Here is a 72,089-nt window from a genome sequence, read left to right as displayed (position 1 = left end):
TCTTATATGTAGATTAGATAGCTTCACTGTTGACATTTCTATTCTCATAAGGGCATAAAATGTACTCTCTGACAGGCTCCTATTGAGTTTTTTCTTTTTATTTTTATCTTGGATATACTGTGATTTAAATTTTCATGGTAAACATTATTCAGAAAGTATATTCTTTATAACATTTTAATAGAAAACCATATTCAAGAGACTGAAAGACAAAGGGCAAAGAACAACAGTTCTATTAAAAACAAAAACAAAAACAAAGTATCTGTGATAGAATATTGAATTTCAGGAGATCAGACCAAACTATTTTTCTTCAAATTTGAAGTTAAGATCCTCTCTATTTTTCTTTTTTTCCTATTCACCATACAAGAAAAAAATACATTCTAGCAGCCCATAATTCATTTTAGTGTAAGAAATTTCTTGGGAATAATATTCTAGAAATGGCTTTAGTATGGCAATTCTAGAATGCTATAATAACAGAGTCATTTCAAATAACTTTTCAAAATAAAACCTTTTCACTTGGAAAGATAGCTGTGCTTTAATCAAATTCACATAATAAAGGAAAAATAAAAGCCAATGTGATTTCTATAAGAGTATATGACTGTGTAAGTTTTGATATAAACTAATGACATTAAATCAGGCTATAAATTCAAACAAAATACCTGAAAAGTCAAAATATACAGAAGCAGCAGCTATCAATAAAAAGAAAAAGATCAGAATAAATAAGACTTAAAGACAGACATAGTTTAACTCTAAATGCCTACAGGGAAGTTTCTTTTTTAAAAATTAATAGTTTTTTTTTCTTTACTGTAATACCATATAGAGGGGTTACAATTACATAAACAACGTAATGAGTACATTTCTTATCAAGCATTGTTGCCTCGTCCTGTGTGTCCCCTTACCATCCCATCCCATCTACCCCACCACCTCTCGATACCCTGCTCCCCCAACCACCCCAAATCCCCCCCCCCCCCCCGCCATGAAATTGTAAAGTTCGTTTTTCAACACAACGTCTTGTACATCTTATTGTGGCAATGGGTACACTCGTATACCTATTTAAACAACTTGTTTTTTCCCTTCCCCTCTCCAAATTATACCAACATCAAATACAGTAAAAACAGAGGTTATACCAGGGGGGAGGGACATACAAAGCAACAAAAATATCATCTTATAAATATGTTGGAAAAAATCCCAAGAAAGAAACAACATTTAACTTCTTATCTTGGGATTCATTACGCCTAACATAACTTATCTGACCTTTTCTGCTTGTCTCTGACATATACTAGTTATTGCAAATAAGGGAAACCATGGGACCTATGTTTTTTTGGGCCTGGCTTACTTCACTTAATATATTTTTTTTCCAAGTCTTTCCATTTCCTAACAAATGGGGCAATGTCACTCTTTCTGATGGAGGCATAAAATTTCATTGTGTATATATACCACATTTTCTTAATCCATTCATCTACTGAGGGGCATCTGAGTTGGTTCCATATCTTAGCTATGGTAAATAATGCTGCAATAAACATAATTGTGCTGATAGCTTTAGTATGGTCTTGTTTGTGATCATTTGGGTAAATGCCCAAAAGTGGGTTTGCTGGGTCATAGGGAAGCTCTTTCCAAAGCAGTTGAACAAGTTTACCCTCCCAACAACAATGCAATAGGGTTCCCTGCTGTCCGCATCCCCTCTAGCATCTGTTGTTATTAGAGTTTTAGATTATAGCCGTTCTAACTGGAGTGATGTGAAATTTCAATGTTGTTTTGATTTGCATTTCTTTTATGGCTAGGGGGGTTGAGCATTTCTTCATTTGTCTTTTGGCCATCCTCCTTTCCTCTTCAGAGAAGTTTCTCTGTAAGTCTTTTTTTTGGGGGGGGCGGTCTTGGGGCCTGAACTCTGGGCCTGGGTGCTGTCCCTCAGATCTTCAGCTCAAGGCTAGCGTTCTACCACTGAGCCACCTTCCCAGCCTTCTCTGTAAGTCTTTAGCCCACTTATTTATAGGGCAGTTGTTTCTTTGAGGATTTGTTATTGGGGGATTTAATTTTTTGAGTTCCAGGTTTATTTTAGATATGAGAATCTTTTCTATTGTATGGCTAGTGAAGATCTTCTCCCAATCCAAGGGTTTTCTATTGATCTTGTAGCTATGTCATTTGCCAAGCAGAAGCTCTGCAACTACAAGCCATCCCACTTGTCCAACCTTTCTTTGATTTGTTGTGTTTCTGGGTAATTTCGGGGGCTGGGAAAGTGGCTCAGTGGTAGAGCGCTTGTCTTGCATACATGAGGCCCTGGGTTCGATTCCCTAGCACCACATAAGCAAAAAGAAAAAAAGCCAGAAGTGGCACTGTGGCTCAAGTAGTAGATAGAGTTCTAGCTAGCCTTGAGCTGAAGAGCTGAAGGACAGCACCCAGGCCCAGAGTTCAGGCCCCACGACTGGACCCCAGTGCCTTGGCCTATGCCAAGGAAACCTAGGGTTTCTCCTATTCCATCTTGTAATGTTTTCAGGGTGTCTGCTTTGACTCCGAGGTCTTTGATCCATTTGAAGTTGTTTCTAGTGCAGAGTGATGTACAAGAATCTAGCCTTAGTTTTCTACAAGTGATTAAACAATTGTGCCAACACCATTTGCTGGAGAGGCTGTCTTTCTCCCATTCTATTTTTTTAGCTCTTTACTGAGGATTAGGTGGCTAGAGGTCTGTGTGTTCATTTCTGGTTTTCAATTCTATTCCATTGGTCCTGAGGTCTGTTCTTGTACCAGTACCACACTGTTTTGATTACTATGGCTTGTAGTAGAGTTTGAAATTTGGTATTGATATTCCTCTAGCACTGTTCTTTCTGTTAAGGATTGTTTTTACTATTCGAGATTTTTTATTGTTCCATATGAATTTTTGGATTGCCACTTCTATTTCCTTGAAAAATGAGGTTGGAATATTAATAGGTATTGCACTGAATTTGTAGATAGCCTTGGGAAGTATTGCCATTTTCACGATGTTGATCCTTCCAATCCAGGAGCATGGGAGGTTTTTCCCCTTTCTAAATTCTGTTTTGATTTCCTTTTTCAGGTCTTTAAACTTTTTATCATAGAGGTCCTTTACTTCTTTGGTTAATTCCTAGGTATTTTATTTTGGGGGGTTATTATAAATTTCCTGATTTCAGCTGCACTCTTCCCATTGTTGGCATACAGAAAAGCCACAGATTTTTGAGGGTTAATTTTATACCCTGCTACTTTGCCAAAGTTTTGAACCAGCTTGAGTAATTTAGGAGTGGAATCCGTGGGATTCTTTAAATACAAGATCATATCATCTGCAAAGAGGGAGAGTTTTACTTCATCTTTTCATATATTTGTACCCCTTTTATGTTTGCATCTGATCTTGAGGCAATGACCATTAGTTGCTTGTTTCAGAGCAGAGCAACACGTGGTGCTAAACCACCTGGTTGTGTGCCTTTATAAGACCTGCAAATCTTTAGCTTGGGGCCCTCCTCCTAGGCTCCACTGTGTGGAAGTGTAGGACAAGGCCTGAGCTGCAGCCCATTTAAATAAAACAGCTGTAAAGTCTGACTCTCAGTGGTCTTCTTGCAGGGATCCTGCGACCTTGGCATAACATATTAGTGGGGGCTCATGCGGTATACCCCCCAAAGGCCCCCGAGACTCCAAAGGTAAAACAGCACTGTCTTTGTTAATTTGTCTTGTCCTGTCATTTGTCTGTTTTACTTTCATTTTCCCTCCGATTCGTAAAGGGTTGTAGAAGCAGATGCGCTTACACAACAACCCTGGAGGAACTGGGAGACATCCCAGATCCTCTTGTGGGGCGGGGGTAACCCTGCCGTGTGGAGTGGGGAACCCTGCAGTGTGAATTGTGGGGCAAGGGTCAGTTCGGTGTTGGGCCAGAACTGACCAAGAGGGCCTCCTAACCAAGGCCCAACTCGCCCACTGTGGGTCTGCTCCTTCTGCTGTGGGGCGTGGGTGTCCCATTACAGGAGTCAGCAGACCAATTTGGGAGAACTCCACTTCGTAAGCTTTTTTTTCGTAACTGTCAGGCCTGAGTGTATCTTGTTTGTGCTGTTTATTGTTTTTTGGACTGAACAACTGATGGGACTGGAAACCATGGGCAACACTCCATCTAGCCCCCTAGACTTACAAAAAGAAACTGAGAAAGAGGAAAAGAAAAGGTATCCCCCGGTTTTTCAGGGAGATAACTTGGAAGAAGAAATGTTTCCTCACCCATACTCCCCTTCCCAGGTTCCTTTTGCAGAACCTGAGAATAATCAAGAGAAGGAGGGAGCTATAGAACCCTCAGCACCTGCCCTTAAAGTTTCTGAGGGGCCAGTCACTCGATGACGCCGTGGTATAAACCCCCCTTCTAATGCAGCTGTTTTTCCCTTAGGCACATTAGATCCTGTGGATGTGGATGGTCAACAGCAACTCCAATATTGGCCATTTTCTACCAGTGATCTATACAATTGGCGCACCCAAAATGCCCCCTTTTCTGAGAAACCCCAGGATTTAATTCATTTGCTTCAAACTATTCTCTTTACTCATCAGCCCACTTGGGATGATTGCAGTCAGCTTTTATAGGTCCTTTTTACCACATAGGTCCTTTTTACCACCGAAGAGGGAGACTGTGTCCGAGAGGCAGCCCGGAAACATATCCCTGACCCCACAGGAGCGCCCATCACGGATCCTGCCCTGATCGCTGCCTATTTTCCTGAGATCTGACCAACATGGGACTACAATACAGTTGAAGGTAGGGAGTGACTCCTCGTCTACCGCCAGGCTCTGTTGGCAAGTCTCAAGGCAGCGGCTCACCGACCTACTAATATGGCCAAGGTTTATGATGTAAGACAGGGAGGAAGTGAAAGTTCAGCAGCATATCTTGAGCGGCTCATGGAAGCTTTTAGTCAATATACCTTGTATGATCTTGAGACCCAGGAGTCGGCTCAGATGATTATGTTTGCCTATAGAAATCAAGCTGCACCAGACATAAAGTGAAAGTTGCAGGCTCTAGACAAACTTGGTGAAAAGCCTATTAAGGATCTAGTAGCAGCGGCGAAAAAGGTTTACAATAAGAGAGAGACAGAGGAGCAAAGACAGGAAAGGAAGGACAGAGAACATGAAATTGAGCATGAAAAGAGAGACCAGGCCAAGGAAAAGAGGCCAGACTTGTTGGACTCGCCACTATCGCATGCCGAACATACCTGGTTCACAGATGGCAGCAGTTTCATTTGAGATGGAAAAAGGTACACGGGCACAGCAGTCAGTCACCATGGACACTGAGATAGTGTGGGCAGAAGCACTCCCCCAGGGAACATCTGCACAAAGAGCAGAACTAGTGGCACTAACAAAAGCCCTACAAATGGGAAAAGGGAAGAGACTAAACATTTACACGGACAGTCGGTATGCTTTTGCCACCATGCATATCCATGGAGCCATATACCAAGAGAGGGGGCTGCTGACTGCTGAGGTAAAGACTATTAAAAACAAACAAGAAACTTTAAGCCTCATCTGGGCCATATGGGAACCAGCAAATATTACCATTATGCACTGCCCTGGCCATCAAAAGGGAACTGATTCTATAATCAAAGGAAATAACTTGGCCGATCAGGCAGCTAAGGAGGCGGCCCTCCAGCCCAGAGCAGAAGTACTGACTTTAGTAGACCCAGGGCCAAGAGCTTTGCCTCCTGAGCTTCAGTACTCAAAAGAAGACTTGAAGTGGATAAAGAAAATTCCCATGGCCTATAAAACCCTGGACAGAGAAGGAAACAAAGACTGGTGGAAAACTGATGAGGGGAAACTTATCTTGCCACAGAGATTGGGCAAGGGGATTCTTAAGAGAATCCATCGTGTCTCTCACATGGGAACCCGAAGAATGCAGGACTTGCTCCGACACTCAGAAGTAAAAATTAGGCAAGGAAATCAACTCATTGAGGACATTGTTAAAAATTGTAAAGCCTGTCAGCTCACCAATGCCCCCAATCAACCCGTTACAAAAGGAGCTCGCCTCCGTAGAGATAGGCCAGGTGTGTATTGAGAAGTAGACTTCATAGAAATTAAAACTGGAAAATTTGGATATAAATATTTGCTAGTTTTTGTAGACACTTTTTCAGGATGGGTTGAAGCCTACCCAACAAAGCATGAGACCACGAACATCATGGCTAAGAAGATCCTGGAAGAAATCCTACCCACGTATGGCTTCTCATCCACCATCGGGTCGGACAATGGACCGGCCTTCGTCTCAAAAGTAAGTCAGGGAATAGCCACGGCACTGGGGATGGATTGGAAATTGCATTGTGCTTATAGACCCCAGAGTTCAGGGCAGGTAGAAAGAATGAATCGGACTCTAAAAGAGACCTTAACTAAATTGGCCTTGGAGACTGGCGCAGACTGAGTATTGCTCCTTCCTTTTTCCTTGTTTAGAATAAGAAATTCACCCTATCAGCTTGGCTTTACTCCTTTTGAAATAATGTATGGACACCCTCCACCCATTATCCCTAGCCTTCAGATTGAATTGCTTGCCGATTTGGATGATACTGAATTTCTGTGTAAGCTTGACTATTTACAGCTGGTGCATAAGAGTATGTGGTCCCAGCTTAGAGCACTATATTATTCTGTTTCTATTCCTACCCCCTCCCCATTTGTTTAAACCAGGGGACTGGGAGTTTGTTCAAAGGCACAACTTGAGATCTCTGGAACCACGGTGGAAGGGACCTTACATGGTGCTACTGGCTACACCTACTGCCCTTAAGATGGATGGCATTGCTGCTTGGATCCACTGCTCCCACGCCAGACTGGCTGACCCCTTTGCCCTGGATGACCATGGGGAAACATGGGAAGTCTCCAAGCATCCTACCCAACCACTCCACATATGCCTCAAGAAAAGAAAAATGAACTGATTGTTATTGATATTGTTGTTTAATAGTATGGCTAAGGTCAGTGAGGGACTATACCCATTCAAGATCAAGAGCTGTTGGAGTTTAGTTTTGGGCCAGAGCCACAAGATTGTGGCTCAGGACCATAAATCAAGGGCGGGGAATGAAAGGATAGAGTATTTGAGGCAGTGACCATTTGTTGCTTGTTTCAGAGCAGAGCAACACGTGGTGCTAAATCACCTGGTAGTGTGCTTTTATAAGACCTGTAAATCCTTAGCTTGGGACTCTCCTCCTGGGCTGCGCTGTGTCGGAGTGTAGGACGAGGCCTGAGCTGCAGCCCATTTAAATAAAACAGCTGTAGAGTCTGACTCTGTGGGGGTCCTGCGACCTTAGCATAACAGTCTTATTGCTGTAGCTAGGCATTCTATCCCTAAATTGAAGAGAACTGGAGAGAGTGGAAATCCTTGTCTCGTTCCTGAGTTTAGAGGAAATGGCATTAGTTTTTCTCCATTAAGTATAATACTGGCTGTAGATTTGTCATATACATCCTTTATTGTATTGATGAATGTTCCCTGGATTCCTCATTTTTCCAGAGCCTTCATCATAATGGGGTGTTGGATCTTGTCAAATGCTTTTTCTGCATCTATTGAAATAACCATGTAGTTCTTATCCTTGCTCTTGTTGATGTGATGAATTATATTAATTGATTTGTGTATATTGAACCAGATTTGCATCCCTGAAATGAATCCTGTTTGATCGTGGTGTATGATGTTTTGAATGAATTGTTGAAGTCAATTGGCCAAAATTTTGTTGAGAAGTTTTGCATCAATGTTCATCAAAGAAATGGATCTATAGTTCTCTTCCATTGATGAGTCCCTGCTGGTTTTGGGATGAGGGTTATGATGCCTTCATAGAATGAGTTCAGTAGTGAATTTTCTCTTTCAATTTCATTGAAGAGTTGGAGGAGTATTGGTGTGAGCTCTGCTTTGAAGGCCTTGTAGAATTCCACTGTAAATCCATCTGGTCCTGTGCTTTCTTAGATGGGAGGTCTCTTGTTGCTGTTTCTATTTCAATGCTTGATATGAGCCTGTTAAGATGTATTAACTCATCTTGGTTTAGTTTAGGCATGTCAATATTTGCTAGGAAAAAGTACATTTCTGCCAGGTTCTCAAACTTATTAGCATAAAGGTTTGAGAAGTACTCCCACATAATGTTCTGTATCTTGGTTGTTTCTGTGGTGATGTATCCATTCTCATCTCTGTTTATTTGGGTGTGTTCTCTTCTTTTTCTGATAACATTTGCAAATGGTTTGTCAATTTTGTTAATTTTTTCGAAGACCCGACTCTTCATTTAGCTGATTCTTTCTCTTTTTTTTTGGATTCTAATTCGTTTAATTATGGTTTAATTTTAATTATTTCTTTCTGTCTACTTGATTGGGGTTTAGCTTGATGATCTTTTTCAAGGAGGTACAGATATCTCTTTAAATTGTTGGTTTAAGACCTCTCCAATTTGTTGATGTAGGAACTCAGAGCTATAAACTTGCCTCTGAGTACTGCCTTTGCTGTGTCACAGAGGAGCTGGTAATTTGTGTGTTCATTTTTGTTGTATATCATGAACATTTAAATTGCCTTTCTATTCTCTTCCATGACCCACTGGTGATTCAACAGTGTGTTGTTCAGCCTCCATGTGTTACAGGACTTTGTTTGGTGTCTTTTGGTGTTGAGTTCTAATTTTATTCCCTTGTGGTCTGAGAGACTGCAAGGTAGAACTTCAGTGTTTCTGAGTTTTGGACAAGTTTGCTTTGTGACCTAAAATGTGGTCTATTTTGGAAAATGTTACATGTGCTGCTAAGAAAAATGTGTATTCTGTTGCTGCTGGGTGAAATAATTGGTAGATGTCTGTTAAATCTAGTTGATTTATGCAGTTGTTTAGTTCTGCGGTTTCTCTGTTGAGTTTTTGCCGAATTGAACTATCTAGTGGGGAAAATGGTGTGTTAAAATCCCCAACAATTAATGTTTTTGGAGCTATGTGAGATTTGAGGGAAAGTAGTGTTTCTTGGATAACTTTGGGTGCTCCATTGTTTGGCGAATAGATATTTAGAATTGTAATATCCTCCTGAAGGAGAGATCCCTTAATTAGTATGTAGCAACCTTCTTTATCTCTTCTCACCAATTTTAATTTGAAGTCTATTTTATCTGATATTAGGATTACAACTCCCACCTGTTTATGGGGGCAGTTTGCTTGGTAAATTTTCTTCCAGCATTTCACTTTCAAACTATGTTTGTTTTTATGGGCAAGGTGTGAGTCTTTTTTTTTTTTTTAATTTTATTTTATTTGAGAACATACTGTACAGAGGGGTTACTGTACAGAGGGGGTTACAATTACATGGGCAGGATAATGCATACATTTCTTACCAAGCATTGCAGCCTCCTCCTTTGTTTACCCTTCACCTCCCTTCCCAGCCTCCCCCCTCCCCCCCCACCCAACCATACCCCCCCCTCCCCCCCCCCACACAAGGTGTGAGTCTTTAAGGCAGCAGATAGAAACATTTTGCTTTTAATCCAACTAGACAGTCTATGTCGCTTAATTGGAGAGTTAAGTCCGTAAATGTCGATAGTTTGGACTGAGAGGAAGCTTTTATTTAAATCTGGTTTACCCAGAAGTTCTAAACTGAAAGTGTCCTGAACTCTAACTTAAGAACAGACAGCCAATCATGTACGTGTCACTGTAGATGATTGAAGCTGATTTTACTGTCATGGATTTACAGTACTACCCATAATGTCTGTATCTGCTTACCCAGACACTAAAGAAGAGCATAGAGATAGTACTAAAATGCATAAATCACTAACCAACTTATAAAATTACTAACCAATATAAACACTAAATCTTACTTCTTATACTACTTTATTTCTCGTTTTGGGCTCAGGTTTATCTTACACCACTCACTATTCAATATTTTGCCAAATGCATGCATGTTCCTAAAAATTATCCTAATTTGCTTCTTTACATAGCATTGTCATTTTAGAATTAACATTGTATATCTCAAATATCCTAAATTAAAAATGTGAAAAGTATAAATGAAACATAACTTACCATTATTTATAAACTAATGGTTGGTACTTAGACAGTACTTGATGAACTGAATATAGTAAATAGCTATTTAAACATTTACCTTAATAACATTGGCGGGGGGAGGCTGGGAAGGGATGTGAAGGATAAACAAAGGAGGAGGCTACAATGCTTGGTAAGAAATGTACGCATTATCCTGCCCATGTAACTGTAACTCCTCTGTACAGTATGTTCACAAATAAAATTAAATTAAATTAAAAAAAAATAACATTGGCATATTTTGTGATCAGTGTAGGAGAGAATAATAATACAATCACTTGTGAAACAACATCATCAAATAATTCAAGCCATTAAATTCTAACACCCTTAGAAAACATGCCTTATTAAAGTAGATTAATGAGCTACATTTTGTAATGGGCATGGATAGCCCCATTCTACATTTAATTTAAGACATTCAAAAATATTGCAGAGCTGAAGAAAAGACATTAAAAATAAATATATAATTTTCATTAGATTATTATAGTCATCTATCCTACTGAAATGATAATGCAGTATTTTTTTAACCAAAGCATGGTTCCTACTATAATTGAGTGACCATATGAGAGGCAATAAATACCCTTCATGTTTCACATATATTTCCTGTCATCCACTAGGAACATCTTTTTTTAGGTTATTCATATGTTTGCAGCTGAAGTCAGTAAAGTAGTAGTAAGAAAATTATAAAATTGTAAGAAAAGATTAATTTTAACATAATATTGAAAACTATTTCTTGGTTCATTTTAACGTTGTTTTTACATCCCTTCAACTGTCAGTGATACACTGTAACTACTTACAGGTGAAATATGATGAATCTGATTCAAAATTTTCCAGCAACACACACAGACAGACACACAATTTTAAAATGTAGGACAATCTAGACACCACTGGTTCACACCTGAAATCCTAGCTACTCAGGAGGCTGAGATCTGATAATCACTGTTGGAAGACAGCACGGACAAGAAACTTCATAAGACTCTTGTCTCCAATTAACTACTCAAAAAAGCCAGAAGTGGTACTTTGACTCAAGTGATAGAACACTCACCTTGAGCAAAAGAAGCACAGAGACAACACCCAGGCCCAGAGTTCAAGCCCTAGGATGGGAGAAAGGAAGAAAGAAAGAAAGAAAGAAAGAAAGAAAGAAAGAAAGAAAGAAAGAAAGAAAGAAAGAAAGAAAGAAAGAAAGAAAGAAAGAAAGAAAGAAAGAAAGAAAGAAAGAAAGAAAGAAAGAAAGAAAGAAAGAAAGAAAGAAAAGTAGAAGAATGAAAATTGGAAGTGTACATAATTATATAATTTGGATGACAGTTACATAGTCCATTGTGTGTTATTTTTTCTGCTTCTTTGCATAGGCAAAAATCTCTTAGTTCATTTCTGTCAGTGTATCAAAGTGCCACATATTAGGTAATTTATAAAGAACAAAATAATTTATTTTCTCACAGTTCTGAAGACTAGGAAGTCAAAGATCAAGGGACTGGCAAATTCAGTGGCTGGTAATAGCTCAATCTGCTTTTAAGAACATACACCTTGAGGTTTTGCTCTGTAAGCACCAGTGACCTGCCCTTCCCTGCGTGGCTGAGAGTGCTTTGAGAGGCAACTGAGCCTTTTGAAGGCTGGGACCAGGGGTGGGGCACGATGGTCTTGGGGAGTGGAAGCATCCAAAAAGCTAATGCAAGAGTCTGATCAGCACCTGAAAGATATAGCAAAAAATTTTTAAATTACAAGCAGTAGTATTACACTATGTGGCAAAGAAGAGGTGGAAATGGATTGTGGTGTTTGTTGATGATCTGGATCTCTTGGGTCCACTGCCATCTCCCACAACATATGAGCCAGTAGATGACCTACAAAATAATCCTAAATAATTTTCCACTGAGTAATGACCCAAATTCCCAGTGGTGATCTTTTCTGAGTATCAGACCATGACACATCTGATAATATACCTAAAAACAGAAAATTATATCACCAAGTGATATTTTCATAGTACATTAAGTACCTCAACTATTTAGCTCTAGAATAATTCATTTAATTTTTGCTTTGGATAGTTATATTCAGAAACTAATAATATTTTCTAAGGAATAAATGTTTCCTTTTGAGTAAAACAAAAAGTTAAAAAAGGAATACACACATTGCTGCTGTATCCTCAGAGGAGGGAAGGTAGAAGGCCATGAGGAATAAACGCAGTGTAAATTCTATTTTATAGGGCAACAAGTACAACACCTCATGATTATTCCTAAAGGATTTTCCTAACGGATCTACTTTTTAACCCTATAACACTGGTGATTAAGTTTTATCATAATTTTTAGATAGACACATGAATCATAACATTCTGTAATAAAAAAATTACCTCATTATAATTCACCTCATATTTATAGAATTGACTCTTGCCAATGTGGTTGCTTTTTCTTTCTGAATTCAAACACAAAAGAAAATTGACCTATAAAAAATAGTCTACCACAAACACAAAGATGCTGAAAAGTAGTGTAAAATCAGCATTTTTTGTGTGAGAGCTATACTTGAACTGCTATAATTGATGGATTTATGTCTCAAAAGTAGTAATATAATCTAAGTAGCAAGTATTTGTTCCCTGATGTAAGTCAACCAATTATTTATTTGAGAAACACAGCAGTGTGGGAGGGGAGGTGTAAAACACAATAAAAAGTATAAGACATCGTTCCAAACATCAAAATGGTTGCAGAGCAACAAAGATGGAGAACATACCAATTACCAATGAGTTGAAAAATGAACACATAGTCCCAGTAGTAATTATAAAGGAATTTATCAAATCAGGTGTGGAAGTATCCCAGATAAGGGGTTGACAAGATGTGGAGGGAAAGAAAAAAGGATCTAGTTGGAAGGTTACAGGTGGAAGTTCATCTAGGAATAACAGTCCAACAGGTGTTAGGGGTAAGCTGTTGGGGATATGGAATGAGAGGGAGACTTGGAATTTAGAAAGCAAGGCCCTCCCTAGGAAGGGGGTAGGACAGTGGGGTAAGATTAGGAAGGATTGTGGAAAGGGAAAGTCTTCTGTTTTATGTGGTAATGGTCCTGTAGTTTGGGACAGGTAGGTAGGCCACACACACACACCACCTAGATGTGGAAAGGAAAAATCTTGCCTGTATTTTGAATAGCACAGAATAAGTCACTCCTATATCCAAGAGAAATATTAGCTTACCGGCTATGTAGAAACACACCCTGAGCCATTATGATGGTCTTGCTGTTTGTAGGCAGCAGCCCAGGCATTGTCATTCTCTGACAAAGCAGAGAATCTCTGCAGGCTCCACCTGCCTGTTAGGTAGTTTAAGAGGCTGTCGAATAAGGAGAACTTGTGCGGTATTCGGGCAAGGGATATGTTTATTCATCAGACTGGCTGGCCCCAGGCCAAGTTGGCACTCCATGTGGGTAGAAAGGGAAAGCCTAGGCTTGGGCCATACTTTATCTAGGGTAGGGGGTGGGAAGAAGGTGTGGACAGATAAAGGAAGGTGGGACCAGAGTAAAGGAAGGTGGGACCAGGTATAGTGTCTAGGAATTACATATGCTTGGTAATAGTTCAATTTTTGAAATAAAAAGACTGAGGCACAGAGAGATAGTAACTGTGTTATTCGATTCAGTGTCTCTGAGGCCAATGTCTAGATCCAGGAAGTATGTCCTCACTTCTCTGTTATACTGCCCAACAAGAAATAAGCCCTGGTGGGAAGTTTGGAAGGAAGCAATGAAAGAAAGATCATGGTCTTTTCAAAGAATGCTAAATATGTTGGTTCTTGACATCACACTTATTGAACAAACCTCTGATCTTAAAGCTGACTTTTTTCCCATTTTAACTTTAGATGATAGTGGCCACTTATGGACTGTCCAAACTGTCATAAACTCTAGCACTTACCAGATAGATGCCAGTGGCTCATGCATATAACCTAGCTACTCGGGAGGCCATAATCTAAATGATCATAATTCAAGGCAAACCCAGGCAAAAAAAAGTTTACAGAAGTCCAGCCCCAAAATAACCAGCAAAAAGCAAGTCAAAAAGCAAGTAGGCATGACTCAAGTGATAAATCAATAGCCAAGTAAAGATAAGGTCCTAACTTCAAACTTTAATACCACTAGAAGAACAAAAATGAGAGGTCTGGAGGAAGATGTCAGAGGAGAAGCTGGAGGCTAAACAAGCTCTCATATAGAAAGCACTTTTATTGTTCCAGTGAATAGTCCTAGGCTAGAGAGTCACACCAAGTTTGCCATCACAGTACAAAGAGTTTGGCAAGAGAGGGAAAATTCAGGCAACTTGGTCAAGGAGACAAATCTGAGCACTTGCCAGTGTCCTTGGTGGTAGGTAGCAGCAGCAGCAGCAGTGGCTGCTGTCTTGGCCACCATGTCAACAGAGAGAGTCCAGGACAAAGGCACCAGATCCGATGTGCCAGCAGATTCTACTTACCACCAGCAAGAACTGACAAGGAGCAGAAATCTTCATCTTGCTTATCGCAGACAATGGACAGCCCAGAAACCAAGAGGTTGGCATGAGTACATCCAAGATATCCTCACTCCTTCTCACAGAGCAGCTGTGGGAAGGTAGCTCCTCCCCCCCCACTGGAGAAGATCTCCATCTTTGATACTGACAAAGGCCCAGCCAGAGCACCTAGCTCATCTCCAGATATATACCCATACTCAGTTATTAGACGTTATCCCTCATTGTGTACATTCACAACCTCTTAGGCTTAACATCTTTAATAGTAGTGTTATTTCTTTATACCTATATAATTGTTAAGTATTCCACTTTTAATTTTTTTAAATTTTTCATGTTCCTTGTTTATCTCTCTCCTCCGCTTATCCTATCCTTTGCTTCTCTCAAGATTAATTCTTTATGCTTACATAATTTTTAAGTGTTTCATTTTTTAAATTTAAATTTTTATTTTTTTATTTTTACTTGTTTATCTCTATCCTTTCATTCTGTTCTATCCATTTCCTTCTTTTACCTCTCCACATCCCTAATCCTATTTTTCCCCACAATTCTCTCTAAACCTATTATTTTCTGGTCTGCTGAATACCTCTTTGATGTTCTTGCCCATTAATCCATAGTTGTTAGATATTGAATAGATTGTATCTGTTGAACTAGATTTATCTGAAGCCATTTTGACTGTGCAGCTACAGGACTTTAGTTGATGCTTGTCTTAAAATAATGTTTTAGCAAGAAATTGGTATTGCTCTCATACCAAATTGGCAGACAAGTCAGAGAAACACAAGAAAAATGGCAAGTCCAGGTATCTCAACTCCCACTCATGATAATCAGTTGACAGAACAGTTAATGAATAATCCAGAGGAGAGTTCCCAAAAACCTCAAAAAAAAAAAAAGTACTGGTAAACATGGTGAATGAAAAGATTAAAAACCTGCAAAGGCCTCAGTGTGAGTGGTGGGGAGTGAGATGAAGCTAACCAAAGATTAATACAGGAACTTCACACATATGTTGAGGCTAACCAAAAATTAATATAGGAATCTCATGAATGTGAGGAAGCTAATAGAAGATTAATATAGGGATTATATGAGCAGGCTGAGAACAGTCAAAGAGAAATACAAGAATTGCGGGATGAGAATAGACAAAGATCAATAGTGGCATTCATGGAATCCATAAACAGATAGCTGAAGGAATACAGGTAGACCAAAAAGGGAATGCTGAATGGAGTCCAAGAGAAGGAAAGGGAATCCAAGGTAACCATAACCAATCAAATAAATTATTTGAAAATAAACTCTGGACACCAAATTAAGGAAGTAAAGAAGTCCATACAGGATCTAAAACAAAGCTCCAACAAAGAATTTGGAGCTATCAAAGCCAACCAATTAGAACGAAAGGAAATAAAAACATACTAGAAAGTCTTGACAATAGGTTAGACTCTACAGAAGACAGAATCTCTGGGATTGAAGACACCCTAGATATTATAAAGAACACACAACTTTAACATTTGGAATACACCATCAGAAGGCCTAATCTGAAGAAAATGGGTGTAGAGGAGCACCTAGAAGCACAAATTAATGGTCTAGGAACTTTATTTAACAGGATCCTTGAAGAAAACATCCCAAACATGCAAAATGATAGGCCTATTCAGATACAAGAAGCTTTTAGAACTCCAAATAGAGAAGACCAGAACAGGACATCCCATCACATATAATCCACACAGGATCAATTCAGACCAAGGAAAGGATCCTTAAATTTGTCAAGGAGAAAAGATCAATCGCCTATAAAAGGAAACCAATTAGAATAACAGATTTCTCAGCATAAACAACTAAAAGAAGAAGAGCCCTGAATGATATATGCCATGCCCTAAAGATAAACAAATATCAACCCAGAATGCTGTACCCAGTTAAACTCTCCTTCATAACAGGTCAAATAAAAACTTTCCATAGCAAAGAAAAACTGAAACAATGTATCTCTACCAAACCAGCCATACAAAAGATAGGTAAAGATGTCCTACACATAGAAAACCAACAAGACAATAGAGACCCAGAACACAACAAATCAAAGAAAGATTGGACAAATGGGATTGCATGAAGTTGCAGAGCTTCTGCATGGCAAAGGACATAGCTAGCAACATCAATAGAAAGCCCACGGATTGGGAGAAGATCTTCACTAGCCATACAACTAACAAGGATCTGATATCTCAAATATAACTGGAAGTCAAAAAATTAAATCCCCTAACAACAAATCCTCAAAGAAACAACTGACCAATAAATAAGTGGACTAAAGACTTACAGAGAAACTCTGAAAAGGAAAGAAGGATGGGCAATAGACACATGAAGAAATGCCTAACCTCCCTAGGCATAAAAGAAATGCAAATTAAAACAACACTGAGATACCATCTCACCCCAGTTGGAATGGCTATAATCAAGAAATCTAAGAACAACAGATGCTGGAGGGGATGTGGACAGAAGGGAGCCCTATTGCATTGTTGGTGGGAGTGTAAACTTGATCAACCACTTTGGAAAGTAGTATGGATTTTCCTCAAAAGACTCCACATAGAGCTCCCTTGTGACCCAGCAATCCCACTTTTGGGTATTTATCCAAATGATCACAAACAAGACCATACTAAAGCTACCAGCACAACTATGGTTATTGCAGAATTATTTACCATAGCTAAGATATGGAACCAACCCAGATGCCCTTCTGTAGATGAATGGATCAAGAAAATGTGATATATACATATATGTGTATGTATATATCCATATCCATATTCATATACATATACAATGGAATTCTATGCCTCCATCAGAAGGAATGACATTACCTCATTTGTTAGGAAATGGAAAAACTTGAAAAAAAATTATACTAAGTGAGGTAAGCCAAGACCAAAGAAACATAGCTCCCATGGTTTCCCTTGCAATAACTAGTATATGTCTGGGACAAGCAGAAAAGGTCAAAAGCTATGTGCATATGACTACATAAGATGATGTTAAGTAAAACGAACCCCACGATAGGGACACAAGAGGGTTTTTTTCTTTCTTTCCATTGTTTCTAATGTATTTATAATGTACCATGTGATTTTTTGTTGCTTTTTATGTTCCTCCCCCAAAGTATAACCCCTGCTTTCACTGTATTTGATGTTGGTATAATTTTTGGAGCAGAAGGGAACAAACAAAATGTTTAAATAGGGATACAGGTTGACCCATTGCAACAGTGAGATGTACAAGAGCTTTACAATTTAGGTGAGGGGGGAAGTGTAGTTGTGGAGGTTTGAGGGAAGGGATGGTTGGGGAAAAACACGGAGTAGGCAACAATGCTGGATAGGAAACGTACTCATTACCTTGCTCATGTACTGTAACACCTCTGTAGAGTATTTTTATTATTAAAAACTTATTTAAAAAAGAACAAAAATGAAAAGGAAGGAAGAGGAGGAAGTGGGGAAATAAGAGGAGGAGGAGGAGGAAGAAGACGAAGAAGAAGAAGGAGGAGGAGGAGGAGGAGGAGAGGAGGAGGAGGAGGAGAGGAGGAGGAGGAGGAGGAGGGGGGGGAGGAGGAGGAGGAGGAGGAGGAGGGGGGGGGAGGAGGAGGAGGAGGAAGAGGAGGAGGAGGAGGAGGAGGAGGAGGAAGGAGGAGGAGGAGGAGGAGGAGGAGGAGGAGGAGGAGGAGGAGGAGGAGGAGGAGGAGGAGGAGGAGGAGGAGGAGGAAGAGGAGGAGGAGGAGGAGGAGGAGGAGGAGGAGGAGAAGAAGAAGAAGAAAAAGGAGAAGGAGAAGGAGAAGAAGGAGAAGGAGAAGAAGAAGGAGAAGGAGAAGAAGGAGAAAGAGAAGGAGAAAAGAAGGAAGAAAAGGAAGAAGTTGAGTATTAGCTTGTTGTTTCTCTAGTTAAATAAGGAGTAAACTTTAGCAATAACAAATAGACCAAAGAACTACAAATCCAACTCCTTTCAGTTTCAATCCTAGAATTCATACTCCAATGCATGCTTCCCTTGAAACTGTAATATAATTCATATATATATATATATATATATATAATTGTAAAGATACTGTACATAGGGGTTACAGTTACATGCGTTATGTAATGAGTACATTTCATATCATGCATTATTACCCCCTCCTTTGTTTTCCCCGCACTATCCCTTCCCTCCCCATCTCCCCAACACCTCCTCCACATCCCTGCCTCAAAGTTGTAAAGTTCATTTTCAACATAGTGTCTGGTATGTCTCATTGTTACATTGGTTCAACCTGTATCCTTGTTTCATAATTTTGTTTTTTCCCTTCCCCTCCCCAAAGTAGAAAAATGTATATACAAGGTTCAAGGCACTGGAACCAAATACAGTGACAACATGGGTTATACAATGGGGAAAGAACATACAAAAGAAACAAAAAATCACATAGTACATTACAAAACAACAGTGACAAAGATAAAAGCTCTTGTGTAATACAATTCTATAGTTTTGAAAATAAGAGCTAACTGGATCTCAGTCCTCTAGCTCACATTTAATGACAGAATGTTGTAACTGTACATAATTCACATTGTTCTGCATTTCTTTTACACCTCAATTAGATAAAAATAAATAGCACAGATATTTTTAATACTCCTTTTCATTATTATTCAGATCAGCATACAAACCCTATTGTTTATTTAACAGAGTAAATCCCATTACAGAATAAAGTCAGAGTCTAAGATTTTGTTTGGTAATAGTCCCTTCTCTTCATTTCATGTTATATCTGAGCTTGATACTTGACTATAGATTTAGGCCTGTTAACTGAATCTGATGATTTTGCTGCTTTCTTATGTACTAGAAGAATTATCTTCACAAAAATCTGTTTACTTCAGGTACTAAGATTAATTCTGTTGGAGTATAAAGCATTTACCATCATATAAAAATACTTTTCTGAAATCAGGTGAACAACTATGTTGGTTTGCCATAATTTTCCTGTTTGGATCAATAAAAGTCCCACATTCCGGGAAATTCTGGGTATACTCTGAGAGTTATTCACCCTAGCTCCTAGTACAGCTTTTTATCTGTTAGCGAGAAATATTTTCCTATTCTGCATAACTCTGTATGTATTTGCACACTGTTTCATTAAACAAAACTACATATATGAAACTAAAAAATAAAATAGAACAAAATGCAAAATTCTCCATTAGCTTCTTGGAAAGATACTTAATCTTAGTATGAAGATGCCTCCACGTGGAACAGAAGTGTGCCTTTGCCCTAAACATTGTTAATGAGTAATGCAAAAAGTAGGAAAACCCTTTCATGTAACTCCTCAAGTTATAGTGATGCTGCTAACATGCTGTGTTAGAGAAGTAAGATATCAGTTTACAGGAAAATCTAACTAGCTCTTCATTAACACTAATTGTATGCCCAGATTTTTTGATATTGTAGTGCACTGGTTTGTGATACGGTTCTCAGGAACCATAACTGTTTAGTAATGTTTCTTATTGCAGGTTACAACCCAATACTAGCAGGAAAGCAAAATGTCTCACATTTAATAGTAAGGCATTCAATTTTAAATGGGAGCAAAGAAGGAAAAAGAAGGGAAGCGGATATTTTAGTAAAATCCTTTCTTCTCAGATCTTACTAACCAGGTAGGCATTATTTCTCCACATATATTCTAGCCTCAGAAAAACTTGAGAAATAATCCACGAGTTTTCAGAAGTTTTTAAGGGAATATTCCTCATTACACTTTTGTGATAGCCACAGATGGAATCAATTTATGTTAAAAGCATAAAAAAGTATTTAGAGATAATCTTACCAGACAAGCAGAAAAGTTCAAAGGCTATGTACATATGACCATATAAGATGATGCTAAGTGAAATGAAACCCAAGATAAGGACACAGAGGGTTTTTCTTTCTTTTGTATGTTCTTCTCCCATGGTATAACCCCTGTTGTCACTGTATTGGATTCAGGAGCCCTGCATCTTGGATATGCATTTTCTAATTTAGGGAGGGAAAGGGAAATAACAAAATGCTGAGACAAGGATACAGGTAACAATGAGACTTACAAGACACTGTGTTGAAAACGAACTTTACAACTTGGGGTGGAGGAGGTGGGGAGATGGAGGTGTTTGGGGAGGTGGGGAAGGAAGGGATAGTAAGGGAAAAACAAAGGACGGGGTAACAATGCTTAATAGGAAATGTACTCATTGCCTTACTCATGTAACTGTAACCCCTCTGTACAGTATTTATCAAAAAAAATTAAGTACTTAGCCAGGTGCCCGTAGCTCACATCTGTAATCCAAGCTACTCAGGAAGCTGAGATGTGAAGATCACAGTTCAAAGCCAGCCCAGACTAGAAAGTTCCCATAAGACTCTTATCTCCACCAGAAAACTTATTTTAACCACCAGAAAACTGGAAGTGATACTGTAGCTCAAAGTGGTAGAGCACTAGCCTTGAGCAAAGAAGCTCAGAGATAGCACCTAGGCCCTGAGTTTAAGCTCCAAAACAGACAAGAAAAAAAAAAGAAGATTTAGAACAGGTGTCTTTTTTATTAAACAGAAGTTGTTTGGTAGAATTCTAATAGAAAATGCATTTATGAAAGTACATTTAATATACAAAATATGATTTGTTAAATTCCTTTACTAATTCTTTAAGAGATGCTCAAAAAGTGTCTTGGTGGTTTTACTAAAAAAAAAAAAACTATGCTAGTCAGAGCTACATTTTAAATCAGAATTAATAATTTATTTTATTTTATCACTGTATCTAAAGGAAATGACAAGAGTAGTGTATTTATAAAGAAAATCAAGCCAAGGTAGTACATTTCAATATTACAAAATTTTATTCTAGAGAAAATATATTTGAGATTAAAAACTTGAATTATATACCACACTTTTTTAAATGTAGGACAGAACTTTCAGGCAGAAAAGCTGGTTACACTCATATTTTTATGTGTACGTGGAGATTTTCTGTTTAATACTGCTGATAATTTCTGAAAGCGGAGCTAAGACTACTGAACATCAATATCCAAATATTTCCTTGGCAAAATTTTACTACAAATGAGAACAGCTGAAAACAAAGTCAAGCAAACACAGAAGCAAGGAAACAAAATAACTGGGTGAAAACTTAAAAAAAAAAAACAACATCAAGAAAAGAACATGGCAAGATAAAAAAAACAGCATCAAGAAAAGTACATGGCAAGATAAAAAAGACTGAATCATATATGAACTCCTGACTTTGTTTTTAGTATGTTATGTTGAAGTTTTTGTTTTCTCCAAATGGAAATTGATTAACATTGGGCAGAAAGTTAAGAACATGATATTTAACCCTTGATTCCCACAATAACAGACTACATAATATTACCCAGGATACCTCACTTACAGGGCTTTAGATTAGTCCGTAGATGATCTCTGTGAACAACATTCAGTTACTTTGAGTCAAAATCAGAAGAGATGATAATTGAACGTAGTTATCTGAGATCAAATCACTCCAAGTATTCTTAGGTATACCAAGAGAGTATATTAAAAAAATTATTGATGTGGCCCCCAAAGCAGATTGCCTAGATACATTCTATTTCTCTTCTTATTTGAGTGAGCAGAAATAAATTTCTCATGTGTGCCTCTTTTCTCATGTATATAATTGGAATGACAGGAGTACCTAACCCATAGGGATACTATGAAAATTAGCTGAAATAACTTATATACAACCCTAAGCAAACTATTTGCTTACTCTTTATGTAGTCAAGATAAATTAAAGAATTAACTAGCTACTTTTTTTTCTTTTTAGCAGGAGATTAGTTTAAGAATAAATGTAGAAGTGCAATATCCATGCCTCACGTTCACTTTTTTCAGCATAGTGATTCTGTAGCATTCTCTATAGTGATTCTCTATCTAGCATCTGAATGCCCTGGATGGCTTATTACAACACAACTTGCTCATCACCAGTATCCTAGAGTTTCTGATTCAGTAGGTCTGGAATAGGGTTGTGAATGTACCCTTCCAACAAGTTTCTAGGTTGGCAATGATAACACTGGTCTAAAGATTATTCTTTGAGAGCCACTGAATTGAGTAATACTTCCCTCATTTGTCATGATCCTAGATCTGTCAGGACCTGCAGAAATTGGGTGCCCAATGACACAATCTTTTATTTCTTCAACTTAATAAACAGTTTGCTGGTCTGATTATGACTACCAAGATATATAATCACACTTTGAGAATCATTGGTCTAGTACATCTAGGACATCGTACTGTTTGTCTACTTGCTTGCTATATTCCTACAATGGCCTTTCTTCTATTTTGTAAAGAAGCTAAAAATGCTACCTCAGCATCCTTGAAATTCCTCTAATTTACACTTGAAAACGTGTTTTCCTAAATCTTCTATGGGGTTAGCTCATCTATTCTTTCAACCCTCTTCCAATTCCTAGATAGATAGATAAATATGTTATTTATTTGTTTGTTTGTTTGTTTGTTTTAGGTGCTGATCCTGGTCCTTGAACTCACTGCCTAGATGCTGTCCCCGAGCATAGTTGCTCAAGGCTAAAGATCTACCACTTGAGCCACAGCTCCACTTCTGGCTATTTTGGTAGCTAATTGGAGATAAAAATCTCACAGACTTTTCTGCCTGGGCTGGTTTTGCATCATAATCCTAAGATCTCAGCTTCTTGAGTAGCTAGAATTATAGGCTTGAGATAGATAGATAGATAGATAGATAGATAGATAGATAGATAGATAGATAGATAGATAGATAGATAGATAGATAGATAGATAGATAGATTGACTGATAGACAGATATAATAATCAAGAAGAGTTTTTATACCTTATCACTTCAAATTTTCATTATACAGCAAACATATTTGAGATTAGAAACTTAAATTATGTCATATTTTTAAAGAATGCCATTTCCTTAGTCTTTCTCTAATTTATCACCTTGTTTTAGTCTCATCACGTCAATTACCCATTCTGTAAATATATCTTTTGTTAATGAAAGTATTTGCTTGCTTATCTTCTTCTCTCACAGCATGTAAGCCCCATGAGCTTGGAGAATTTTAACAGCTCTAGCTCAAACAACTAAGAGTGCTAGGAATATAGGAAGCATTTAACTATTTATTGAATGAATGAATGAGAAAGAAAATGCCATTTACCTAAGAACCAGTATTACTATTCCATCCAGAGGAAAAGGCTTTTATAAAATAAAAATCATACCTACCAATCTAGTACACTTCTAAATTTCCATCTAGAAATAATATTTTAATACTCTTTAATCATAGGGTTTTTTGAAGGTTCTAAAAGGAAACTCAAGAAAAGAATGTTCTCTGAGGGCAGTGCAATTTTGCACTATTTATATAAATATAAGTAAACCAACTTTTCAGAGAGACCTATAGGAAAAATATGCATGATTTTGCCAAACCAAGAACAGAATGTTACAATGAAGAGAGTAAGTTCCATCCATTGGAGAAAATAAACCTAGTTCACGTGTGAAGTGTTCTTCAATAGCAATGCTGCTGACAGATTGTATACATGGATATTTGGCCTACAGCCACATTCAAGGTGAATCTGTGGAATGGGTCCCACAAGCAAACATGGTTGAGAAACACAACACTTCATCTAAGTGATATCCCAAGCATATGGGAACAAAATATATTGAGAGGTTTTATATAAAAAAGACTGTATTGTTTTAACTCTTGTTTTCCAACTTTTCATCCATTCTTGTATGCAAAACACTGTGGGAAAAGCAACTTTATGCAGCATTGATTAGTTGGCTTGCTTTGTGTATAATAAATAAGTGACAGACTCCTAGTGGGATAGCTCAGTACTAGTTCATTAAGACTATAGGGAGCTATACATTCAGTGAACGGAATGAAGGATAAGTAGTTCCTTTATAAAGTGCTTATTATTCTGCACTATTCTAGAATAATCTATCTCTTTGGCCTGAAAGATTACTTAGGGTCCTAATGTGGTTGAGTTTCTGATTCTCAGTTCTTCAATTAAAACCCATAGGATATCTTGGTATGGTGATGCACACCTGTAATCCTAATTACTTAAAATTCAGAGGTCGGAGGATCCTGGTTTCAGATCAGGTTGGGTAAAAGTTAATGAGAACCTAACTGAAAGAACTGAAAATGTTTAAGTGTGGCTCAAGTGGTAGAATGCTTGACTAGCAAGTGACAGGCTCTGAGTTCAAACCATGGGACACACATTGTTTTAAAAATCTCAGATAACCGGGCACCGGTGGCTCATTACTGTAATCCTAGCTACTCAGGAGGCTGAGATCTGAGGATTGCGGTTCAAAGCCAGCCCGGGCAGGAAAGTCCGTGAGACTCTTACCTCCTGAAACCGGAAGTGGTACTGTGGCTCAAGTGGTAGAACGCTCACCTTGAGCTGAAGAGCACAGGGACAGTGCCCAAGCCCAGAGTTCAAGTCCCACGACCAAAAAAAAAAAAAAAACAACTCAGATAATTTGGCACAGCTTTAAAAGGCACATATATGGAGCAGTGAAGAAGGGAGATAACAGTACACTAGGCAGCCAAATCCGTGCTTTCATAACTGAAGGTGACAGAAGTTTCTGCCAGATCACCCATAAAATCAGATCATGTAACCCTTCTCTGTCTCTCTCTCTGTCTCTCTCATTCTCAGAGATAAATCTCATCGTTTTCTCTTTAGAAAAGAATAAGATTTTGCTCTAGAGAATGCCAAAATAATTAATCTGTCATTCATGTTTATTTTTCCAAGATCTTTTTTAGTTGCTTGTGTACAGCTTAGTATGACAATAGTGGATGATAGCTTTACTTCTTTTTTTTCTTTCCAAGGGGAAGCCAGACTTCAAAACAGTGACATCCTGGATAGGTTCCAGAAAGAGAGATTTCTAAAACACACCTGTGGCATTCACAGACATCAATTTCCCCCTGGTGGTTGCCTGCCAACTTAACTCACCAAATAGCCAGGGAGGGGAGCTCTCAATCCTTTATACAAGTATCCAGGACGTTTGCTTTAAAATGACAAGTTAAGAAATGTTAAATAATACCCTTTATCAGTGGGAAATAGCTAAACCCTCAGACAATTGAAAAGATTATTTTGAGTATAGTTGGCACCTGAGGCTTGGATTCTGGGAGTTATGCAAATTCTGCTTGAAGCTAAGGAGGCTCTTATCTCATGTCTGCCAGTGTGGTTGTATTGATGAGTTGAAGGATTTGTCTCATGCAGAGTCACATATTCTACGGGCTAAAATTGATTGCTTGGTCATTCCTGCAAATGTCTGAGAGGACAACTGTCCTGCTGTGCTATGGCTACTTTAAATATTAATTCCGAGACCAAGCTCTCAGTTCCAAAAGATTGTTTTCCATCAATAAATTTGATATTATTTCCATATCTAATAAACATTACATCAACACCAGTGTCTATCAGTCAGCCTGTCCCCTGTTTTCTAGAACAATGATTGCAATGATTCTAGTTTTGTTTTTTTTATCAGAACAGTGAGGATATTTAAATACAACTAAGAGAGAAAAATTCCAAGATCCAGTAGTAAATATTATAGTTCATACCCATTATTCCACAAAAGATTTGTAGCCCTTAGTGTGTAAAATAAAATCTAGTAACTACTGTGGGATTCATAAATTGCATTCCTGAAATTCAGGAGTTATGATATCACAAGGAGAAATAAGATAAAACCTATAAAAAATGGGACAAGTAAAACTGAATCATGGAATAGTTAAACTTGGGCTCCAAATATAAGTAAAATTTCTACCTCTAAATACTTGTAGAAATGAAGGGTTAGATGCAATAAAGGGCAAAGGCAATAGTGATGAACAAGGACAGCTTGGGGGAGGGGGAACAAATATGTGTGTGTGTGTGTGTGTGTGTGTGTGTGTGTGTGTGTGTGTAAGCAAAGGAATCATTAGTGACAGGTACACTAGGAATGATGAATTGGGACCAAATCTTAGAGGGCCTGGAGTGCCAGAGAATCACTGACCAGTGAGAAAATGCAAGTGGGGAGATTCTGAGGGTGTCTAAGAAGGCTGGTAATATTAACCCTTTAATGAATTTGAAGATGTAGCCAGTAGTGATGTGGAAGGTGATCAGTTTAATGAAATGCCAACAAAGGGAGAATACCTAGTCCATTGTTTAAGGAATTTTAAAATGGAAAAAGCAATTAAAACAGAATCTGAATACCTGCACGCAACACAACACTATTGCTGCTTCTGTTTAGCACCCTCAATGGTGATGACTTACCAAGACCTGCAGCAAAAACATAATGGATAGCCAGGTTATTCTTTAGAATACAAAAGTGATCAATTTCATGTAAAGAAAAGCAATTTCATTTCATACATTTTACTGCTTGGATCATTAATAATAGGGGTCATATAAAAAAGTAAAATCAAACATCCTTATGAGACTATTAAAAGACGTATGTGCTTTCTTCCAAACATAACAAAAAGTAGGAAGTTTTTTTTCAAGATTTCAAAGCTAGCATTGTTCTGTGACCCAGGTCATGAATAAAAACAGAAAAAAATAATCCTAAGTGCTTCTGTCCCACTTTATTTGATGGAAAATTTTAAATTCAAAGCTTGCTCTTGAATCAGAGAGAAAGAGAGAAAGAGAATGAGAGAGAGGAAGAAAGAAAAAAAGCAAAGAAACATATTTCCATTGTTGTACAGCAAAGCAGCTACACAATGCCGAAGGGGGAAAATGACTTTAATATAAAAGTCTTAGATTCTGACAATCTTTGGATTATTCATAGTGTTGGATTCTGAGGGTTGTAGAGTGAACTATATGTCAGTAGTAGTATGCTGAATGTCATTTTTTTCCCAAGCTTAAACAAAAATCTCTGAACTAATTACTTAGAAAATTGTCTTTGTCACATTCTACTTTTTCTCCTGAATCTGGTGATTTTTGTCCATTTTCCTTTTTATCCTCTTATCTAATTGTTAACTATAAAAATGTATAATAAATTGACTCAAAACAGTGTATTTTCAGAAAGTAGTTCTTAGAAGTGGTCATTTAAAAGGCAACATGGCTTATAAAAATTAAGAGGAAAGAGAGGAAAAGAAGCATAGCTTAGAACTGTTGCCACCTTCCAAGGTTTACCTAACAGCATCCACTAAAAGAATGAAGCATTATGATTGTCTTTTAGTTTCCTGTTATGGTTTTCAGCTCAATGAATTCTGGCTTCCTGATTTTGTCATACTAGGAATTCTGCCACATGAGCTTATCAGATCTATTTTTGGCATCTGTATCCTGTTCTCTTTCTCTAAGTGCATATTATTAAAGTCTTCTAACTGTTTCAGGGTGTCTGGTGACTTCTCAAATAGTTTGGACATTTCAATAAGACATGACCATTTCAGTTAGTATATTGAGTATACTAGGTGAGGAAGCTTTTGTTTTCTGCCAAAGGTTGAGTATTTGTAATTGTAACAAATGAGAGGCGAGCAAGAGCAACCAATATGATCTCAAGGCTTTTGATCTCAAGGCTTTATTGGGGGACAGACCTGCTGGCTGCCCCAAGCAGGATTGGAGGCAGCAGCCAAGGACAGGTACAGGCTGGATTTAAACAAAATTTTAGGGGGCAATCACATGGGTCACATTACGTGGACAATGGGAATTTGGGGGTAGAGTCAACTCTGAGAAGAAGCTTTATGAACGTGTTACATGGACTACAGGAATTGGGGTAAGAGTCACATTCTGAGAAGGAGTGTAACAAGATTGTTGCATCTGAGACAGAAATTTGTATGTCACACAGGGAAAACATCATCGGAGAAATAAAAACTTAACAGATTTTTGTAAACAGGTAGGGACACAGGCAGGGACAAAATCAGCAAGCTAACTCTGAGACCTTAGAAAGGTGGGGGAAGGGAGGAGTTGGGGAGGTGGGGAGGGAAGGGATGGTAGGGAAAAAACAAAGGAGGAGGTAACAATGCTCAATAGGAAATGTACTCATTACCTTACTCATGTAACTGTAACCCCTGTGTACAGTATTTTTACAATAAAAAACAAATAAAAAGAAAAAAGAAAAACACCATTCAAGGACCTTACAAAATTATCAGTACAGGCAGACAGCTGTGGACTTCTGACAAGTATTATGTGTCTCTCCTGTCATGTACAAATGATTTCTCAGACCTTAGATAGCTTGAGGTCCAGATCTTCCCCACTACTGTGTGAACAATGTGTGTCCTTATTTTCTATCAGGAGGTTAGTTTTGAAGTAAGGAGATCAGGTCTGGATGATATGTGACTGTCAGTCCAGTGCCTGGGACCTGAGTTTCCTGTGACCCTGCCCCTGACCCTCACACTATTTAGGCCAAGACCAGCTCAGGTGCCGTTATGCTATGCCACGCATCTCCTGTCTGCTCCTGTTCTGTCTCCTGGTCCTCTGGTCTACATGGTGTCCCACTTCAGCTCCTCATTGGAGCTGTATTGGTCGGTTGGCATTGTTTTTGTTCTTTCTTTCCTCTCCAGCCCTCATGGCTCAGTTTCCCAACAGTGTTAAGTGTATTTGCTGGGTGCAGGTCTTTGTGACAGTTGGCCACCTGCAGACCGTTAGTGTGCTGCAATAAAGACTCCAAATTTAACCTCTCAAAATGTGACTTCTCTGTTTTCTCATGACTGGGTTCAAATCTGATTTATGGTACTATAGTTTCACTATACTACTATGTACATATCTTCTCCTATGGATGTTTACTTATATTTCTAGTGTTCTTTAAGACTTTTACCACAAATTAACCAATCCTTTTTTTTAGCTTGTTTTAATTGTGAAAATACCATACAGAGGGGTTACAATTACATGAGCAAGGTAATGAGTACATTTCTTATCAAGCATTGTTGCCTCCTCCTTTGTTTCCCTTCCCATCCCTTCCCATCCCCCCCACTACCCACCCCCACCCCTTTCACCCTCCTACCCCCCACCTGCCTTCCCCCCCACCCCGCCAAAGTTGTAAAGTTTGTTTTTTGACAAAACGTCAGAAGTAGAGTTATACCATACATACAGACATAAAGGCAAGAAAATCCAGTGTAGGTTTGGAGAAAGAAAGGTAAGTCAATCTGATGGATCTTAGAGGATGTATTCTATACAATGTGGAATAAAACTGTACTTAGGGAAAGTTTGGTTTACTCAGTGACCACATGGAAGTAAAGCAAGCCTCTGAGAATGAGATTGACTTTACTGTCATTATTTGTATATCTGTGTATTTTCATCTTTCCACATTCCAAAAGGAATTTCAGGTAATTGACAAAAATAAATACCATGTAACAGAATAAGAGGATGTAAAGAGATTTTTTAAAAAGAGAGAGAGAAATAATAGGCTGTGATGGCTTATGCCTTTAGTTCTAGCTACTCAAGAGGATCTGAGGATCACAGTTTGAAGGCAGCCTGTGAAGAAAGCCCATGTGACTCTAACCTCCAACTAACCACCAAAAAGCCAGAAGTAGAGCTGTGACTCAAGTGATAGAGCACTAGCTTTGAGAAAAAAATATGTTCAAGGACGGTAGTTAGGCCCTGAGGTAAAGCCTCAGTACCAGCACACATTAAAAAAAAGAGACAAAAAATAACAAAATAGTCAAATGTTACAAGAACAGGGTAGCTCACAAAAATATGAAGCATATAGTAGATTCTGGTTTCTAATTTTCTGATGCAAAGACCAAGATATAATCTGCAGACTCTTTTTTTTTGTTTATTTATTTTTATTTGAAAATACCATACAGACGGGTTACAATTACATGAGCAAGATAATGAGTAAATTTCTTTTTTTAAATTTTTATTTATTTTTTATTGTGAAAATATTGTACAGAGGGGTTACAATTACATGGGCAAGATAATGAGTACATTTCTTATCAAGCATTGTAGCCTCCTCCTTTGTTTCCCCTTCCCATCCCTTCCCAACCTCCCCCCCCCACTCCCCCACCAATCCTCCCCCCACACACACCAAAGTTGTAAAGCTCGTTTTCGACATGACAACTTGTACTTCTCCTTGTTGCAACGGGTCCACCAGTATCCCTATTTAAACGATTTGTTTTTCCCCTTCCCCTCCACAAATTATACCAACATCAAATACAGTGAAAGCAGGGGTTATACTGTGAGGGAGGGACATACAAAGCAACAAAGAAATAATCTTATAAATGCATTAAAAACAAATGCATGAAAGAAAAAAAAACATTTAAATACATATCTTAGGGTTCATTTTCCTAACATCACATGATCTGACCTTTTCTGCTTGACTCATACATATACTAGTTATGGCAAATAAGGGAAACCATGGGACCTACATTTCTTTGGGCTTGGCTTACTTCACTTAATATAATTTTTTTCAAGTCTTTCCATTTCCTAACAAATGGGGCAATGTCATTCTTTCTGATGGAGGCATAGAATTCCATTGTGTATATGTACCACATATTCTTGATCCATTCATCTACTGAGGGGCGCAAGCCGAAATTTTCTTAATAGAGACCCAGAAACACAATAAATCAAAGAAAGGTTGGACAAATGGGATTGCATGAAGTTGCAGAGCTTCTGCATGGCAAAGGACATAGCTAGCAAGATCAATAGAAAGCCTATGGATTGGGAGAAGATCTTCACTAGCCATACAACGGACAAGGGTCTCATATCTAAAATATACTTGGAACTCAAAAAATTAAATCCCCCAACAACAAATCCTCAAAGAAACAACTGCCCAATAAATAAGTGGGCTAAAGACTTAAAGAGAAACTTCTCTGAAGAAGAAAGAAGGATGGCCAATAGACACATGAAGAAATGCTCAACCTCCCTAACCATAAAAGAAATGCAAATCAAAACAACATTAAGATACCACCTCACCCCAGTTAGAATGGCAAAAATCAAGAACTCTAATAACAACAGATGCTGGAGGGGATGTGGACAGAAAGGAACCTTACTTCATTGTTGGTGGGAGTGTAAACTTGTTCAACCACTTAGGAAAGTAGTATGGAGGTTCCTCAAAAGACTCCACATAGAGCTCCCCTATGACCCAGCAATCCCACTTTTGGGCATTTACCCAAATGTTTACAAACAAGACCACACTAAAGCTACCAGCACAACTATGTTTATTGCAGCATTATTTACTATAGCTAAGATATGGAATCTGCAGGCTCTTGTGTTAACTTTTCTGTTACTGTAACAAATACTTGAGACAAATCAACTTACAAATAGAAAAAATTTACTTCAACTTGTGGATTGTGGATTTCATTCCAGAGCTGATTGCTTTAGGCCTGTGGTTACACTGTATGAAGGACCTCATACTAGAGCCAAACCATTTACCTCATGGCAGGGATGTAAAAGACAACAAAGAAGAAAACACCAGGTTTCAACAATTCATTTCAAGGACATACCTCAATAATGGAAGACCACCTACTAAGCTCCACCTCTTAAAGGTCCCAATATTGCCTAACAGCAACAAACTGGGCACCAATGCCTTTTACATATGAGATTTGGGGGAAATTCAACATACAAACTGCATTGACTATGGTTGTAAATTTTTTATATCAACTTGAGTGGAATAAATAATGTCTTAAAACTCAGAATAACATTGTGTTTGGTGCTTCTGTTGAGAGGTTTCCAAAAAGAATTAGTACATGAGTATAAACTGATTGGGCGGAGATAAACTACTCCATATGGGTGGGTGCCATTCAATCACCTAACAGAACAGATGCAGAAGACCAAATAGTTATTTCCCCTGAGACCTGATACATGTTCATCTAATTGCCTTACACACCAGAAGTTCTTATACCAACATTTCCACTTCCCAAGATCTCAGACATTTGGCCTTAGAGAATTGCACAATCATTTTTCCTAGATCTAAATCCTTCACATTTATTGGACCATACTACCAACATCATAGAGTCTCCAGCTTGAAGACAATCTATTGTAAGACTTGTCAGTCACTATAACCCATGAGCCAACTTCCCAAATCCCCTACTGTATATCAAAGTAGATATACTAATATTTCTGTCTCCCTGAAAACCCAAACTAATGATACATCCAAAACTTCACTTTCCTAAAGTAGCAACATGGAGGAATTAGAGAATAGACCATGTACAAAGAGGTAGAATGTTCAAAAATCTATTATATTAATAATAACCTCAGCAACAGTGATGACAAGAGATTTTCTATGGCATTTGGTTTCCTTTCGTACATATCTGGCAAACAGGATAAAATATTGCTCTAATATCTCCATGACCCCTTGTTGCAAAAATGACAGATCTTTAAAATGCATAAAATTGATTTGGTACTGTTTCCTGTCTGCTAAAGCTGTTTTCCTTAAGGCACACATGTTGCACAATTAATTTCTTTCAAGAGATTTCTCGCTAACTGTCCCCAGGCAGTTGGCAGGTTAAAGTCCTCTGTGTACAACAATGACATTTTAACTGTTACACTGTATGGTACTGTTCAGAGTAGACTACCCTTTTGCAGTGAACACTAGTAAGTCATTCAAGAAGAAATGTTCACTTAATAACTGGCTTCTCTCAAAATAAATAAGGAAAATTCTTTTTACCCCTTTTGTGTGTTCACTTTCAATATGAGATAGCTTGAAAAGGGAACTGCAGCTCCAAATAAAAAAGGAGTCAAAGTACTAATAATATAGATTCATTTCATTTTGGAATGCATGGCCAAGGCAGTAAGCTCTATTTAAATAACAGTAGTTGCATCCTGTGGTGTGAGTAAGTTACTCCCTGCTGGGGCTGAATTATTCAGAAGCCTGCATAAGTAGAGAGAGGGAATAATTATCTCCACCAATAGGCCATGCAAAGTATCATGGGCACGTGTGCCCATGCACACACATAACACACACACACACACACAAATACAAATGATATAAATGTATATCCATATTCTATAAAGGGTACTCTATATTTTCAACCACACTTTTATTATAAAATACTACAGAAATGGTCCTCTCTTACTGCATCTTTACTTCTTCCTAAATTGCTCTGCCATTTCACTCTTCTATCTCTTTTTCTACCACTTGTCCTTGTAACTAAATAGTCTGCAAAAGATGTAGCTATAATATTCCTACAGTTCTTTATAGCTGGTTAGTCACAGCTAACATGTATTCATTTTATTTTTATTATGTAACTTGAGAAAGAGAGAAAGAGACACACAGAGAGAGAGAGAGAGACAGATAGACAGAGACAGAGATTGATACATACAGAGACAATGAGACAACAGAAGTTTATGTATAAGTTATCATGAACAACCTTACAGCAATAGTTCTGAAACTTTAGTGTAATTAGAATGAGCTAAGAGAGCTAGGCCCACCCCTAAAGTTTCTGACTAGGTTTGGATGGGACCCCAAAATTATCATTTTTAACAAGATTTCCTATTAATACTGTCTTTGGGATCACACTTATAATACAATGCACTAAATTTTGGGTAATACTAAAGTTAATTAGGGGTTTCTTCCCAAACCATTGTTCTGGTTTGGATTTGAAATGTCCCCTACAAAGGACAAAGGGTCCAATAACTGAGAGAGGATTGAATCATGAAGGCTCTAACCTAATCAATAGATTAATCTATCTCTTGATAGATTCATAATATGATGGTATTTACTGGAAGGTGGTGAAATATGAGATAGTGTCTAGTTGAAGGATGTAAGTCCCTAGACAGAGACAAGGGGATATGCCCTTGTCACTAACCTTTGAAGGATATATCTTGCCACTGATTCTTTCCCTCCCTTTCTGCTTCCTGGCTACTGAAATGAGCAGCTTTCCTCTACCATACCCTTTTGCAATGCTGTTCTGCCTAATTGTGGCCCACAAACAATGGAGTCCCCCAATCACAGTCTAAACCTCTTAAACCATGAGCCAAAATAAAGTCTTCCTCCTTTCAAATGGTTTATCTCAGGTATTTGCCACAGTAATAAAAAATAAATAAAACAAACTTACTATTCCCTCATAAACTTGCCTCCCCTGAAGAGATCATTACTATACTGATTTTGAAAGTCATATCCTTGAAGCTGGGCACTAGTGACTCATACCTGCAATCCTAGTTACTCAGGAGGCTGAGATCTGAGGATCTTGGTTTGAAACCCAGACCAGGTAGAAAAGTCCATGAGACTCTTATCTCTAATTAATCACACACACACACAAAAAGCCAGAAAGAAATCTGTGGCTCAAATGGTAGAGCAAGAGCTTTGAACTGTAGAAACTTAGGGACAGTGCCCACACCCTGAGTTCAAGCACACACACATACACACACCTTTTTCTTTCTATTTTTGGCTGGGCCTGTGGCTTGAACTCAAGGCCTGGGCTCTGTCCCTGAGCCTCTCTGTGCTCAAGGCTAGAGCTTTACCACTTGAGCTACAGTGCCACCTCCAGCTTTTTCTGAGGAATCGAACCCAGGACTTCATGCACACTAGGCAAGCACTATACTACTAAGCCACATTCCAAGCCCCACACATCATTTTCTTGAGTTAAAAAATATATATCACATCTATGTGCATCACTAAACCATACTGAATATATCCTGGTATGTTCATACAGAAGTAAAAGTTATGAAGTACAGCTATAGATGATGAATAAATCTGAAAACCATAATTCCATGTGAAAATAAAACAATTGCTGAAGACTACCTGGACTATATCAACATCTCTGAAATGTTTCAGTGCTTTTCATTCCCAGTTCTGGTTGATGATTCTTGCAGACATGACTTGAGGCCCTTCACAATAATATCTAAATTATGTACCACAACTTCCTTCCAAGGTTCTGTAATCACATCATGTCTTATTTAATCTAAAGTAAGGTTGGTAGGAAAAATGAAAAAAAAAAATCTATTATCTTTTAACAAATAAAAAAAGTGAAGTGCAGAAAGGACCTGTCTCCAGGTAAATGTTGGAAAGCTTTCAGATTCTTGGGGACTTTATTGAAAGTGATTAATTTTAAGTTCACAAGAAATAGAGTAATATAATGCAAAAGGAATGCTCTTCCTAGGAATTAGGAAAGGTAGATTCTTGTCCCAGTCATTTGGGAGTATTATAAGTTTACTTAGTTTAGTTAGTATTTGTGGTTCTGGGAATTAAATTTGGTTTTAAATATGTTCATAGGAACCCTAAGCATTTCTCAGAAATGTATCTAAAATTGCTATGAGCCATGAGAAATTTTGGCAAGAGGGCATCAATGAACACCCAATATTAGCAACTTACTCATTGTTTATCTCTGCCTCTTCCAACTGAACCACTGAACTTCTATCTGATTTACATATACTAGACATTGCCAAAAAAAATGTTCATTCAGAGAAATAACTCTACTGCTTGAAACAGGCAAGTCTGAAGTATGCACAACTAAGAGATGAATAAAATATCTTCCAGTTGTCATGATTCTCCCTTCCCAACCTTCACCACATTTCTCAGAGCAATACAAATTTCACTATCACCACTAACAAACTCTGTGTTATCTCACATTTGCCTTTGTCTTTGGAATGATTTGAAATACTGTTTTTCTCAACTTCCTAGCTCAATACTCCAAGCCCATTTATTATACTATGCCTATCCTCAGTTTCTTTTTTTTTAATTTTATTTTATTGTAAAGATGCTGTACAGAGGGGATACAGTTACATGAGTAAGGTAATGAGTACATTTCTTTAATATAGCTTTTGTAAAAAGAAATTTTACTTCTCGCCTTTACCTTCCAGACAAAGCCTTCCACCATGTTTATGAGCCTGTTATCTATGTTGCTTATTATTTGGTATTCCATCTGTCTGTATCTCTCCCCTCAAACTCTTCTTTCTCTTTGATTTTCAAGATATGTTTCAAAGACTGCATGGATGCTGAACAGTCCTTCCCTTAAAAATAAGCGAGACAAAAATCCTCCCTCAAACCTGTATACTCTTCTGTTTACCAATCCCTCTCTTCCCTTTATAGGCAAGCTCCTTGAAAAAAAATCTAGAATTGTGATTGCTATGTTTTTAACTTCATCACTTCTCAAAATTATGATCTGGCAGAATCTCTCACCATGACTTCTATTGCATTATTCATTCTCCATTGTTCTAAGTCACTTCAGCATCCTTCACCTTTTGAAGCTCCCTCTGACTACCCACTAGTGGCAGATGACATATGAAAGGCCACAGTGGCTATGCTACAGCACACAGGGAACTTGACCATAACACACTTTGTCACCTATACCACAACATTGTAATCTGTGCTCATAGTTTGTCAAAATTGTTTATTTCAGGCCGATATTCTCTCTGCCTAGTCACTTAAATATGAATATTTCTGCTTCAGGTTGGCCGAGTCTCTTAATATTTTATTTCATCTTTTGATATTGCTTCTTCAGTCACTTGGAGCCACATACTCTCCAGCTTGAGGAAAACATCATCAAAGACATTCAAATCCACAGAATGCCGGATTCTGGCTTGCTCACAGGTTGTGACAAGAGTAAACCATGAAGATTTCAAGTAGTACCTACCTATGTGCTAATAAATTTTAGTATTCTCTCCTGATACTCAGATCTATGTATCCCAGATATTGGTAAGATATTTCTCCTTGAGTAACTAATAGCTACTTCACACTAATTATGTGCAAACTAAAGCCATCATCTCCCCTAACACTTGATCCTTCCTCTGAATTCCCTTTACCAGTGAATGACACTGTCCTCTACCTCATCATCCAAATCAATGCCAGATGGTTTTTACAATAAAGTAAAGGGAAGAATTGTAGGCACATAGCTGACTTCAAGTTGATATTGTAGATAAACCTGTGTCACCTGTGTATGCTGTTCATCCTCATGAATCCTTGTAATCAAAATGGGAATTAAGTTAATTAATCAGTGATATCATTAAATCCTTTTCACTTACCTTGTGTAATAATAAAGCAATCTTTTAATACCTTGTACCCTAAGAAATACAACCATGTAGTTTCACAAATTTCCTACTAGAGCATTCCCAAGATATTTGAATATTGAGATATAGCACATAGGTTAGAAATCTATGTTTCTGGATTGAAATAATAAACAAAAGGCATGGAATGTATCTTTCCAGGGTAGCTATCTGTGAATTAAACACATGCCTTGGACAATTACCATTTCCCCACTGCAATACTCAAGGCCCTCCTATATAATAATATGCTACATCAATGTTATATTTCCTTTCCCAAACTCTCAACTATCATTGATTATCTTATTTAAAAGAATCTATTGAACAAGGGACATATCTCAGTGGTAGACCACATGCTTCCTAGCACTGTGAAGACTATCATTTCAATGTATGGTAGGTAATATTCTACGCAAGAAAGTTATCGACAGAGATCAAACAATACACATGTTCATTTTGTTTTGTTTCTCTCACAAGATTCATTTTCCACTTCTCTAACCACTATGTTTTCAGGATGCTGCCCCTAATAACTGGTTCATGTGGGCTCCTAGCTTCTGTTTGGTAGAAAATCCCCTAACACTAGAAGGCTATCTTTTCTGTGACTGGCATAAAGAAAGAAGAGTTGGTAATTTCTTCCCCGGCACATTCTCACTTCATTTGCCATTTCTCTGTGTCAGCAGTTGAGTTCAAGACTACATTTTTTTTTTCATACAAACCCTCCTTCCCGGATTGAGCTCTTACTGAACTTTAGTTAAAGTTTCTCTTTTCTTTTTTCCCTCTCCAGACAAACTTCAGTTTATTTTCTTTATTCCCTTAACATTCTCCAAACTGCAATAAGCAATACTTCTTTCAGTATTTTTATTTGAACCATCTACAATGATTCCTGTTTCCTGATGACACATTGAACTGATAGAGTCTCAGAACTTTTTTGTCACTATAAAATAGGAAGACCATAAGTTCTATGGACTAAAATCTGAAACCATGAACCAAAACATCCCACTTTTGGACATTTACGCAAATGATCACAAACAAGACCATACTAAAGCTACCAGCACAACTATGGTTATTGCAGCATTATTTACCATAGCTAAGATATGGAACCAACCCAGATGCCCCTCAGTAGATGAATGGATCGAGAAAATGTGGTGTATATACACAATGCATTTGATTCTAACATATTTATAAGATTATTTCTTTGTTGTTTTGTATGTCCCTCCTCCACGGTATAACCCCTCCTGAGTAGCTAAGATTACATGTGTGAGCCATGGACACCTGGCTTAAAATTTTTGTTCTTATAATGAAGTACAAACAGAATAAGAGAGATAGAAAAGAAGTCATAGAAAAATGTTAAAAATCTGGGGCTGGGAAGATGGCTCAGTGGTACAGCGCTTGCCTTGCATGCATGAGGCCCTGGGTTCGATTCCTCAGCACCACATAAGCAAAAAGAAAAAAGCCGGAAGTGGCGCTGTGGTTCAAGTGGTAGAGCGCTAGCCTTGAGCTGAAGAGCTGAGGGACAGCGCCCAGGCCCAGAGTTCAGGCACCACAACCGGACCCAAAAAAACAAAAACAAAAAAAAAAAGAAAAATGTTAAAAATCATACACACCTTGTTTTATATATATATATATATATATATATATATATATATTTCTTATTGTATTTTGTTTATATATATCTGTATCTACAAAATACAAAGAGATAAAAGAAAATGATGTGATGTAATTGTAACCCCTCTGTATGGTATTTTCACAATTAAAAAAATAAAGAAATAAATAAGTGAAAAAAAAGAAAATTATGTGGAAGTCAGGTGTTGGTAGAACCTCTTCTCAGAGATAATGACAAATATTAGCATGACCCATAGATTTCTCTGTCTCCTGATTTCATTAAGAGAAAAGGACTATCTGTATTGTATGAAATAGACACTGATACACATGAAGAACACAGACTCATCAGATTATTTATTCAGGAAAACAACATGTACCCAGTACCTAATATATACAGAGCACTGTGCACAGACTGTGAGGAAAAGCAATAGCATGTTTATGAACTACAGTGTTAGTCCTTAATTTTGCTTACACCTGAGTTATAGAGAAAAGACAGAGTTGGGAAATATGAGACAAAATGTCCCCAAAAGGCTCAATCTAAATTGTTGAGTTACAAACAAGTTTTTAATCAAATAATCTGCATTTTTGTGTCTCTGTGCCAATCCTGGGGCTTGAACTCTGGGCCTGGGTGCTGTCCGTGAGCTTTTGTGCTCATGGCTAGCATTCTATCACTTGAGTAAAAGTTGCATTTCTAGCTTTTTGGTAATCAATTGGAGATAAGAGTCTCACAGACTTTCTTGCCAGGCTTTCTTTGAACCATAATTCTCAGATCTCAGCCTTCTGAGTAGCTAGGATTATAGGTATGAGCCATTGAAGTCTGGCAAATAGTCTGAACATTTAGAGGCCATTTCCCTAATAATGTACTTCAGAAAGGATATTAGGGCTGAGGTTAATCAACCAGTTAGTAAATATTATTCTCCTCAGCCATTCCTTGTGAAGTACCCATGAAGTTATTGTTCTCTCTACTTTGAAAGAATAGAGTCCAGGACAGCGAAGTCACAAATATACATTTTCAGAAATGTTTAGTTTACATTGGTTCTGAAGACCATTTTTCCACACAGTGTTCAGTTACTGATTAAATAGATTGAAAATATGTCATGCCCCACAGAGTCCAAGTTCTGTAGAACCAATATCTATAATAACAGTGAACAGCAATTAATGCTTCATACAGAGTTTCCAATTCGTCCACCCAACTGAGTACTACAGACTGATGTAAATAAAGTAGTTAAATATGCTCTGATGAAAAAGCCACTTTCACAATTCACAAACAACTCTACATGAGCATGTTAGAATCTCTACACATAGACTGACACTATATAATGGCCACTTATGCATCCAAAAATTCCTTTCTCATTATATTTTAATATAATGATAAGTGGACATTTCCAAAAATGAAGAAAGAAATAGAGCAAAAAGATGAATGACTGTTTAATAGGAATGTAAGCTAGTGATGAGATTGAAAATATATTGTAGGGTGTGAATTATCTATATCTAATCAGAAGTGTGCTACATCTTTCCAAATTATTTCCATTCCTGGGATTACATAGTAGCTATCGGTTTCTTTATCCTCTCTACTACCAATCATAGTAAACCAAAGTGATTATTATAGCTCTCCACTTGGATCAGCAGACTTCATCATTGATTATCTTAAAAATCCAAGCCTAGCTTTATCTCTAACCTCTAATGATAGATATTATTTACCATATATTAGACATAATTCAAGATACAGTATCTTTGAGCCTTGAACCTTCATTGCTTCATTTTCAAGTTTCTTTTGAAGTAAATGCTTATGATTTAAATAATAAGAATATCAATATACAAATCACAGAGCTCCTAAAAATATCTCTACCAAGGAAATCTAGCTAAGAAGGAGTTCTATATTTTCAATAGATGTTAATAATTAGTTTTTCAAGTGCCTATTACCAATATAGGGGTTACCCAAGTACATTTATAAACATATTACTCTAATTGTTTTCTTTAAACACATAGGGATACAAAGCCATTTCCAAGTATGAAGGAAGATGTAAATCATGATAGGATCCTCATTTTTATAAGATTATTATTTAGAATATCTAAGATGGAAGGAAAACAAAGTAAATAAATAAAAATAAGTCATGCACTACATTCTAAGTTGCATATAAAATGCCACAAAAAATAAAAAGAGAAAATAACTGAGCAAAAAATAAGGTAACTCCTTAAGTAGATTAGCATTGAACTGGCATTTTCCTTATTTTAGAAAATCTGGCTAAACAATTCAAAAAGTAAACTTTCAGCTTGATGTGATTTGGAAGCTAGATGAAGACAACTGAATCTGTTCTTTTATAAGTAAAAAGATGAGCAGAAGAGATCCATCACCTTTGTAGGCTGAAGAAAAACTACACTTCATCTCAAGGCACCTCCATCTTCTCCAGAAAATGATTCATATCATCCACCACCAAATAGTTCTGCCTTGTATTGTCTTGCAAAATGATGGAAGAAGATGATAAAGCACTTCATCTGAAGATGCAAAAACAACAACCGGTTAGAATATACATTGAGGTAAGTGGATACACATGTGATTGCTCAGGGTAGCCTTTTCAGGCAAACAAAACTGATGACCCTTTTTATTTTGCATAGGAGGCAGAAATTTTTGAACTCATAAGTCATGACCAGACCTAGTCAAAAGACACAGTGTTCTATTATATTTTTTTAAAAAAAGCTTCTTGCCCAGCTCTTCTGAGATCTATTAACCAAGAAGATTCATCTCTGGCCATAGCATACTGCTCTATTTTGAAGGTCTTTGAAAAATGATTCTACCTTGTAGTTTTGACTTTTCACAAAAGTAAAAATCTTATAATTGATTCAAACAACCAACTAACAACTAGAGCAGACCTCCTCTCACTGTAAGATGTGATTAGGCTAAAAAAAATAGTTACCATTCTGACAAACAATGACAATTTACATTTATTTAAAATAAAAAACAAAGTTCTGCTGTCCTTGGTGTTATGACATGATTTTTCTTTATACCATCTTTATCTGGAGCCTGATTTCCCAAATTCAGAGAGACGCTTAGACTCTGAGCCAAAACATTGTTTTTGAATTGCCAGAAGCTGCCTGTTAATTTTCCCCATGTTCTTATAAATTCAATTAAAAGCTGAAGCTTAGATCAAATTAAAATGACTTGCTTCATTATCAAACATCTAGCCATCCAGCTGTTCACAATATTAGCGTTAATACATTTCATGTACAATAGTATTTTCTAATGTTCTCTGTAGGTTCCCTCATGTCTGTAATGTACTAATTACTTGTTATGTATGTCCTTATAGCAGCCTGGCTTCCTGTTTCCATTATTTCTTCTGTTGTCACAAAGCCATACAATACTTAAGTCCTGACATACATGAATTATAACTAAGTGTAATATCCTCCTTCCCACCCTACACCTCTTGCCCAGGAAACAAATCTCATACTAGAAAGGAGGGATGTCTAACATCTCTCAGCACTTAGAGTTTTCCATTATTGAACATTACTATCATAATCTATCTACCAATATATGTCTAACATGGCAGATACTTGGCATTATAACCAAAAGTGAGGCAGCAATGTGAATAAGAATGATGACAAGGAATATCATTTCCCTTAGCTGAGGATTTTAAAGAAGCCAATATGATTGTGTCATTATGTGTTTTTGTTTGCAGTGATTAAAAGTAAATGTTTTGATTGATACCCCAAAGATGTAAAATTACTTTGCAGGAAGGATTTTCCCATTCAGTCTGTAACAAGTAATCATTATTACCTATGTTCAAGTGCACATGATGAGACTCACCCCTTTTGATAAGAAAGTTAAGAAGGGAATGAAATTATTCCCAATCAGAAAAAAATCAATAAGGTGAAAAAAATCATTTAGACACTGAATATATTTTCATTTTCTTTCTTCCTACTGATCCTTTCTACATAATGATGCCATATTTCTGTAGTTTTCTGGATCACAAGATTTTACTAAACCTGCCTGGGAACGTCACACCATCTTAACTGTTTCAGACCAGCAAATGTAGTCTTGTCCCCAGCAACAACAAATTTACACACATTTTATCAGCCTCCATCACTCATCATGTTGACTTCTAAATGTTTATCCCATTCCAAACCATCATTACATGTTTACCTTCAACAGAAAACAACTTAACAAGGCGAAGAAACTGAGAAATGAACATTTCAGGAAGGGACAATATTCTAGGACTCAAATAACCACCCTAAGTGCAGAGGAAATGTCAATTGCAGAAGAAAATGTGATGGAAACTTCCTAAAGGAAAGAACTTTACCTTTGCCTTCACTTAAGTGCAAATTTATGGCAATAGTGAGTCAATGAGTCTGTGGTCAGTCAGCACATGATTATTAAAGGCAAGTAGTATATGACTTAAAGATAAAGGTAAGTAGAATTAAAGGTAAATAGTATATGACTGAATGTAAAGCTTTACTCATATCGTTTCTCTTTCATCAATAACATCTATGGTGTACCAGTTTCAGCATTCAATATCAGTGTTATTGAACTCATGAGTACAAAATTATGCTAGTTACTCATATTTTACCATTTATTTTTATTTACTTATTTTTCAAAAATATTTATTAACATAAATTAATTGTTCAAAGGGATTTCTGTTTTCAAAATCGCATAAACATACTTTGATCAAATTCACATCCTCTGTGAATTGTTCTCATCTTCCCACCTCTTTTAAACATAACTTTTATTAATGCTATTCATTTGATTAATGATTTTCATAATTTCATTATGCTATTTTCATAAACATATGCATTATAATTCAATCATATTCACCTCCCATCACCCTCTCTTTTCCCCTCATTCTTCTCACTGGTCCCTTCAAACAATCCTCTTTTACATTTATGTCTTATTACTATTAGTATATATCTTTGGTCTAGCATCTATATATGAGCAGATGCATGTGGTATTTTATCATTCATTAATAACCCACACTTCCCACTATGATGTTTCTCCAACTATATACAATAGACACCAACATGTGACGCTTGCTAAAATAATCTTAGAACTGGAGTCAGATCTATTGAATCAGAGGAGACTCTAGCAGTTGAATTGACAAATACTTTCAACTGTTATTAGGTGCACAGCCAAATGGAGCCATGTCACTAATATGGCCCCTGCCTGGGGTGAATAACATGAGTAACCACTGACAGAAACTTAGTGCCCACCTGCTCATGTCTGCCTCCATGCTCTCAGCGTTTCCCATAGCTCATTCCTCAGATGTCTGTAAGCTAGGGATGCTCTAGAGAAAGGATATCTGGAGTCAATGGCACCTATGATGCCAGAAATTATACATTCCACTTAGAGACTCACAGTGAAAATTAACATATTAAAGGTTCTGAGAATTCCTGCATTAAAAGGAAAACTATTTAATCTGCATTTCCTAAACTTGGCTATAAAACACTTATTCTCAAAAGCCAATTAGCATATCGTGGAATATGTACATTAATATGAATATATTTTTTAAATAATGCTCTAATTTTTACCATCAAATATGGCATTGGCAATTATTATATTATGAAATTCTTTTTCTAGTTTTTTAAGATTCTTTTTTAAAAATAAAGCATATATGCCACAGAACAAAATATTGCTGTGAATGCTAAAAACATGAGTGAAAACAAATAGAAGATTGTTTTAAAGAGTTTATTGCATAACTGTGAAATAACTTGGAAACTCTAGAGAATTAAGAGTGGTTTTACAAATTATAATTCAGGTTGGGATTTGGCTTAGTGGTAGAGCACTTCCTTAGCATGTAAAAGGCCCTGATTTCAAACCTCAGCCCCACAAGGAAACAGAAGTTATAATTCAGGCTCTATTTTCAATGATTTCCCCACCAACATGGCATCTTTATACTATACATATAGTGAAATCATCCTTGTCTGACAGAAGATTGACTCTAGTGAACTCATTTGAGAGATTTGGGGCACATGTTTACCTTATACCAAACTGCTTAGGAGCTCCCCAGCCCCCAAATACTAAGAAACAAACTAAGAATATCTGAAACCATGTGCTCCAATGTTACCCAAGTAATGTCTCTTCTTAGTATTTATAAAGTACAACCAAGACAACAAATATTCATTTTTATGGAGATAATGTTTCCAGAAGTCATAAATTTACTGTATTTATGTATCAACATATCTTACTCTACTCAACTCTCTTACCTATTTTCCCACCATAACCTTCCTGATACACTGGTAACCACTGGACCCCTAACTTCTCTAGAGTTCTAAACAAACTTAAGCCCATTTAGGCAAGCACAGGCTTGGAATCATTTTTTTTAATTTTTATTTTTTGTGCTGGACTTGGGGCTTGAACTCGGAGCCTGGATGTTATTTATCTCTGAGCTCTTTTCTTCAAGGCTAGTACTCCACCACTTGATCCACAGTACTACTTCTGGCTTCTTAGTGGTTAATTAGAGATAAGAGTCTCCTGGTCTTTCCTGTCTAGGCTGCCTTGGAGCCACAATCTTCAGATCTCAACCTCTTGAGATGTTAAGATTACAAGTGTGAACCACCAGTGCCTAGATGGAATCTTTTTAAAGCTATGAATGAGTATGATACAAGCAGTAACAACATAAGATAGACATAATTTGCCTTAAAGATGGTATCAAATATTATTGAATGACCCATTGTGAAAACACTTTAGTACAGAATTAGCAATCAAGGCTTTCTGCCAACCTCCTTAACAGCTGTTAAAACTTGTTTGGAATCTTAGCATGAGACAAGCTGCAGCAACTGTAAACTACAGTGGTTCATCTAAAATACATTTTAGAGTTATGAAAAGCACAGCAAAATATCTGCAGAAGGAAGAAAGCTTTAGAGGGGTAGAAGGGCAACTTAGTAAAGTTTCCCAGAATTATCTCAAGACATGTCAGGGAAGGTTAAAAAAATGATTTCCCCAGCAGTTGCCAGAAACAGAATTAGAGCTGCCAAGAGTTAAAGGAATCAAACAAATTATGGAAGGACCCAAAAGATTCTGTCTCAAGCTTGAAAGTGAGAACATGCACTGAGGTATAGCTAGACACTAATCTTCTTTTTTTTTGGGGGGGGGGGAGGTCCTGTCGTGGGCCTGAACTCTGGGCCTGGCACTGCCCTCAGCTCTTCAGCTCAAGGCTAGCACTCTACCACTTGAGCCACAGCGCCACTTCTGGCTTTTTTCTTTTTGCTTATGTGGTGCTGAGGAATCGAACCCAGAGCCTCATGCATGCAAGGCAAGCGTTCTACCACTGAGCCATCTTCCCAGCCCGCTAGACACTAATCTTCTAAGTGAGGAATATATGAAAAAAATGTGGTGTGTTGGGCCATATATGATCAGCACAGTCTGTATACAAACCCAAACATACATTCCATATTATGCAAAATATTTATTATAGTGATTACTGTGCTTCCCAAAGAATAACTTTTAAGCAGCAACTTTAGGTGGAATTCAACTGAATTAAACACATGATCATAAATCAGGAGCTTGATCAGAAAAATTAAAATGTATTCCTTAAAAGAAAACAGAAATATGTATATAAACATATATGTATGTTTTCATATAAATGTGAAAAGTCACTAATATAATATGGAAGAGTTCAAGTAATGAACAGTACTAAGGATTGACATGCATCTGGATCAAGTTCACAATAAATTCAGAAAAGTACATTTAGGAACTGAACAAAATATCAACTATATAAATAGGTTAGTTATGCTTCATTTATATTTGTCAAATGATTTATCTTCTTTTTTTGTTGATTGTGGTTCTTGAACTTAGGACTTGGCCACTGTCCCTGATCTCTTTTTTGCCCAAAGCTAGCACTCTACCACTTTGAGCCACAGCTCCATTTCTGGTTTTCAGGTGGTTAACTAGAGATAAAATGTCACATGTACTTTGGCCCAAGGTAATTGTGAACCGTGATCCTCAGATATCAGCCTCTGGAGTAGCTAGGACTACAGATGTGAGCCACCAGCACACAGCTGATTTATCGTCTTTTACCCCTTTTTATAATTTTCTAAGTCATTCATTGGCCAAATATTTGGGGAGAAAAAATTCTTGAGAAATTTCTTGAGATTTATGCATGAAACTTTCACAACAAAAGGTAAATCTATATTATTTTTCCATCATTAATACTTTAGTAGAAACTTCAGACATGCTGTAGAAATAATCCACACAATTTTCAATGGGTTTGTTCTGGGTAGCTGCCACCATCTTCTCATGTTTTACAAGGAAATATTAATAACTGCTGTGTATTTTAAGGATTGTTTTATTTAAAAACACATAACTTACTAGAGAATTCGAGGCCATATTCCCTGAAGTCAACAAAACATAGAAATGTTTCTAAATTCCAATCTAGGCCATATTATTCTCTATGTCTTAGTAAATAAACTATACTACTAACTAAATGAATATTCTGACTGATCTTTTTAACTTTTAATTAGGACAGTGATCATATGTCATCAGTATAATATTTAGCCAAAAGCAGTCTGAACAAAATCAAAACTTGTGTTATGCATTTCTATTTTCTATCTACAGAAAACCTTTCTTGAATAAGCTCATCTAAAATCCATATATTGAGTTTATTAGAAATGTAAAATCTCAGGCCCAAGCCTAGATCTCTTAAATTCTGATTTTGATAGGATCCTCAGCTCATCTGTAGAATAAGCTATGCTTTGAGAAACACTACTCTAAGAGATTTTTGAGAATGGAGGCTATGTCTTTTCACCATTATAGCTCTTAATGTCCATTATTGACTCTAGTATATCGTCGATACACCAAAGTTTGTTTAAAGAATTAATGAAAATGTATTTAAAAAAAGTACTTAGTGACTGTTTCTCTGATCCTTTCCGTTTACTGCTCTACAATGGTAGGCTAAGTCTAAGATGTTAATTTCAACATTAGCAAAATGGTATTTTAAATTAATCTTCTTTGTCTTTGGCTTATATTTCCATATCCTTCATGATAAAATAAATGCCACATCAAAGAATGGCATATTTAATTAAATAAGTTGAAAAACACTAGGTTAAAGAGTGTATGTATGTGTGTGTGTGTGTTTTCCTTCTATAATTAATATTTGTATATATTCCCTGAAATCTAGAATCTTGGTATTAAAAATGTTTAATAAATTTTAAAAGGAAAAAAAGTTATCATGGCCAGCTGTTTTTATAACTCCTGTCTACTAGCTGGCTTTAAATAATAATAAGAAAAAGGAAATGTATGCCATTATTTACAGAGACTGTCATACCTGTGCACTGAATTTCTTGCCTCACTTCTACTACTTGTCTCTAGCTCTCAGAGAGTTTAAATAATTTCAAACCCACTCCTGGTCTTCTGACTGTCCCAACTCACTTGGCTTTTACTTTACTCTAAATATAAATTGCATAAACACATACCTTCTGTAACAAGACTCAGTTGTTCTGGCAACATTCTAAATAAGAAGAAAATACATACTATTCATATTGTAATAACATCTACTAATACGATTCTGCACACAGCAATTTAAAAATATAGGGTTTGCTATCTAATTGCCAGTACGGTTGAACAGCAAATATCTAAACCTAAGAATATGTTAGATCTTCAGACATCCAAAATGCAAAAAAGTTTTCATTTGTTTCTGAAAAATCCTGGTATATCATCTAAATATACTTGTATAATTCCCATCACTAATTATGGTGACATTCTTAAAATCTCCAAGAAATTTTTAGCTTTTGACACTCCTTCCTTCTTCCTTCCTTCCTTCCTTCTTTTTCTTCTTTTTTCCAGAGGGTCTCACTATGGAACCTAGGCTGGCCTGGAAGTCTAATCCTACTGCCTCAGTCTCCCAAGTACTGGGATTATAGGCATGCACCACTATACATAAATCATTCTTTGACTTTCTGCATGTTTTAACCCATTATCACTTCTGAATGACTGAACTTCTCACCTATGTAGCTCTGTGGAGTATCCAATGTCATAAGCAATAATGGCTGGTAGAAAAACAGAAATGGAAATGACACACAAAATGTCTATGTCTCATTTATGTTCTAAACAAAAAAGCACTGCTTAGAGTATAAGGCTAAAAGTCAGAGTATATCAAGAAGGCAATGTTTCTAAAGAATACAGCTTTTTGTTTCTGAGGCTTTGTGTTTGCCAAAAAAAAATCATGAAATTAAAATTTCCATGCTGCTATCCTAAGTGATCTTGACATTTATAATACAATCTCTTCAACTATGCTAATGCTAGGATAAATAGTCCCATAACTTTCTAAAAGTATGGTGAGGAACTAAAAACTACTATCAACATGTTAATAAATCTATCATGGATGAAAGTAGTAACATTTGTTTATTACTGCTAAGATTTAAGCAGAAGCTGTGCTAGAATGCACAACAGCTTAGAGTTAAAAACCTTGCTAGGAGGAAAATGTGACCCAGATTGCCACAAATGAATTTGAAACCTGGCTAAAAAACAAGCCATCTAACTAATTCCACACATAGTATTATTCACACATTTTAAATCTGTTAATGTCTTAGTATAAGCTCCTTTACCAGAATGCTACAGACTGGGTTCAAATAACACACATTTATTTGTCACAGTTTTGGAAGCTAGGAGGGCCCAGATTTTGGTGCCAGCAAGATCAATTCTGCTGCAAATACACATTTTGATTTGAAGTCAGCCATCATTTTGCTGTGCCCTTGCATAGCACAGAAGAGGAGAGAGTAAGAGGGAAGGAGAGAAAGGTCTTATGTATCTACTTTTCACATTATAACTGCAATAATCCCATTCATGAGCGTTCCATCCTCACAACCTAATTACCTCCAAAAGGCTCTGTCTTCAAATACCATCAAACTGGAATGAGGATTTCCATATATGAATTTAGAGGAAGGGGAACCAGTATTTAATGTATTGTAAAAATGACTTGAATGATTTAACAGTCACACACACATACATACACACACACACACATCCAGAAGCACTGAAAATCCAGTTATTCACCTAGAAAGCATACGTAGCTTCCCTGAATTATATCAGTGCACTTTAAAAAAAAGAAATTAATAGTAGCTGAATGGTACATAGAAATTAATTAGAATAACTTAATTATTAATAATTTAATTAGAATGAAATAGAAATTGATGGTAGCTTAGGTCTCTGTGGCATCCTCCCTCTCAAAAGTCAAACTGTAAAATCACCCAAGAACAATGAGCTTTAAGATTATCTGGCATGGGGCACCGGTAGCTCACACCTGTAATCCTAGCTATTTAAAAGGCTGAGATCTAAAGATCAATGTTTGAAGCCAGCCCAAACAGGAAACTCCATGATATTCTTATCCCTGGCTTAATCAGCAAAATGCCAGAAGTAGACCTGTGGTTCAAGTGGTAGTGTGCCATCCTTGAACCAAAAAGATAAGGGATGGCAGCCAGGCACTGAGTTCAAGCCCTAGTACCAGCACCCATACAAGAAAAGATTGATTGGTATACATTAAAATGTAATTGACCTTGTTTAAGTACAACCCTGAACAGAGATGCAAAATGGGTTATTTTAATTTCCCAGGTCTTCTGTCAAAAAAAATTGATGATTTAAAAATCAGGATTTTATTCTCTTACAGTGCTAGAAGCTAAAAGTTTTGAGTCAGGTGTTGGCAAGGCCATGCTTCCCTCACAATGTCTAAAGGTGGATCCTTTCTTCATTCTTCCATCTTCTGGTAGCCCCAGAAATTGACGTGTGGCAACACTACTCCAATTTGCACCTCTGTCTTCTCATGGCTGTTTTCCCTATATCTACATGAGCTTCTTTTTAGGACAGGAGTCACATTAGATTAGAATCCACCCCATCCATTATGACCTCATGTGAAACTGATTACATCTTCAATGACCTTATTTCTAAATAATGCAACATTCTCTGGTACGAGAATGAGGACTTCAACTTATCTTCTGGGGGAAATGCAACTCAAATCTTAATCCTAGGCAAAATAATGTCTGAACGTCCTGTTGGCCCTATCTTTCCTTAACTCTTCTAGTCAAATGTTGAACAAGAAATTTTATTGCTTTATATATCATTCATTTTGTCATATTTCCAGAACGCTGACTAAATGTGAAACACAATAAATGCAAAGCACAGAAATCAAATTTACTTTGATAATTTTTCTATCATTTTTAAATTGCTTGAGATCTCACACTGGATAAATACATATCTCAGTAGAATCAAGTACACAGTCATTGAAGACCAAAACCACAGATGTCACAGGTTCCATGTGGAAAACAGCTTTAAGCAGACATTCTGCTACAATCTGTATCAACTGACATTTCCAGGTGGTGTACAAGAAAAGCCCCAGGGAGGCTGTATTGCTTCAATCTAGCCAAAAGAAATATATATCATAGAAATCAGTTTTTAAATCAGATGTACAAGATGTTATGTTGAAAAACAAACTTTACAACTTTGGGGTTGTGGGGAGTGGGGGGGCAGGGGAAGGGAGATAGGAAGGGATGGGAAAGGGAAACAAAGGAGGAGGCAACAATGCTTGATAAGAAATGTACTCATTACCTTGCTCATGTAATTGTAACCCCTCTGTACGGTATTTTCACAATTAAAAAAAATTCCTCTCATAGGTGATCTAGGTGCTACTTAATTGTTTTCCCTCTTATTCCTATATTTGTCCTGGAAAAAAAAGAGTACATACAAATCACTTCTAATATTTTATGAAACAATAATAATTATTTACATGGATGTTAATATTGGATAAAATCACCATCCTTACTGTGAAATTCACACTGGCAGGATTGGTCAGGGGTGCCTTAAGAAAATACAATGGAAGGACAAGTTCTGTGATAGGCCAGCAGTTTACTCTAGTAAAAGAATATTCTAAATCCATTTAACACCACCAGAACAATGCTCTTCAAAGACCATTTTGGAATATTTTGCTGCTGGATCTGATTAACGTGAATGCCAAACAAAATGAACAGAATGCCATGACATTTGCTATTCTACAGTGAAGAATAACTTGCAACTAAATCTTTCTGGGCCTTTTAACCCTCCAATTTCAATTCAATGCTATTGTAAACTCAGAGATTAATTATGAGCCTAGGCAGGAGGAAGCTAGGAAACCAGACTAAGGTTAGGCAGAAAATGACCTGCTCAAAAAAGGGCATCTATCACATGCCCTTTGCCAAGCTATATTGTCTGTTTTTGTGTATCTCATTCTAATATTTAGCTTAGTACATATATCTAGATCCTGGTCATCTGCCTTAGTACCTAACTCTCTGTCTTGGTTTCTACGCCATTTGTCCAAGTCTAGAATTTTGATTGATCACTGAACCCTGACAGAACCCCAGTCTATTCCAAATCCCAGTTCTTTATCTGTGGTACTTTTTAATGGCAGCCCTAAGAAACCAATATATTTTCTTTTTTGATCTCAAACCCTCATGTCAAGAAACAAAAGAAGATGATCATTAATACTTTGAAAATATTTTGTCCTTGATATTTGGTTCTAGAAAATAAAGACACAGGCTGGGAAGTTGGCTCAGTGGTAGAGCACTTGCCTTGCATGCATGAAGCCCTGGGTTCGATTCCTCAGCACCACATAAGCAAAAAAGAAAAAAGCCGGAAGTGGCGCTGTGACTCAAGTGGTAGAGCACTAGCCTTGAGCTGAAGAGCTGAGGGACAGCGCCCAGGCCCAGAGTTCAGGCCCCACGACCGGACAAAATAAAAAATAAAAAAAAATAGAAAATAAAGACATGAACTCTAAAATTTGCATTAAGATTGATACATTCAAAGAATAATTTTCAAACACTAATTGTGGCTACAAGTTTGTAAAAGTTGATTAATAACAATTAGGACACCTCATTATAACCTGTTTAGCATACTTACTAGTTTTATGTATGTCACTTAACCTTTTTGAATATTGACCTGCTTATCTATGCAAACAAGATTGCAAACTCTGTCATGACCACCACAAATTGATATTCTGAGAATCAAATGTGATAAAATGGGAAAATATTATGGGGCTGCAAAGCTCTGTAGAAATAAAGGGGCTATGTTCTAGTAAAAAGGCAAGAACTGATACACACTTATAAAGGAAGGGGTATTTTGGCCCCTTATATTCATCAAATTTGAAGAATAACTATGAGATAATGAAGTGTGTACACAACATAAACTGCAGAACAGACAAAGTCCATAGTCTCATAATATATTCCAGAAGCCGAAAGTATTAGCCTTGATCTAGGAAAACTGGTTTGAACTCTGGCAACTACTCTGACTAATGCAACTCTTTAATTTTTAGTTTCTTCTATCAGTCAACATTTAATTACTATTACAAAATAATAGGGGCGAGCTATTTTTGAAATAAGAGTTTTATTTAGACCACAGTTTGGAAAACTGAAAAAGTCCACATAGTATAGTATAATATATGGTGAGCAATCACCTTGACTGTATCGCATCATAGTGGGAATCCTTCCATATATGTGTCTGTGTGCTGTCTCCCTCTTCTTAGAAAAATGCTTGGATTCAATCATGATATCTGTATTCTAATGATCTAATCCAATCTAATCATCCCTCTAAGACCCATTTCTAAATGTTGTAGTCAGTTTAAGTTTCCATCCTCTTTGTTAGAGGGTGAACAATACAGAAATACATATTGGAGTGAAGACAGCAAAAGAAACCTCACTTAAAACGGTTGAACAATAAAGATAGTGTGGATGGGGAAAGTGAGAGTAAGCAAGATGGTCACTTTGAATTAAGTACTGCATATGCATGTGCGAAAAACCTTGTGAAAACTCTATCAATTCATCTACACTTAATGAATTAGAGGTCTAGGTACTGGAGGCTCACTCCTATAATCCTAGCTATACAGAAAACTGAGGTCTGAGGATCACCATTCAAAGCCAACCCAGGAAGGAGTTTATGAGACTTTTCCCAATTAACCAGTAAAAAGTGAGAGGTGAAGCTGTAGCACAAATAGTAGAGTGCCAGACTTGATCCAGAAAGGTAAGGGGCAGCAACCAGCCCCTGAGCTCAAGCCCCAGTACCAGAACACAAAAAAAAGATGCTTAAAAAAAAGATGCTTTGTGAACTGGTGGCTCATGCTTTGGTATTAGTTAATCAGGACACTGAGATCTGAAGGAGTGAAAATCAAGGCAAGGCCAGGTAAGAAAATTCAATAGAGCCCATCTTCAAAATAATCAGCATAAAACAGGGCTGAAAACATGGCTCAAGTAATAGAGTGCCAGCCATGCAAACAAGACAGCTGAGTAAGTGCAAGGTCCTGAGTTCAAACCCCAGTAACACCACTCTCAAAAACAAATAATAATAATAATAATAAAGGAAAGAATGTCGATGGAAAAACAGTTACTTGTAGGAGGGGAACAGTAAATTTGGCCAAAATACTTCATGAATTTTTGTGAAAATGAAATAATAAATCCTGTTGAGATTGGCTTGCAAAGGTGAAATGGGCATGAGCAAGAGTGATTGAGGGCCAGTGTCAAAATGAAGACCCCTACTACAATTAATTCATGCTAACAAAAATTATGGGAAGAGGGTAAGTTTCCACTGTCTTAATATTATTGTTATATAACTTTGGTGATCAAACTCTTGCATGAATTTAGGGGACAAATCATTTTCCCACTATAGTATTTCTTCTATAAGATGGAGAAAATACAACTTCTTTATAGATATTTATCACATTAATTGAGATACTAATGAACATAAAGGAATTAAGAAATGTTCTGCCCCATATATGCCTGCAGTAATCTCTCCTTACATTCAGATTAGCTTTAGTAATAATACTATGAATCTAGATACCTATTCAGGACACAGTGAGTGCTCTCACACTTCCACAAGCAAAGACTGAATTAGATTCTACATCTTCAACCCTCTCAGATAAACCTTTCAGAAACTACTGGAAGATCAAACCTAGAAAGTAATCAGGGAAAGGAAAGTGATTTGAACATTCAGAAACACGTGTTTTTCATTTTCTTGAAAACAAATCCCAAATCCAAGTTTAAAATGTCATGCCAAATTGAATGACACAATCCAACTTTGAATTACATGTTAGTGGAGCCAGGTGGTCAAGCATAAACCACAGCAAATTTGGTCAGACAATAGCAGGTCAGCATTTGACCTTTGAGGTCCAAACTGGATTTAAATAGCAGAATGTGGGCTTGGAGACAAGACAGAGAACAGATGTGATGCTTCCCACAAAAACATGACTGGGGAGAGTACAAAAGGTTCCTATGTAACAGACTCTTCTCTCCTCTGCCCTTAACAGCCTTGTGTATATAGGATAGTGGTGAATGAGGCATTATTCTCCAGGTACTGGTGATAGCAGAAGAGTTTTTAATCCCTAGGTGAGTCCTAAGAGTTGTACAATCACTTTTGTCTATTTTTACATATGTTTTTGAGTGTGAAAAATTAGCCTATAGATATCTAGCTAGAGCATTAATAAGACATTGTAGAAATTGGTCTGGTTCTAGATTATTTCCATTTTGAGATTGGCTTCGATGTTGCTAACATTACCAACTACCTATTTCGTGTTATTTTAATTAGTATGTATTTGAGATATGCAGCATAGTATTTTATGCCCATTTTGATGTTTATACATATAGTGAAATAGTTGTTACACTCAACAAATGAACATACCCATGCCCATTGTCTCCTAAACTTATTTTACAGATATTATTTTTCTTTCCATTAGAGAAAGGAGACTTGATGAGAATAATGAGTGACATACAATACTGTCTTGTGATATTGTAAAAATTTTGAATGTGATTTTCTCCTTTAATCCCCACAGAATCACAGGTGTTATTATTATTCTGATTTCTCAGATGGTAATCTGAAGCACAAGGAAACCAACTGACTAGACCAGGTAAATCTTTGATCAATACTATGCAGCCAAACTCCAATTTCCCCAACACCAATACTGAACATCTAGTATCACCACAATAAATGTTTATTTATTAATTTTAAAAATACATATGGAATATTAGAAAATGTTTTATTATATGAGTATACTCTGATTCTCTTACAAGTATATAAATGTGTTTTCTATAGTTCTTTAACTATTTTTCCCACACACTCCATGCTCACAGAAAATAGGAACATGATGCAAATAATTAGATTCAATTGCCTAATACATGGTTCATATTTCCCATGGCTAACCTCCCTAAACTTGGCCCATCTTCAGTCTTCCGATCTTTGATCTCTTCTCATTATTTATTGCCACCACCCAGGCCTGTCCTCAAAGATGGCATCCCTGTGGATTACCCAAGAATTTTTTTTCCTGTTTCTGCTTTGGCCACTGTTTTAGCAACCAGAGATAGCCCATTTATTGCCTGGCTCATTTCACTGTCTTCTATCTCAATCAAAGTAAAGGACAAAGACCTTTAATGGCCCATAGGGTTTGCCCTTTACCCCCATATCTTGTCTCCCTGATCATATCCTCAAAGTTTCTGGCCCTCCCAAGTTCAATGAATTCCAGCTACACTGGCTTCTGCTCTGTGAGTAGCACACTTGTAACTCACAAAATGTGTCTCCCATATAAGGACTATTTCTCTTTGTCCCCAAACCTGTTTAACTTACCGCTCAAGTCCTTCAAGCCTTAACTTCTATGTCACTGCAGTAAAAAAACATCCTAACCACCCTATTTTAAATCAGAGCTTCCCTCAGAACTTCATACCTCCTTACCCTGCTTTAAATATTTTTTTCTGAATCCCTTATCTCTAGACCATGGTACACAATATGGGGGTGTGTTGGTTATTTGCCTATCTCTTCTACAAGAATTTTAACTCCACACAGGAATCTCATTTTCATCTGTGAGTTTTGTACACTGATATAGCCCAAGAACCTAGAAGAACACTTAGCACAGAATTAGTACTCAATTAATATATGCTGCTTAATGAAATGAAAGATTCTCATAAGGAATATTGATTAACAGGTCTCACGTAAACAACAATTTATGCTGGTTTTATTTTTTCAAGCTAATTTAGGCCGATGATAAGTTCTTCAGGTAGATAAATATCACTACTCTCCTGCCATCACTCCTGGGTTTTCTCAGGGCTAGTACATATATATTCAAACAACACTGGTATATTCTAATTATACGCAACAAGCCTTAGAGTTTACACAAAGCAAGCCTAGTATCCAGAATAAAATGTACACCAGCATATAAAAATGTCTAACTAAAACAAACACATATATGTTGAACCTACAAAAATATTTGTAACTTAAAATTTTCATCTTTATTTTATTGTTGGTAAAAACAAAAATTAAATCACAATCCAGTGGTGTAATATATTCCATGGAACATTTCCATTTGCAATCAATTAAAAATGTCATCTGTTATCATAAAAGAGTATATGACTACAGAAAATTAGAAAATAAAAATAAGAAAAATGCTACAAAACTACATTTTGATAATGCTATCACTTAAAGATTACCTAGTGTTAATTCTATAGTTCTATAGTAAATATGTCTCTCACCTTTCTTTAGGAATGTACATTTACATATACATTCAAAGAGCTTATTTATTTGTATATTATACAAAGGTGCTTCAATGTGATATCTCATGTATATAATATACTTTGGTTAATTTTTATATTTTTTTTATTGTAAAGATACTGTACAGAGGGGATACAGATACATGAGTAAGGTAATGAATACAATTCCTATCAAGCGTTGTTACCTCCCACCCTCCTCACCTCCCCAACTCCTCCCTCCCCCCCCCCCCACCCCAAGTTGTAAAGTTCGTTTTCAACATAGTATCTTATACATCTCATTGTTACAATGGGTCCACCTGTCCTCTCTACTACTCTTTCTTTTCTTTTTTCTTTTCTTTTGTGTGTGTGGGAGGGGAGTCCTGGGGCTTGAAGTCAGATTATGGGAACCATCTCAGAGTTGTGATCAAACTATCACTCTCTCGCTTGAGCTACAGTTCCACTTCTCACTTTCTTGATGTTTAATTGGAGATAGGAGTCCCACAGACATTCCTGCGAGGCTTCAAACCATGATCTTCAGATCTCAGTTTCCTTAGTAGCTAGATTACAGGTATGAGGCACTGACACCAAGTTGACATATCATTCTTTCTTGCCCATCCTTTAAACAATTTTAGTAGGTTTCATTAATTTATTTCTATATATGTGTATGAAGTACTGAGATCATATTTATACCCCTTCACACAGTCCTTTTGCTCTTCGCTACCCACAGGTTTCCACCCCAGTCACCATACTCTATACTTATGTACATATGTACAGGTATATATATATATATATATATATATATATATATATATATATATATGTATGTATATATATATATATGCATATATATATGGAGAGAGAGAGAGAGAGAAGGGGAATGGCCACCAAAAACCTGGAGGTGGAACTGTGTTTCAACTGGTAGAATGCTTGACTTGAGCACAAAAGCCCAAGGATAGCACCCAGTCCCTGAATTCAAGGCCCAGAATTGGCACAAGAAAAAAGAAGGAAAAAAAAGGGTTGCTAGAATTTTGAAAGATATCTCAGAGAGATCCAATACCTCTGAACCCGATGTGAATGGAGGATCAGAAGTTGAATTGGATGCTGAAGACTGTAGATGAACAAAAAATCAAAATTAGAAACTGAATTTCTTTCAGTGATGTGTGTGTGTCTGTGTCTATGTGTCTGTGTGTCTTTGTCTATGTCTGGGTGTCAGTTTATGTGTAGTCCAGGGGTGAGACCCAGGGCCTTTCATGGGCTAGGCAAGCACTCTACCACTTGAGCTAGATCTGCAGCCCTATTAGGTTAATGAATTATTGGAGAGAACTAGGAATTACATGTCATCTTTCTGAATCACCTGTTCCCATGAGGTGAGAGTCTCAATGCACTAAAGGAGAGAAATCAGTGAGTTTAGTCATATCTTTCACTGGGTAGTTCTCATGATAGTAAGAAGTTGGACCTTGGAACATTATTAATGCAAACTAACAGCCCTTTCAAACCAGAGGATATTTACCCTACTAGGATCCATTTTTGTAAATCCATTATTTTCTATAAATGTCATTGCTAAGCTTATTTTTGAAAGTAAATATCATTATTTCCCAAGGTACCTTAAGATTTGGGTGAAAATCTGATCCTGAAACTTATCTGAACATGGATGGTGGTTTAACATCATTTTTAAATGAGCATTTCATTATGGTAAATGAATACTTTTCCAGCTCTTTAGAAAAAAATCTCTGCTTGTATCTACATACCTATGCCAGAAAATCCCTCACAAACAGCAGATTCTTGGAACAGCAGTGATTGTATGCTCAGCTAAAATTTATATTTTAAAGCATTTCACAAAATGCCATTTTATCTTAACCTCATTGTTAGAGAAATTTTCAACTACAGTTAACTTTTTCTGGAGAGCATTAAAGCTTTATCTTCTAACTCCAAAAAGAGGTAGTGGTACTAAAAGTCAATTTAGAGATACAGAGCTTGAAGGAAATTGAGATATCGCTCTCATCCTTTGAAGGAACATGCTCCTAAATTTAAGTTGTTTGCTTAAGGAATTTATAAAATAAAGTAAGTTAGCAAACCTAGGACTAACTCAAATTTCCATTCCAGGTTAATTCTCTTTTTATTATGCATGTGTATTAGATTTATGAACTAAAATGTGTACAAATTTAACTTTAGAAAAATAATAGGAATTTTCTGGATAGTATTGTTACTTGTATTGGCTTTTGTGTCCTGTGGACATGTCACTCGTGACATAAGCAACCACAAATCTGGAAAGATAATTTTACAAATATTAGAAATTTTCTGGGGGAAAGTTAATTTTACAAGATATTAGAAATTTTCTGGGTATAGCTATGAAGTTTTGTTTCTTTTGGTACCCTGCATCCATTCCTTCTTGTTTTTGTTTTGTGTGCAGATAGGTGTGTGTGCAGGTATCCTGGCTTAAGCTCAGGGCTGATGCTCTACCATTGAGCAAATCCTCCAGTCTAGCTTTTTGACATCTAATTGGAATTGGAGTCTGCCTAGACTGACTTTGAACAGTGAGTAGCTTTCATGAACCACTAGCACTCAGTAGGCATTGGTCTTAAGTAACAGTATTTGGCAAAATCTTTGAGCACACTGTTTTCCTAATGAATTCATTATTGCATACTTTCTTGAAACATACTTAGAAATTACTAAAAGAGCATGGCAGGGAGTTAGATAACCTGATGGCTATGAACCATGGTCTGGCTGACAATAAGGAATCATATCTTAGATTGTAGACATTAACAGACCTGCTTGTGACATAAAGCAAGGTCTTGATTATCCACAATGCCTTCAGTCCACAGAAAATAACAGCTGTAGTCTGAACATCCAAAGAACTCCCATCACCTCTCCCATTTAGACTTTTGCTTTTCTTTCACTTTGCTTTACATGAACAAACTTGCTCCTATCTCCTCTGTATCAGTCTTTCTTTGACTGGCCAGAATTTTTGGAATCCCTAAATGCAATGACCTATCTCCACTGACATATTTTGGCAAATACAGCCAGAAGATTTAAGGGTGCCCTTACCCAGGAGCAAGTGACTTTATGCTCCTCTGATTATGGTTATGGCTATTTGATTCGTTATTGTCAACTTGACTCTCTAATTTCAGATTATTATCTTGCAAAACTTGCACCACAGCAAAGATTTACCACCATCACCACCTCTTCTCGGCCACAAAACCTGGCACTGATGGCTCATGCCTGTAAAACTAGCTACTCAAGAGACAGATCTGTGGATCATGGAAGGAAGCCAGTACCTGAAGGAAAGTCCAGAAGACTCTCATCTCCAATTAACCAGCAAAAATACTTGGTTGGAGATATGTGTCAATTGGTAGAATGCCAGCTGTAAGCCAAAAAAGCCAAGTGAGAGCACAAGACCTTGACTTTACACCCTGGTTACCCCTCCCCCGATCCTTCTCAAAAGAAAGAGAAGGAAGAATATCCCCTTATAGAGGAGAGTAGGTCATCTCAGATTGAGGGATTTTGTGTGTGTGCTTTGAACTCAAGACTCATGCTTAAAAAAATCTATACTCTTGAACCAACCTGTCCAGCACTGAAATTTCTTTCAGTCAATTATATCCCATCCTAAAACCTACCACAACCCTACTGGGACAAGCCTTCTGTTTTATTCGTCCTTACATTATGACAAATACTTATTAACATTTAAAATTCTTTTCCTACAAAATAATTCTCCTTCTTTCTAATCTTTTGCATCTACTCATCTCCAACTTACTGATTCCATGATTCCTTTTTACCTTTTTTTAATTAGATAACTTCCATATATGATTGATAGAATGAAAGAGAAGTCACACATGGCTACAGATACAAACATTGATGCCACATTGGGTTTCCAAAAGAATGCCTTTACATAATTCTTTTTATTTAATATTATATGAATCTAAGAGTTACAGCATGTTGCATTCCAGCAGACTAACAAAATTTCAAAATGACTTGGAACAGCAAAAAAACTGTTATAGTAAAAACGAGAAGATCGAAAGGAGAGAAAATACATAGAGTACCCAAAGTCTTTACACATTAATCTTGTAGTTACAGTTTAGGATAAAAATGTTACTGGATGAATAATTACAGGGTTTATTTATTTAGTTTTTTTTGTGGTAATATTGGGACTTGAACTCAGAATCTGGGCTCTGCCCCTTATCTTTTACTTTAACGCTACCATTTGAACCACACCTAAATGTCTGATTTTTAGGTACTGAATTAGAGATGAGTCTTATGGACTTTCCTGCTCCAACAGGCTATCTTCAAAACATCATGCTTAAATTTCAGCCTCCTCAGTAGCTAAGATTACAGGTGTAAGTCACTGGTGCCAGGCTTCTTCCTTCTCTTAAAAACTGTACTATTCTTAATAAACTTTGCTATTACTTTCAGTACACTTTGAGTTGAAATCTTCTCTCACAAGAACACAAAAACCAAAGATCCTAAGCAAAGCTTATAGTAGCAGGATGAAAATAATACAATGTCTTAGAATTTGATTTGAAATAATACAGTAACAAGGGATATTCGTGTATAGATGAAAGAAGGTTTTCATGGCTTTACAATTATTGAGACTCCCTGATGAGTACGTGGAAATTTATCACACTACTGCAACTACTTCTATGTATGCCTAATACTTAGAATTATCAATGTTTTAAACATATAATTACATATAAACATGCCTGTAATCCCAGCAATCAGGAGGCTTGAGACATGAGCTTAAATTCAAGGCCAGCCTGTACTGTATAGAAAATTTCTATCTTAGAAAAGAAAGAAGGAGCCACAATATAAAAGTACAATTCTGATTTAAATTAAAGAAATTGTCGATTTTATGTGAAAATGCCAATTACTATAATTTAAATTCACAACTATGATTACAAAGATGAAAAATACATATATAAAATAATGGAAGTGATGGGACTTGTAGCAATCAAAAGCAGAGAAATACATTTTATGATTTTTTTTTTGCCTGCAGAACATTGAATAATACTGGAGTTGTTTATTTCCAGGTGATTCTGACCCTACCCTCTTTGGTTCTGCTATGAGATTACTTGCATTCAGACTGGGTGTTAATGTGTCACTGCTAAAAATGAAAAGATAGCCACTATGTAACAATGCATAATGTTTCTTCTTCTGATGTTTTTAATGTATTCATTGTAAAGTATAACCCATGCAGAAAATTTAATAAAACAAATCTATACCTTAAGCAATTTCTGTGAAGCAAATACTGTTGTATGCAAGCTCCAAGGTTAAAAAAAATTAGAATTTTACCTGACAACCCATAAATTGGCAAATCTCAATTCATCTATCCTAATCACAATCTCTAATCCTAACATAACTCTGTCTCCTCAAAAGTTACTCTCATTCTGACCTTTAGCATAATCAGTTCTTTTCTTTGTAAATTTATCACCCAAACACTTGTTTGTGAACATTAGTTTAGTTAGATTTCTCTCAGAACATTTAAGTCTCTTAGAACTTTACGTGTTGCTCCTCCATCTTTTTTTCCACATCCAGTTTATTTATTAAAATGAATTCTTTTTTTTAAATGTTTTTAGTTTTTTAGTTTTGTTTTAGTTTTAGTTTGGTTTTTTTTTTTTTTTAATCCAGGCTCTGTTCCTGAACCAGAGCCTCTTGGTGCTTAAGGCTAGAGCTTTATCACTTGAGCCACAGCACCACTTGTGGCTTTTCTTTTCATTTTTTTAAATTTAATTTTTTATTGTAAAGGTGTTAGGTTGCAGTTACTTAAGTCAGGTAATGAGTACATTTTTTTTGTTTCTTTTTAAATTTACTTTTATTGTCAAGGTGATATATAGAAGGCATAGGTAATGAGTACATTTCTTGTCGAACAGTTACTCCTTCCCTTGTTTTTCTCCCACATTCCCTCCCCCAAAAAACTGATTGTATTTCTGGCTTTTTTTTAGTAGTTTGCTGGAGATAAGCGTCTCAAGAACTTTTCTACCCAGGCCGGCTTTGAACCGCAATCCTCAGATCTCAGACTCCTGAGTAGCTAGGGTTACAGGTGTGAGCCACCAGCACCAGGCTTAAACTCTCCTTTGTCCTCTAGAAGTTTCCATGGTTTTGGATTTTGCTCTAGCCTATGTTTTGCTGTAAGTTGATAGTTGGATCTATAGATGTGGCCAGATTTTAATTGATTTGTCTTCTCTTTGTCTTCCTAGTTGGTAGTTTATTCTTTCATCTGTATATATTATAAAAAGTTTGTATATATTATAAAATGTTTGGTTGCCTCTCTTTGCTATGGTAACTTACTTTAATCATCTGCACCATGGGGCTTGAGATTGGAGACATTGCAACACATTATTGTTGGTAGATGTGTGTTCTCTAACATGGGAAGGGGCTCATATTCTCTGACTTCTTGCATCTTGTGAAACTGTTCGTTGGTGTTTTTATTTGAAAATCAAGCTGGATATAAAATCTTTGGCTCACATTTTTATTTCCTTAGCTTTATGAAATAACTACTTCTCTTCTACTAAAATAAAGTTTTGCTGTGAAAATCTGATGGTAATCTGATTTTCCCTTGTTTATGAATGATTTTGATCCCTTTTAACAAAAAACATTCCCCCCCTATCAATTCCAGTCATTTTATTAGAATATATCTCTTAGTGAGTGATCCGAATTAATTTCTTCAGGTACATGATTCTGTTTTAATAAACACTTTTAAAATCTATTTCAGGAATATTTTCTTGACATTAGACTTTTTGGAGTTTGTTTTGTTTTTTATCCTTTATTTCTTTCTTTGGGGATTGAGAGTTTATATAAAAAAATTTTAAAAAAAACAAACAAAAAATAAAAACATGCTTTATAGCAGCTGCTGGGGGCATCATCATAGGGATGAATGAAGAATTGCCAAGCAGCATTGAAGGCCCAGTTGAGATTAAATGGCATAAATTTGTAGTGGAGCCAGTTGGCACTATTCTCCAGCTTCCTGTAGCAGAACTCAGCATAAGCAAACAGCACAGATGTTTGAGTTTATCCAGTGCTGTACATGGGCAAGGTAGAAAGAGAATAAGGTCAAGAAGATGACAGATTCTAAGAGGTGGTTAAATTATAGATAAAACAGTTATCAAAATAATCACTCAAACAAAAATGCTTTACTAAATTTTGAAACAAGACTTAAAATGGAGGACTAAAGATGATCTAATTCTTACGCTTTTGTAAGAATATTAACAATATTGTCAGAGGACTGGTTGTTATAGTTTTTTATATAGACAGAAATACCTGTGTGTTTGTCCACATCATAGAAAGTATACATGGATTTTTGTTGTAATAATGTCATGAACATGACCAAGATATGAATATCTTGCAATTTAAGGCTTTGTCAGTCATGTAAAAAGTATTGGTAGGTTTTTGCTTTTGTGTTAATATTATTTTTAGTGACTTTAAGCTTGTGAATCAGAAAATACCACAAACTTTGAAACAAGGTGATATTATTTATCTATGCTTCTTTTCTTTTTTCTGAAGGACTAGGCCAAAATTTCTGGATATTTTAAGCATTTCCCCATTTAACATAATACTAGACAGCATTTGTGGTAATAAAAGCATATTATTTCATCATTGTTTTTCTTTCATTGTACAAGGGGTAAAAATGCCACTTGATCAAATCTCTTATTAATCTCCTTTTTAACTATGAAATTATTGATTCTCATTGGTTGACTCATTTTGTTGATCACTTTCCCCTATCTTTTTGTTAAACAGTGGCAATGTATGCAGATAATTTCATTAACTGGCTTACTGGTTTTGGTGGCCAGAACCCCAGCAAAACTTGATATACAACAAACTCCACTCATAAATCTGAAGAAACTCTGCAGTCAACTTCTGCTTTTCTTGTCACTATTAAGTCCATCCTTCTCATTTGGAATTTCCTTGCAGTGATCCAGTCAATATCTATTTTGTCATCTTTGCTCTATTTTTGATTGCTATAACTAATATGATGAAGTTTACTTGTAATTCACTGGGAACCGCTAAGCAAAATCTCAATGTGAGCTTTTTGACTAATTTTCCTAATTTATAACTTTTATAATAATTTTATTCTACTGGTCATTAGTCATTTTCTGTCCTAAGCTGCCTTTAAAGTATCTTCCACTGCTGCTCTTCATAAAGAGCTTAAGAATGCTATTATCTTTTCTTTTCTTTTTTAAGATAAGATCTTGCTTTGTAACCCAGAATGACCTCCAACTTGCGATCATCCTGTCTCAGTATCCTAAGTGTTGGGATAGAGTCATGTGCCGATACTCATAGCCAGGATGTTTAGCAATGATAAACATGCTCAATGCTTATAGTAATACTGCTGCAGATACCTATGCTGAGATTCTTAATTGTAATGTACTGAATACTATCTTCCCCAAATTCATGTCTACCTGGAACTGGAGAATCATGACCTTTCATGAAATAGGGTCTTTAGCAGCATAACTAGCTTCAAATTTTTTTTATTTTTATGATACCATTTTATTATTAGCCATTATTGTTTTCAATATATTTAGAATTTTTTTTATTATTTTTATTTTTTGTGAACATACTGTACAGAGGGGTTACAATTACATGGGCAAGATAATGAGTACGTTTCTTACCAAGCATTGCAGCCTCCTCCTTTGTTTACCCTTCACATCCCTTCCCAGCCTCCCCCCTTCCCCCCCACTCAATCCCCCTCCCCCCCCCCCCCAAAGTTGTAAAGTTCGTTTTATACATGACAACTTGTACTTCTCATAGTTGCATCGGGTCCACCTGTATCCTTAAAGGACTTGTTTTTCCCCATCTCCTCCACAAATTATACCGACATCAAATATAGTGAAAGCAGGGGTTATACTGTGGGGGAGGGACATACAAAGCTACAAAGAAATAATCTTATAAATGAGTTAGAAACAAATTCATGAAAGAAAAAAACATTTAAATACATGTCTAAGGGTTCATTTTCCTAACATCACATTATCTGACCTTTCCTGCTTGACTCATACATATACTAAATATTGCAAATAAGGGAAACCATGGGACCTATGTTTCTTTGGGCTTGGCTTACTTCACTTAATATAATTTTTTCCAAGTCTTTCCATTACCTAACAAATGGGGAAATGTCATTCTTTCTGATGGAGGCATAGAATTCCATTGTGTATATATACCACATTTTCTTGATCCATTCATCTACTGAGGGACATCTGGGTTGGTTCCATATCTTAGCTATGGTAAATAATGCTGCAATAAACATAGTTGCGCTGGTAGCTTTAGTATGGTCTTGTTTGTAAACATTTGGGTAAATGCCCAAAAGTGAGATTGCTGGGTCATAGGGGAGGTCTATGTGAAGTCTTTTGAGGAACCTCCATACTGCTTTCCAAAGTGGTTGAACAAGTTTACATTCCCACCAACAATGAAGTAAGGTTCCCTTCTGTCCACATCTCCTCCAGCATCTGTTGTTATTAGAGTTCTTGATTATAGTCATTCTAAGTGGGGTGAGGTGGTATCTCAATGTTGTTTTGATTTGCATTTCTTTTATGGCTAAGGAGGTTGAGCATTTCTTCATGTGTCTATTGGCCATCCTTCTTTCTTCTTCAGAGAAGTTTCTCTTCAAGTCTTTAGCCCACTTATTTATTGGGCAGTTGTTTCTTTGAAGATTTGTTGTTGGGATATTTAATTTTTTGAGTTCCAAGTATATTTTAGATATGAGAACCTTGTCCGTTGTATGGCTAGTGAAGATCTTCTCCCAATCCGTGGGCTTTCTATTGATCTTGCTAGCTATGTCATTTGCCCTGCAGAAGCTCTGCAACTTTATGTAATCCCATTTGTCCAACCTTTCTTTGATTTGTTGTATTTCCAGGTCTCTATTCAGAAAATTTCGGCCTGAGCCAAGGAGGCCTTGGGTTTCTCCTATTCCATCCTGTAATGTTTTCAGAGTGTCTGCTTTGACTCCGAGGTCTTTGATTCATTTGGAGTTGATTCTGGTGCAGGGTGGTATATAAGGATCTAGTTTTAGTTTTCTACAAGTAGTTAACCAATTTTGCCAGCACCATTTACTGAAGAGGCTGTCTTTCTTCCATTCTATTATTTTAGCTCCCTTATCGAAGATTAGATGGCTATAGGTCAGTAGGTTCATTTCTGGGTTTTAAATTCTATTCCATTGGTCCTGTGGTCTATTCTTATGTCAGTACCAAGCTGTTTTGATTACTATGGCTTTATAGTAGAGTTTGAAATTTGGTATTGATATTCCACCAGCAGTGTTCTTTCCGTTGAGGAGCGTTTTTGCTATTCGGGGTCTTTTATTGTTACATATGAATTTTTGGATTGCCTCTTCTATTTCCTTGAAGAATGAGGTTGGAATTTTGATAGGTATCGCATTGAATTTGTAGATAGCCTTGGGAAGTATTGCCATTTTCACAATGTTAATCTTTCCAATCCAGAAGCATGGGAGTTTTTGCCATTTTCTAAGTTCTGTTTTGATTTCCTTTTTCAAGATTTTAAAGTTTTCATCATAGAGGTCCTTCACTTCTTTGGTTAAGTCTAGCTTCAAATTTTAAAATAAGATTATTCAGAAGTAAGGTAGAATCCAAATTCAAAAACAAAAGTATTTTCATATACAGAGGTACAGAAAAGACAAGATCATGAAAAGACAGAAGTTTGAAGTTATGCTGCCATAAGTAAAAGAATGCCAGTAGCTACAAGAAGCTTGAATAGCTACCATGTGTTACAGCTATAATCTTGTGATACAACACCCTTAGGAAACTGCATGATGCTGCACTAAAGATACTACATTATGTCAATGCCAAAACTGTTGGCACCAATCATGCTAATTCTTTGGATTTGAATGTTTCCAGGAGATTTATTCTTTTTCCTGAAGCCTCCGTGCTAAAAGATTTAGATTCAAGTTTGTTGGGCATGTTCTAAGTACAGTCTGATCCATTCACACCATGTTATACTTGGAGTAGACTTGCTCTCTGTCCACAACAGTGGTCTACTTCTGGAGTTGAATTTGTTCATCTTGACCCTACCTCTATAATTCGTCTCCATAAATCATGCCATAGACCCTAGTATAATATGCATAGATCTTTCTTTTCTAGTTCCACCAATGCTTCTATAAAAAGTCCCCAATGCTTCATGTATGTTCTTTTCATCATCATTAACATAAAATATAATTGCTGCTTCTGTTAAGGGTCAACCTCTAACCAATAGAAAATTCTTCTTGGAAAGATGGAGAAATTGACACTCAAATAAGTCTTACACAATATCAACTTAAAGGGAAATAAAAAAGTGGAGCTGCCTGGTTCCTCCCTATAAGTTCATACAGTTTGTCTGTCCATAATGTGTAGGCTTCTACATTTGGCATGGAAATCTTTCTATTTCTCTAGGCACAGACATAATTTATGAGGTTTCCTATTGTCCCATGCTAAAAAGGCACATCACAGTCATATTCTCTCTGTGGTTACAAGGCTTCACAATCCACATTGTAAAGCAACAGGATGAAAGAAAGACCTTCCCTCTGAAAGTTAAAGGGAATGTCAAGACAAAAGGCAATGCCCTATCCATCCCAACATTTATGTACCTCTGTGAATTCATTTCATTCAACACACTCCCCACCAACCCCCTCATACAGCTTGGCCGAGGGGTATATGGGAATGTGTTAACAAAACTGAATTAAATATTTGTCAGTAAGGTTTACAGTGAGTGCCTTATAGCTACTTGTTGCATTAATTAGAATGAAGAGTCAAAACTTCAATTTTAAGATTTTACTCACACTTCAGCTTTTGGATTCTTAGCAAAAATTGTAATCATGAATGTCATTTAATTATGAAACTGTAACCCCTTTGTACATCACTTTGTGATAGCAATAAAAGTATAGGAACCTCTTTAACTTTTACCTGTTGCCTCAGAAGTATTACAACTCCAAGAAAGTCCTCTCTAACAGCCTGAAATACTGGTGTATTGTGGTCTTGTGAAGACAGCACTGTGGGAAGTACTAGGATGATTACTGAATAATGAAAAGTTTTAAAAGAGAGTAGTGTTTCAGCTATTATATAACAAGCCAACCCTATGTGCCTAAGTCTGTCCTATTTCTGTAGTCACTGGTGTAACTAAATCAATTGCCACACAGAATTCTGGAAAAGAATCATCAACATTCTAAATGTTGATCAATATTCTAAATAACCTTGATACATAAAGAAGGGTGGGAGATTGCCATATTACAAGCTAATAGTCCATTTTGAAAATGGTCATAGCAAATAAGGGAAACCATGAGACCTGTTTCTTTGGGTCTGGCTTATTTCAGTTAATGTAATGTTTTCCATGTCTTTCCATTTCCTAACAAATGGGGCAGTGTCATTCTTTCTGATGGAGGCATAGAATTCCATTGAAATATATATACCAGTGTCCTGCATCTTGTAAATGCATTTTTCTAATTTGAGGAGGGAAAGGGAAATAACAAAATGCTGAAACAAGTATACAGGTTAACCCATTGTAACAATGAGACATACAAGATACTATGTTGAGAACGAGCATTACAACTTGGAGGCGGGAGGTGGGAAGGTGAGGAGGGAAGGGATAGTAGAAAAAAAGCAAAGGAGAGGGTAACAATGCTCGATACGAAATGTACTCATTACCTTACTCATGTAACTGTAACCCCTCTGTGCAGTATCTTCACAATAAAAAACATTTTAAAAAAATAAAATGGTCATTGCTACTATTAGCTATTTGAATATGTGGAGTAATCTAGATATGTGGAAATCTCACTAAATAAGATTGAAGAAGCAGATGAATTCTTATATCAAGGTAAGCCTGGAACAATGAGTTAAATAGTCAGTGCCTGTGTGCCTGTGTGCTCACCTTTAAATCTATGTATTCTGCCTCTAGGTGGGACAGGATGTGTTACTACTATAAAGGCGTTGTGTTCTAGAATGACAAAATTGGTAAAGTTGTCTTTTACTATAATATATAATGATCACAAAATTCATATCTGGCTATAACAAGTTAACATTAATTAAGTTTAGCCTTATTCTACTTCTACTCTATAACAAGATTCCAAGGAACAGAAAAGTATAGAACAGGCTGCTTACATTAAGGCATAGATAAAAGAAAATTACTCTTACTAAATGAAGTAAGAATAACGTGTGTAAAAATTCGATTTTAAAATAAACTATATTTCCCTTGAGTATGTTCCTGATATGTATTCTTGGTTAATCTCATGAACCAGAGAGATGATAATATTTTTATATATTTAAGATGATGAAATACTGGCTTCCTACCAAAAAGTCCTAAGCAAAATCTTCTTGGTTATCTGTGTACTCAGTGCACAGATGACAAGTAGGTTAATCCACGCCTGTTGGGATCATTCCAGATTTCTTACTACTCCGATTAAAAGCATATCAACAGTGTAGTTTGGTGACGATCTTATTCTCCAGGAGTTCTTTGATTATGATTTTACAAAGACCATTTCTCTAGACTGTCATTCAATTTTATGACGAGCTGCTTCACTAGTGTTCTTTCCACATCTTATGTAAATAGTGAAACACCTTGATCCTCACTCCAAGTTTTTCTTCAACTTTACCTTCTACTCTCAATCATGGAAATTCCTCAAATGAAAGTCATTTTGTTTCTTATCTTCAGAGTTCCTGGAATGATTGCCAAGTGAACAAATTGTATTGGAGATTTCTCCCTTATTTGCTACTACTCTCATAAGTTCTTGAGTTTTTTCTTAGTGTGGAAGAAACAAAGGAATTAAAATGCTTATATCATCTTTTCTGATAAATATATATGAAGCTGTATAACTTACTTATACACATAAATATAACTCATACATGAACACAAAAGCATAACACATATATGCAATAATTTGCAAATACACTAGTAATTTGGGCAATAAAAAGAATAAATATACAGGCATATACTTAACTGTAATATATGTTACATATAAATCCTTTTTTTCTGGACTTTTTGATAATGGTATAAGAACTCATGAAAGAAATAAGTAATGTTGGGAAATTTTTATATCTACATACACACAGAAAAATGTGAAAGGATCACTCTTACAAGAATCTATTCAAAATAGATTAAAAACTTAAATGGAATCTATAAAACAACTGGAAGAAAATATAGAGAAAATGTTACATGACATTTAGCATAGTAAATATTATTGGGACATAATCCCAAAAACCAAAGCAAAACAACAAAAGTCAAAAGAGACAAATAGGGTTTCGCAAAGTAAAAAGCACAGCAAAGGAAGTAATAAGAGACAATCCACAAAATGGAAGAACATATTTATAAATAATCTATCAGAAAAGAAGACATCAAACATATGTGACATTTTTAAATTACTCAAACCTTATTAAAAATGAGAAGTATTTGAATAATTTTTATATAAAAAACATACAAATAACTAGCAGCTATATGAAAAATGTCCACTATTACAAATAATCAGAGAATTAAGCATCAAATCCTTAAGATCTCACCTCACAACTGATTGATTGGCTATTGTGAGAAGATGAAAGATAAATATTGGGGATCATCAGCCATTGCTGGTGATATTTTCAATTAGTACAGCCGTTTTACCTCCAAGGCTTCTTATAGCTAGGATTACAGGTATAAGCCACCACCATTAGCTTACTGCAGCCATTTTGGAAGATGGTATGGAGATTCCTCATAAAAATAAATAAGAATTAAACTACCATATGACCAAATTTGCCACTAGTGGGTATATAACTAAAGAAAATGAAATCAGCATGAGAGATACTTGCACTCCCATGTGTACTGCTGCACTATTCACAATAATTAAGAAATTAAAATAACTTAAGCATCCATCACCACATTAATGGATTTTTAAAATGTGACACAGACAGACATATAGACAAAAACATAATAGAATATTATTTTATCCTTTAAAAAGGATATTCTGCCATTTGTGG

This window comes from Dipodomys spectabilis, unplaced genomic scaffold (assembly GCF_019054845.1).
Source record: "Dipodomys spectabilis isolate Male_0828 unplaced genomic scaffold, ASM1905484v1 ptg000369l, whole genome shotgun sequence".
Taxonomy (NCBI): Eukaryota; Metazoa; Chordata; class Mammalia; order Rodentia; family Heteromyidae; genus Dipodomys; species Dipodomys spectabilis.
The sequence above is the reverse complement of the archived record's forward strand: the minus strand, read 5'-3'. Positions refer to the sequence as shown.